This window comes from Gossypium hirsutum, chromosome D13, assembly GCF_007990345.1.
Source record: "Gossypium hirsutum isolate 1008001.06 chromosome D13, Gossypium_hirsutum_v2.1, whole genome shotgun sequence".
In the NCBI taxonomy this organism is placed as follows: Eukaryota; Viridiplantae; Streptophyta; class Magnoliopsida; order Malvales; family Malvaceae; genus Gossypium; species Gossypium hirsutum.
This window is the reverse complement of record NC_053449.1, coordinates 27,167,391-27,239,479: the sequence shown is the minus strand read 5'-3', so window position 1 is coordinate 27,239,479 and position 72,089 is coordinate 27,167,391. Positions and strand designations below refer to the sequence as shown.

Below are 72,089 nucleotides of genomic sequence, written 5' to 3'. Positions count from 1 at the left end.
TAGGGGTTTGTTGCACTCCATCGTTACTTATTAGGAACAAGGGTACAGTAATGCAACAATATCCCTTATTCCAAAAAATATATAATATATAAATACTTAGTATTGTACAATAAATATTGTATTGATAGATAGAAATTAGGGTTTGAAGCATGATGCTAGCATTGATAAAGTTGCAACCTTATTCATTCATGCTTATGTATTATTAATGCAATATTATATCATCTAAATGTGATTCATTCATTGGGAATTTAGAGGGTTCAAGTTGCTAGAATGATCATTTGCCTTAGTAAAATTTTTGTAGCCTTGCTAGTTTCTGTTTTATCTGAGGACAAGTAAAAACTCAAGTTTGGGGGTGTGATAGCACTAGAAAGAACATAGGTTTTACTCTTTAATTGTTTGTTAAATTGTTCCCATTTAGTTACCCTTAGCATATATTTCAGCATTTTTAGTTTAGTAAATTGCATTTTATAATCCAATGAATCCTAGCCTATTATCTCCTTAATTTTGCTATATTTTTGCATTAATGTCGTTGCATGAGTTAATTCCACATTGTGTCCAGAATTGTCGCTGCACCTGACAACTATCCGGATAAGAACTAAAACTGCGTGAGCTATCCAGTCTGGTATAACAAACCTGTACGTACAAGGATAGAATAATTTTGAGGAAAGCACACCTATACTGTTGGAGGAGGACATAAAAAGGTTGACGTGAGAAAAAAAAGGGCTGGAGCGCTTTTTCTTAACCATCATCTTCTTCATCCTACCTAAAAGTTTGTGGCTATGCAGCTTAAGCCTCTCATGGGTGATCCAACGTGAAAATTGATACAAATTAGCTTCTGAAGAGGAGACCTAAGTGCGAGAGAAGAGAGAAGAGAGAATAGAGAGATTAAGTTGAGTTTTCTACGGGTAGTATTCTCCACTCAATTCATTCTTATTTCTTTCTAAATGCTGGTGATTACTCTTTATTTTGTGCTTGGATGGAAGTACTCATGAATTCTTGGTTAAATTTTATCTTATTCAATCTTTCTTTTATTATTTAATCTTGGGGTTTGAATGTTTCTTAACACGGAAGTGTTATTGCAGTCACTGACACTGGAAAGTGCAGTGACAGTTCGAGCCAACAAGCATTACAACGGAAGTTGAGTGAGGATTAGAAAAATTTAGTCCACTTGTTCTTAATAGTGCCTTATTATCATCATCGAAAGGTGGGGTTAATGTGCATGTTTAAGTCTCAGATTAAATAGAGGAGTGACACTTGGTAAGATATACATTGAAATTTATTGCCACGACAATCACCTATCCTTTTATACCTTGTGAGCACTTAGTATTCTGCTGAAGATTCATGGTGGGGATCCCAGTTTATCATTATCATATTTTATTTTATTATTTTCAAGTTGTTTTTCTGACAACTCTCCTTACATTTTATCTCATTTTTGTCTAGTTATTGTATCGACATTAATAGAGAAAAGACAACCATCCCTATAAACTCGATATCCGACAGACTCACATTTGTCTACTATACTTACATCGACAGTGTACGCTTGCACATTATTGCTATGATGTTAAATAGCCGATCAATAGTTCACCTTTTCCAAAGAATACATTTCCCCTCTACCAAGTTGCTTAAATTTACATTTCGTAAATACTTACTTATATAGTCCCTGTGGGTACGATAACTCAACATACATGTCACTTTATTACTTGTTACGATTGTGTACACTTGCACATTTCCGTTGTTCCAAATTTTAGATTAATATGTTGTTTTAACTCTGTATTTTTAAGCATGCTTTAATGTTTCATGTATATTCACTGAGTTCTCAATGAACTCAATCATTCCTCTCTTATTTCACAGGTAAGTAGATAGCGGAAAGTAGTGGCGAGCTGATTTATCAAAGTGAGGCTAATCAAGATGGGTACCAATGAACCCTGGTAAAAGGCAATATGGTTATTTGCTTGGGATTAGTGATAATGTGTTCAATGAATTTGTTATTTTACTAGACTCAAATTTTCCTTAAGGTCATTTTATTTTTAGTATCGCGAACCATGGAGCCAAATTCTTGTTTGTGTTATCATGTTGAACTCCTTCGGCATGAATAAATATCTGAGTTTCATTCCTTTTGTGCCTGTCCTTTTATTTTCTTTAAATTTTGACTAAGTATTACGTAACCCCTTATGGAAACTAGACTTGTTGTGAGGTACCCCCTTTGCATGTGACCCATAGGTATTTGTGACCCCGATATTCTATGTGAAACCTTGAATGTATGACATTTCTTATTTCTAAGACCGTATTTCATGTGAACCATGTTGTTATGTGAACCAATTTTATTATGCGACACAAACTTGCCTCCACTAGGATGTTGATGACTAAAACTTGTCTCACTAACTACTACATTTACATTGTCAGCGACACAAAAACATGGGTAGAGTTCACCTAATAAGGTCCTCGCAACAACAAGGAACTAGCCAATCCGTGAAGTGGGGCTCCATAGTATTGGAGAAGTTCAATGAAGTACTTTGCCACGAAGCTACCAGCCTTATCATGTCTAAGTCTTGCGACTTAGGTGGTCTTCACCAGCGCAATCGCTCAAACAGTACTAGCTTACCAAAAAAGAGTGTGACAAACCCCAACCTTGCGGAGGAACACATATGTGTTTTAGAGCATGCCTAAAGACCAATCATTAGATGAGTGTAATAACATAATTATTTTACCTCGTTTATTAATATAAGGCATTACCATTATTATTTCAGTTTCTTTTCAGTGTATATAAGTAAATTGTTTTATAATAATGTCCTGACAATAATATGATTATTCTTAAAAGGTCCTTAGTCAAGTATTATTGTGGGCTTGGACAAAAATAATGCATTAAGACTAATGTGTAGTTTATTGTTGACAAAGTGTTGTCATTGACATAGGATGTCAAAATAATACATGAGTATATGTGTTAGAGAACAACATATTGGACTGACTCACTATGACTATGTTTCTTGGATTATTATCTAATAGCCACAACATTACTCATAGTGGTTACTATGTATACAATCCTAAGACTTGAGATCATCATTATCCTAACATCGTGAGTTGTATATTTTGATACAGTCAAACTTCCATCGTAATTGGTTATTCTATAAAGGCTAATGTTGGATATACCACAATCTATGTAGTGGGATATGGTTGATCAATATAAGATTTCTCCCTCTTACATAACGGGAGTAATATCTTAGGCCACTTGATTGAGTGAGACTAGAAATGCATAGCCATGCTCGAATAAGTTGATATGAGATATTATACTTATTTGTTCATCATAGTCTACTCAGGATCTCAAGAATAAGTTTATATGTAGTGTGTGCTCTATTAATTTTGGTGTAGGTTTCACACGGTCTAAGACAGGGGCCGAGACATGGTTGTGTGTCTCAAGTCAGTGAGTTGCACGGTCTATGACATGGGCCAGGACACGACCATGTGTACCTACTTCGAATGCTCACACAGTCTGAGTTGTGTCACATGGCCTAGCCATACGGCAGTGTGACCCTTGTTTTCCCAATTCTTTATGTTTTTCCTAAAATTTTCTGATTTATTCAAAATGATCCCCGATCATTTTTAAATTGTTTTAGGGCTCCAAAAGCTCAATTTAAGGCCCAAGTGTGTATGTTTGCTATAATTGGAATAAATTATTAGAAATTTATACTTAAGTTGAATTATTGTTTTGTTTTGTATAGTAATGCTTGTAACCCTAACCCGGTAAGGGAAACAGTTTAGGGTGTTACATAAAGTCCTAAAAAATATGATTATTCTTAAAATTTCCTTAGTTAAGTATTATTGTGGGCTTGGACAACAATAATGTATTGAGACTAATGTGTAGTTCATTGATGACAAAGAGTTGTCATTGACATAGGGATGTTAAAATTAATACATGAGTATGTGTTAGAGAACAACATATTGGACTGACCAACTATGAGTATTGATAACTCTTGAAGAGAATTATAATTCATACTTTTAGACTTAGTTAACTACTTGTACTTGAGTAAAATAAGTTTTATTATAGGTAATTGCATGATTATTTTTAGTTAATCGAGCATTGCATGTAAAGACTTAGGATACTGATTACTTTAGTGCATATGTACTGTTAATTGTTGGTGGAAAGGCTTTGTGGTGGTTCAATGATAAGTTTGAGGAAGATAGATAGCAAAGGATGGAGAATTTTCGAGGTATTATGAGAGATTGCCATGGAAATATTGAGAAAGAAAATGAAAAATACCCAGTCATCAATTAGAGCATTCAGAAGTTGGCCTCCCACATGCAGGTCTAATGGAAAATATCCACCTCAAAATTAGGGAAAAAGCAATCATTGGTTGATAGCTTTTACCCTAGAGAATGACCTAAGTATAAAAAAAAAGAGGAAGTAGGCCTGCCAAAAAAGAAAAGAGGGTTGAAGAGGTACGGTTGATTACAAAAAAAAATAGAACTTCGACGGAGGTCTCTTTGTGACAAGGAGAGTAATTTGAGCCACTAAGAGCTTGGGTGAAGACACACACCATACGCCAAGTTGGACGAATTGATATTCTGAACCCAAATTTCTTCCTTTGCAATTTTTTCTTAATCTACTAATTTAAATTGTTATTTTGGGATGTTGATAATATTAAAATACTTGAATTTGCACAGCCTAGTCATGAGCTAACTTAGCATAGTTGGGGATTACTTTTGATGATTTTTTAACTCTGATGAATGTTTATGGATGAATATGATTCAGTTTAGTACTTTACCAAATGTTTATTTCTATTTATATGCTTATTAGGGTATTAATAAATGCTTGCTAAGTCTGAAAGTAATTTAATATCGACAGAGTAAGGTTCCTTAGACCAAAATTGGGTAATATAAGAAAGTGTTGAGCGAAATTCTCGTGTAACCTCTAGATATAGAGATTTACCTTATACTATTTAGAGGATTGTGCTTCAGTCATGGTTGCTAATTCTTAGCCTATAGATGTATAGTGTCTTAGGAGTGAGCAGCTTCAGGTCTTACTTTGGACAGAGGTAGACCATGTTAGTACCTAATAGAGCAGTAGGTTACCATATCTTTGGCATGGCATTGTTCATAAGTTATAACTATTCCATTAGTAACCCCCGCCTTTACAATCAATAATCCAAACTTGCTAGATTTCTTAGTTCTTTTATTCAATTTGTTGCAATTGTAATCTATGATAGTACATTTTATTACTTTCAATTTTAGTGTGTTAATTGCATTGTTATTTCTCAAAATATCAATCAATTCATTTATCTTTTCGACTCAATTGTGATAATTTAGAAAAAGAATAATAGGTCAATCCTTGTGGGAACGATACTCACTCATCACTTTATTACTTGATTTGACATGTATACTTGCACAATTCGCACATCATATTCACAAACGACAAGTTTTTGGTGTCATTTTCGAGGATTGGCAATTGGCAACTTTAGTTTTTGTTATTGCAAATTTTATATTTTTAGTTGTTAGTTTGTTTATTTCGTGATCTCAATAGGTCTGTTACTAGTTGTATGATTCCTGTTGAAGAACTCTATCCTTTAGTGTCACACCCCACATTTTGATTATTTATGCAATAGTCAAACTATCATCTCCTATGTTTCAAATTAAATGCATAAAGATTGGACACAAGGGAATTAATGGCCTAGTGGTTTAGTGGTTACTTAGCTATCAGAGTGGTCCAAGGTTCAAGCCTCATTGTTCGCACTCTTACATTTATTTATTTTTTGGCAATTTTCCTCTTGTATAATATGTTTATTGTCCACCTTGTGCACCATAATAAAGATGATTTCTTTCCTTCATTTGATGGTCAAACGTACCATAGTTAGGGGTTACATGATCCCCTTTTTTCTCCATATCCCCCTCCCTTTCTAGAACCTCACCTCTTACCATTTAGCTTGATCCATTGAACCTGGCCATAGTTGACCAAGCTCCTCCCTTGCTTTTGTCGTCCATACTCCATTTCCCTCTCACTTTCTTCTATTTTTCATTTCTTTCTCACCATTTTTGAAGAATACCATCATCTTTCCTCCAAAACACTTTTACTTTTCCACCATGATTTGAACAACCCTCTACTGATCACCATCTCTTGTGGCTGCCACTCCTTCTCTTTTCTCATCTCCCTCCTCCCATTGCCGTCATGAGTGTCGCCTTGGTCGCCCGCTGTGTACCACTACAAGTCCACTTCCTCATCTTTTTCTTTTATTTTATTCTCTTACTTCATTCTTCTCCTCTCCTTAGCCAACCTCTTAACTCCACCACCGTTGGACCACCGTCGAACATAGCATCACCATCATTGGACTGTCGCCACCATCACCATCACTGCCGGAGATCAAAATATTTCTTTTCTTTTTCCTTTCCTCTCCTTGTGCTGATTCTCATTTTAAATTAATAAAACTTATTCTTTATCTCAATGATACTTTTTAGATTACTCTAATCTCCAAAATCACCCCTTCTTGATTTATTGTTCGATTTGAATTGATCAAGTGTAAGTATGGATCATTTTTAAGTCATGAAAATCCTTCTCCTAGTATTTTCTTGACATGGCCAAATGGTATAAAGCCATGAGTCATAGTGGTATTTTGTTAATATTAATTATTTATGTACTACAGTACTAATGCTACATCATATCGTTTCAAAGGACCAAACAATAATCATAGGGTAGACCTTTAATTTTGCAATGAAAATTCTTCTTTCAAAAGTCATAGATTGCGAAGGTAAGCAATGGGACTATTAGTGATAGATCTCTAAAGTGATTAAACATTTTCAAAGATCCATATTAAAATGTGTTGATTATATGATAGATTGTCTTGTGAGGTAGATCGAGTGAAACTGATTTTGAAGGGTTGAAGCAAATCGAATCTACAATCTAAGGTGTTGGATTGAAACTATTTGTTTGTGTGACATCAATATTTTATTGTCAACAAAATAATTATATTAAATTATGAATGCACTAAATATATATAAAGAAATGTCAAACTCATCGAGATGGATCTATGAAATACATGACAAATGATATGCTTATGATTGTGATTGGTTATATGTGTAGATCTCATGCTCATGATATGTGATGTATGGATCATGTGTTATATGTGATAAGTGATTATGAGAGCATGTTTACATGCATAAGTGTATAGAGTGATCTATATTTGTAATAAATGAAATTTCCATATCACATGCATGGGATGGGATTTTGTGAAAGGTGGAAGCATTGGTAGTAAATATGCAAATCATTGGTGGTTTTTCCACATCAGTGTTATTAGTGGAAGTTTATCTACAAATCAAGGTAGTTTATCTACAAATTAATGGTGGTATGTCCACAAACGTTGTTTGGATGGACGAGTTTTGGGGAACTCAATATTGGTGTGTAGCGGAGATGGGTAAGAAGTTTTATAAAATGTGCATCGATATGTTCATGCATAGTTAGTAGTGAATAAAATTGTGATTTAAAATACTCAAGTGATAACACATCTTTATTGACAGACATTCATAAAATTGAAAAATGAGTAATTGCAGAGTTAGGACTCAAGGGATGAGAGCTCGTGGTGAGCCGAGTCAAGGGACCCAAGTTGACTTGTCTGCATCTTAGGTGAGAACTCCTGAGCCAGCAACAGAGAATGTAGAATGTACACCCACTTTTGAGGGAAGTCACTAGGAGCCTACAAGCGAGGTCATATCACAGGCCATGTTAAAAGTGTTAGTGTAACACCCTAAATTTTGGGCCTACAAGAAATAGGTTTTGAATAAGGAAACAGTTAGAAAACTGCACATAAATATTTAGTTGTGCAAGGAAGTAACATAAATGAATGCTTGCTTCAGTGGTAAAGTGATTTAAGAGTGTCTGGAAGTGTCTGAGAAGTCAGGGGTTCAAGCCTTAGCTTATGCAAAATTTTTATGTTAAGTGAATAAAACCATTGGATCTAGATAGTAGGTTATTAAATTGTTGTGGTTAAAATATGATACAAAGGAGTTGTTGGTCTAGTGGTAAGCGGTGTGTTAGAGTGCTAGGGGTCTTGAGTTCGAATCTTTGTACGTGTAAGAGGTTTTTAAACCTAGAAGTGAATTTTTACCAACAAGTTCTATTTTCGAAAGATACTATGATGTGGCATGCCAGACTCGACCATAACATCTAGGTCGGGTTTGAAGTGTTACATTTAGTGGATCAGAGCCAAGTTTCAAAACTCGGTTGTGGAATGGGTTTTTAAACTTTAATTTCTAAAAGTGCTTTTAAATAATTTGAAATGTTCTGGAAAGATTTTTTTAATTGGGTGGCAAACTGAGTCTCCAACACCAAATCCGTAAGTTTTCTTTATACTGTAGACTTCTTGAACTGAAATACACTGAGAGACTACTATAGATAGTAGGACTGTACTGAAACTCATTAGTAGGAAGACTGTAGGAAACTGGAAACTAGAAACTGGAAACTGTAGGGAGACCTTGATTTGCAAAAACAAAACTCTGTTATGCGACATAAGACATCTATTAATGATTACTGGAATTACAAACTGATACATAAAACTTCTTAAATAGATAATACGTTATTTGATTTGAGCATAAGAGGTACACATGGACGAGGTATAAGAGGCCATGGTAGAGGCCGTAGAGGTGCTCAAGTTGGGTCTTCGTCGTTCGGCCATATACCTAATTTGGAACTAGAGTGCGTAGCGGAAGCATAGTGTGGACTCTGTGTTATTCGACTGATTTGATAATTGGAAAATTTGAGGATAGAATTTCTTTAAAAAGGGGTGAATTGTAGCACCCCAAATTTTGGGCCTAGAAGAAATAGGTTTTGAACAAGGGAACAGTTAGGAGACTGCACATAAATATTTAGTTGTGCAAGGAAGTGACATAAATGAATGCCTGCTTCAGTGGTTAAGTGATTCAGGAGTGTTTTGAAGTGTTTGAGAAGTCAGGGGTTCAAGCCTTTGCTTATGCAAAATTTTTATTTTAAGTGAATAAAATCCTTGGATCTAGATAGTAGGTTCTTAAATTATTGTGGTTAAAATATGATACATAGGAGTTGTTGGTCTAGTGGTAAGGGGCGTGTGGAGTGTACAGGGGGTTTAAAGTTCGAGTGGTGCCGCATCAAAAAGGGAGTATTTATTTTGCTACCTAATTCGTGTTTGTGGTAGAGTTGGATTGAAATACTACTAAATGGAGTTTGAACTGGTCATAGAGAGAATTGAGGAGGGATATTTGGAGAGATTTGAGGAGAGATATATATCATCTCATTTGTTCCTTATTTTCGATAGGAGATCGGTGAGGTTTTCAACATTTTCGTCGCTTTGTCCAACCTGCATTGCTTCCATTACTAACTGGTGGTGGTCGAGGTTGATTGGTACATTGCCTAGGAACCAAGGGTGCAATGATCATTGTTTTTTGGAATAAATCTACAAATCGTAACAGGTGTGTAAACACCTCACTGTAACTGTAGAACGACAAAAGACGAAAAGCCAGAAATACAGCGTTTGAGACCACACAAGCGTACGATCGCTCGTGTGGCAAGCCCAACCCACGAAACATGGGCGTTTGATTGTAGAGGCCTCCATGAGTAATTTCGTGGGCTTAGGCCGTAATGGGCCACGTTGGGCCAAAATGGGCCGTGTGGGCTCGATGGGCTTATGGGCCCTACATGGACAAAATCCACGATTTAAGGCAAATGCTGCACTGGGCTGTGTGGATTCCATAGCCGTGGCAAAATTTAGGCTGAGCGAGCCGCACAAGCGTGTGGGCCCACTTAGGTCTAGTAATGGGCCTTAGGCCCATTTACACTATTATGACCATTTAGGTTAGCTGAGTCACTCGAGGTGACTGCGGACCTTTCGAGAGGTCAATAAATGACTGAAATACCTCTATAGGGTAAAATAACCAAAATACCCTTATAGGATAAAATAACTGAAATACCTCCATAGGGTAAAATAACTAAAATACACCAATACGGTAAAATAATCGAAATACCCTCATAGGGTAAAATGACTGAAATACCCTCATAGGGTAAAATGACTATTATACCGCTAGGAGATGAAATGACTGTTATTGCCTTATGTTATGACTGATTTGCTCTATGATATGTATGATTGTGATTGAGCATGACATTTTGCATACACGTACGATATTATGTCACGACATATTGCATGGGGATGGGTTGTTATATTTGGAGGAAGTGTACCGTACTGATACGGTTGCACGGGTCACCCAAGATGACTATGGACCTACTGATGGCTATATGTCATTTATTTTACTAGCAGCTTTGCTATGATTTTGGTGTGTTGGCTAGGTGCGTCGATTTTATCCCCACATGGTGTGTTGGTGGTACGGAGTGGTGTGTTGGCTAGATTGGGATGGGTTGCAGTATTGCACTGTACCGATACTGTATTGGGCTAAGGCTCACATTGTTATTGTATTGGGATAAGGCCCACATTGTTATTGTATTGGGATAAGGCCCACATTGTTACTGTATTGGGCTAAGGCCCACACTGTACTGTTATTTGCATAGGGCTCAGGCCCAGACTTTCACTGCTTGTTGTATACTGATTGAATGATAGGGGATTACACACTGAGTTTTTGTAAACTCACCCTTTCCTTTTAACTGTACAGGTAATCCTTAGCTATAGGCGATTTGGTGCTGCGAGGGACTCGGGGTTGGCCACATAACTGCAGCTGTTCTACACTTGCTTTTAGTTAAATTTAAAGTTTGTGTTGGGTTTTGTTTTTGTAATAAGTTCATTGATGATTGTTTAAATTTTTAATTGGGCTTTTACTTACTTATTTTAAACTACTAGTGTAGGAGAAGACGAATTTTCAAAATAATTATTGTTTTTCAAAGACATACAATTTAATCATCAGAGTTTTCAAAAGCTTTCGTGATTTTAGATCAACCTATAATAACAATGGTAGTTAATAAGGAAAATGTTTTGACTTGATGGTTTGTTAAATAACAATAAAGACATTTTTAAACTTAGGAACGAATTCAATGTGACACTCCAGATTCAACCATAAATCCTAGGCCGGGTTTGGGGTGTTATAGTTAGAGCGAGTGGTAATTGCCCAATCTAGAGTTAATGGTCGCGGCACTATAGTTGAGAGACTCCATTCGAGTAACGCTGAATTGTTTCGAGATATTGTTGGGATGACTCCCACTGTAGCTGAATATTGGCTGGAGGCTACAAAAAGGATTTTAGACGATATGGAGTGTGCCCTTGAACAGAAGCTCAAAGGGACTGTATCATTGCTACTTGATGAGGCCTATCATTGATGGTAAGCCATTGTGAAAGGTTCCCAAGCTAAACAATTAGTATGAGATTATTTTCTAGATGCTTTCAAGAAGAAATATGTGAGCACAAGGTACGTTGAGGCCAAAAGACTGGAGTTCATTAAGCTAAGGCAAGGAGACATGTCAATGGTTGAATATGAGGTTAAGTTCCTGAGGCTTGGTTGATATGCTCTGAGTATGGTAGCTAAGGAACAAGATAAATGTGCTTGACTTGAGTTTGGGCTAAGCTCAGAGCTGATGATGTAGGTAGCTCTGTTACAAGAGAGGGTTTTCGAAGTTTTTGTAGAGAAAACCAAAATCTATAAGGAAGCATGAGAGGAAGGAGAAGGCGAGAGTCCCTGCGAAAAGAGAATCAGACCTAATGTTCAGGCTTCAAGCCTAGTTAAGCAGGCTAAATATGATCGACCTTGTCAGAATGTTGCTACAGTAGGAGAATTTAGAACTATGCCACTTGTGAAAAGAGGCATTCTGGGACTATTGGATGAGTTTAGAAGCATGCTTAAAGTATGGGTTGCTGGACCATAAGATTCGACACTGTCCACAGCTTAATGATCAGATGCAAGCACTTGGGTAGAATCGAGCCCCAAACCAGAGAGCTAGACAGTAGCCTTATAGAGATCAAGGTCAAGATCGAGGTGGTAATGTCAGTTAGAGGCAATGAGTGTCGAGTTAAGGTGCTAATTGGGCAGCTGAAAGATAGCCAGCGCTTGTGTATGTGACTAGACGTAGAGAGGACTGAGATGCTGCTAATACGATAGCAGGTACTTTTACAATTAATGTTATTTCTTATTCTACACTAATTGACATTTGATCTACCCACTCTTATGTGTGTAGTAAAATGGCTAATAAACTAGGTATTCGGGTAAAGGAAATCGTAAGTGATGTAACGATCCTTAGTCCCTTAGGACAATTAGCGCATGTGAACAAAAATTATAAGAGGTGTTCATTGCAAGTCCAATACGAGTTTTTTCTTGTTGATATAATAGAGTTGCATTTTGGAGAATTTAACCTTATTTTAGGCATGAACTAGTTGAGTGAGCATTGAGTTAGCCTTGATTGCGATATGAAGCAGGTCACCGTAAGGGCTCCGGAGGGAAGTGAAATAATCATGATTGGGGAGCATCAAGATTTCTTATCAAATGTGATATATGCTTTGGTAATGGATAATTTTATTCGTAAAGGGTGTGAGGTGTATTTAGCATACATCTTAGATACGAAGATGGATAGTACAGTGTTGGAGAATATTCGCGTGGTAAAGGAATTTCTCGACGTCTTTCTAGAAGAGTTATCAGGTTTAATTCAAGAGCGTGAGGTTAAATTTGGTATTGAGTTGCTACAAGGGACAGCACCGATGTCCATTGCGCCTTATCGCATGGCACCGAAAGATCTTAAAGAGCTCAAAATGCAGTTGCAAAAGTTGTGAGATAGTGGCTTTATAAGGCTGAGTGTACCGCCATGGGGAGCTCTAGTGTTGTTCGTAAAGAATAAGGATGGGTCGATAAGGCTTTATATCAATTATCGTCAGTTGGACAACTTGACAATAAAGAATAAGTACCTATTACCGAGGATAGACAACCTTTTGATCAATTTAGGTGTGTCATTATTTTCTCTAAGATTAATCTAAGGTGAGTTTATTGTCAATTTCAAGTAAAAGAGGTGGATGTTACGAAAATGGCCTTCAAAACTTACAAATGCTCCAGTCGCTTTCATAGACCTCATGAATAGAGTCTTCCAACCTTATCTAGATAAGTTTGTGCTAGTCTTCATCAATGACATTCTTATCTACTCCAAGTCTTAGTTGGAGCATGAGGAGCACCTAAGCTTAGTCCTTCAAACCTTGCGTGAGAAAAAGTTGTAACCAAAATTCAACAAGTGTGAGTTTTGGCTATGAGAAGTGATGTTGCTGGGTTATGTGGTATCAGATGAGGGTATCCAAGTTGATCCCAAGAAGATTGAGGCTATTCTGAACTGGAATGAGCCTAAAAATGTTAGTAAGATTCAAAGTTTTCTCGGACTTGTTGGGTATTATTAGAGATTTGTTAAGAGATTTTCCTTGATTGTACACTAATTTCAAGTTGTTGAGAAAAGAGTGTGCCATTTAAATAGATTGAGGTGTAGCAGGCTAGTTTCAAAAAGCTTAAGGTAGTGTTGACTCAAGCTCCTATATTGATCCAACCAGAATGAAGTAAGGATTATGTGGTTTATAGCGACGCTTCTCATATGGGTCTTGGTTACGTATTGATGCAAGATAGGAAAGTAGTGGCTTACACTTTGAGACAACTTAAATCGCATAAGTGCAACTATCCTACACATGACCTTGAATTAACAGCAGTGGTCTTCGCTATTAAGATTTGGCGACACTATCTCTATAGAGAGAAGTGTATCATCTATACAGATCATAAGAGTCTTAAGTACCTCCTTACCCAGAAGGAGTTGAACTTTAGATAGAGGAGTTGAGGCAATCCATTCTAAGGGAAGTGCATAGTAGTCCTTATGCTATGCACCCCAGAGGGAGCAAGATGTATCAAGATCTTTATGATCAATATTTGTGGCCGATATTGAAGCGTGATGTAACTGACTTTGTTGCAAGTTGCTTGACATGCCAACAAGTCAGGGCTGAGCACCAATTTCCTTCTGGTTTGTTCCAACCCATCTAGATTCCTCTATAAAAATGGGAGCGCATCACCATGGATTTTTTGAGTGGTTTGCCTTTGACTCCCTCGAAGAAAGACTCCGTTTGGGTGATTCCTGATCGGTTGACAAAATCCGCCCATTTTCTGCTAGTGCGTACCGATTATTCGTTACAGAAGTTGGCAAGATTGTATATCTCTGAAATTGTGAGACTTCATAGGGTGTTGGTTTCAATCATTTCTAATTTAGATCCTAGGTTTACGTTTGGATTTTGGAAGAAGCTACATGAAGCTCTTGGTACAAGGTTAAATTTCAGCACCACTTTTGTAACAACCCATTTTTAGTGAAATCAAAATAGTAGTTTTGGGACCACAAATTTGAAGTCAAAAAATTTATTTTATGATTATTTTATTGCCTATAGTATGATAGTAATACCGTATAAAAATTTTGTTAAGAAATTTTACCGTTTACATGCTCAATTTGATAAAAAGGACTAAATCGTGTAAAGTGCAAAAGTTGAGTTCTAATAGCTAAAGGCATTAAATAGCTACAGAACCTTAAAGTGGAATTCCTTGTATGGTAATTAGACCATAAATAATGATACTGGATGTACATGGCTTGGCAATTGTGTAATTAGTGATGTTTTTAAAGGTTATTTAAGTAAATTATAAAATAGTGATAAAAACAAATGAAACAAAACAAGCTTTCATCTTTTACATTTTCATTAAACCAAATTTAAAAGAGAAAGAAGCCATTATTGAATAGCTAGGTTCGGCCAACCCTAAATTATCATTATGTTAGTGATTTTTGTCTCGTTTTTAATGATTTTTATGTTTTCAAGATCCTTATAGCTTAATCTAGCTAGCCCAGGGACTAATTTGTGAAACTGTTAAACTGTTAGGATTTTTTCGTTGATGAATATACATGAGTTTTGATGTTTGATGATAGAAAATGGATGGTTGTTTTTAGATAAAAAACTTTTGTTAAGAGATTTTTGATGAAATTGTCAAATAGAGTTTAAATTGAAAAATAAAAATTTTTACATGGTGAAATTGTAAAATAAATGAAATATAGGGCTTGTTAGGGACTTAATTGATATTCTGGCATAGTGGGTTGTGGTCGAATTTCTCAAATTTCCATTTTTATGAGCTAGGGACTAAATTGTATAGAATTAAAAATATAAGGGAAAATGGTAATTTTGCCAAAAGATGTGATTTTAGGCTAAATTGAGTTAAATTTATTTGTATAGATCAAGCCAGACATCGTACGATTTTAGACCGAGACAAAGAGAGTCTCGGATTAATCACCTCTGTATCTATATATACTCGCCGAGGTAAGTTCATGTGATTAAATTGTGTTTATATGTTTTATATTGAATTAGTTATGAATTGTTAATTGTTATAAATATACATGGTTGCATATCCAACGAAGTTCGACAAATACTGATCCCCGTATGAACTTTAGAAATTCGTAGGATACAAATGGCATGTAATTAGGGTATACATGATTTGGTACTGGTCCTGAACGTCCTACCGATGGCTAAGGTTCTGCATGTGTTGCAGACACTCCATAGCTCATGTGAGCAGCATCGCATAGCTACGTTCCAACCCACAGCTCGTGTGAGCATACTGATTTATAGCTCATGAGAGCATACCGATCTAAAGCTCAAGTGAGCATACAGATTCACAGCTCGTATGAGCATACATGTACATGAATTGACATATTACAGTTATATGAGCTAGCACACTATGTGTGAGCTATCCCGAGTATCTAACGGTATTCTAAACATTTCAACGGGCAATATTATAATATGAAATGGTAAGAGTTTGATACGGGCTATTACAGGAACACATGATTTTACATGAAAAATGTGGTTACATGTATATGGAACTTGATCAATGGTTATGTTCATCTATGTTTATTGGCTTATATATGTAAATACATGACTGACATGGTTGGTGTATATGTGCTTAGGCATTTGGCCAAATTGTTTTGGGATATGCTTGTTTACTTACCTATTATATGATTAAATGGTAAGTTATATTCTATGTTATACAAACTTACTAAGCTTCAATGCTTACTTTGTGTTATTTTCTATAGTTTATAGTGAATCAGAAGCTCGTTCAGATTGGAAGCTTGTTGAAGCTATATCACACTATCCATCGGCTTTTTTGGTACATTCGGTTGTTAAATTTTGGTTATAATGGCATGTATAGGTATTTTGGCTAATGTGGTCACGTGTTTTGGTTGTGGTTTTGGCCATTTAGCTTGGCTTGTGATTTGGCATTTTTTGGGTGAAATGGTATAGTTTTGGTATGCAAATATTAGCCTTAATATGGTTGATGATTTGGTTAATGTGTTTGAATGATGAAAATTGAAATGATAGTTGAATGTGCATATTATATATATCGTATAACTTGTTGTGAATTGGTGCTTTGCTATGGAAGACATATATGTATATTGAGGCTAAGAATTGAGTGGAATATTTGGTACCATTTGGTATGTTTTGGTAAGGTAACTATATAGCATGTATTGATGCAAATTGCTTATAAGTTAGTTGAGCATTTTCGTCAAATGGAGTACATAATTACACATATTTACATGTTGTCATTTGAGGTGCCTAAGGGCATATTGGTTGTATGATGTTGTACCATATGTATATGACTTGCTTATGCTTGATTTGGATGCCTTGATATGGCTTGTAAGTATGTGCAATGTTGAGTATAGGTACATGCCAAATTGGGTGAGAAAAATGGCTTGTAAAATGGCCTATTTTCGTCCACACATCCAAGTGACACGGCCATGTGTCCCCTGTAGCTTTATAAGGGTTGCAAGTCAGGCTATTACATGGCCTAGCACACAACCTGGCACACAGGCGTGTGACCAAGTTAGTGAGTTACACCAGCACGGACACAGGCTGGGACATGGCCGCGTGTCCCTACTTTGAATGCCCACATAGCCTGAGACACGGGCGTGTCTAGTGGCCGTGTGAGTCACACAACAGTGTGACCCCTGCAGTGCTGTAAATTTTCACTATTTTCTAAAAAATTCTTTGGTTTTCTAATTTAGTCCCAGCTTGTTTCTAGTGCATAGCTAGGGCTTCGAGGCTCATATAAGGAACAATATGTATGATTTGACTTGGTTTTATTGTGCTCATTGATATAATATTAAATGTTTGAAATTTCTGTCCACTTGAATTGTAAACTCTTATAATACTCTGTAATCCTGTTCTGACGACGGATAGGGGTGTTACAGCTTTCCATCCGTAGTCTGATGGGCAGTCTAAGAGAGTTATCCATATTCTCAAGGATATGCTGAGAGGTCGTGTTATTGATTTTTGAGGCAGCTGGGAGGAAAATTTTCCGGTTGCAAAATTTACTTATGGTAATAGCTTACAATCGAGCATCCAAATGGCTCATTATGAAGCTTTTTATTGACACAAGTGTAGAACACCTCTGTGTTGGACCGAGTTAGGGGAGAAGCAAGTGTTGGGATTGGATTTAGTTCAAGAGACTGAGAATACTGTATAGATTATTGAGGGTCATTTGAAAGCATCATTAGACCGGCAGAAATCATATTTTGACTTGAAAAGGAAGGATATCTGTAACAGCCCGTTTTTTAATGGTGTCGAAAATAGTGGTTTTAAGACCACAAATCTGACAAGTTTGTAAATATTATTATTTAATATTTATGAGTAAAATATGGTATTAAAAAGGCTTTTAATTTGGTAATTTAGGTTATATAAATGATTTATTAAGTTTAAGTGGTAAGGCCCTAAAGTCAAGAAGTTTTAGAAAATGAGGTATCGAGACCTCGTTTCTATAAACAAAGCCTTAAATATTTTTATAAATATTTACAGAGTGTTATTAAGGTTGTATTAAATTTTTGTTAAGAAATTTTAATGTTTCGATAGTTAATTAATAAAAAATGACTAATTTGTAAATGATGTAAAATTTTATCACTATTTGATTTGAGTGATTAAATGGCTCATTGAATAAAGGAAAAGGGACTTAAATGAAAATTAAACCATTTAAGGATTTAGTGGACGATTTTGGGAAACTAAAAGCATGGAATTTGGATAATATTTAAATGGACAAAATGGTAATTTTGTAATTAAATTAAAATAAATAAAACAAAGTTTGTATCATCTTTTCTAATTCATTTCTTTCACCGAATTGGGGAGAAGAAAGCCATTTTTAAAGGCTTTGAAGCTTTGTCCAAACTTCATTGTGTGCATGTAAGTCCGTTTTAACCCCGTTTCTAATAAATTTTTATGTTTTCAAATCGTTGCAATTAGGTCCAGCTAGTCTGTACCCTTAATTTTGAAACTGTTAAAGATATTGAATGTTTTCATTGGTGAATCTATGTGATTTTAGATATTAAATGGTGAATTTGAGGTATTAGTTATTATTTATAAGTACTTTGTTCAGTAATTTTGATGAATTTACCGATTAGGGACTAAATTGTTAAAGTAGTAAAAATGCAGGGATTTTTTATGAAATTATAACAAATGTGGGCTGTATTGGATGCCATCAATATTCAGTTGGCATGGTTTTGCATTAAAAATAGTTAATTTGCATGTTTTAGGCTCAAGGACTCTATTGATTAAAAGTAAAATTATAGGAGTAATTTTGTAAAAATGTCAAAAATGACTAAATTGCATAAAATGGAGTGATTTCACTGTATAAATTAATAAATTGAATGAAATTAATAATTTAGATCAAGATCAAGTGGAAAATCAAGGAGAATAAAAAATTACCAAAAAGCCCCTATACTTTGACATTTCTGCATTTTAGCCAGGTAAGTTCGTATGAACTTTAATCACTTAAGTGTTTTTTAAATTGATTGTTAATGTGTTGTTCTAATGTAAATGATTCAATATATATATATGTTATTATGCAATTTATCATGTCATGAAACGATGGAAATCCAATGACGTAGAGCGATTATCGAGCCCCATTTGAACCTTAGGAATTCGTAGGATACAAATGACATGTCATTAGAATTTCTATGTTTTTGGGTGCTGGTCTTGAATGTCCTATTGATGGCCGAGATTCGGCATGTGTTCTATATACTCCACAGCTCTTGTGAGTAGCATTGTGTAGCTTAATTTTGACCCACAGCCCTTGTGAGCAAGCCCGTTTCTCAGCTCGTGTGAGTAATAATGTAAAGGAAAGGAAATGATACAGCTATATGTTATTACACTTAGTGTGAGCTATCCCGCGTATCCAATTATATTCTAAATGGTTCAACGGGAACGAAAAAGGAAAGGAAAGGAAAGGTCTGTGTTCAATATAATCCAAGACATGTATTTATGAAGTACATTGAAATGGTAAGACACATGAAAAGCATGTTACGCTATGATGGATGATAAATCCAATTGAATCATGTGTAAGTATAATGGTTATCCATGTTAAATTCATATGAATTATGTTTAAATGAACTAACATGTGTTGTTGATGTGCTTAGGCTTGTGTCAAGCTTGTGGTTATGATTGATGTTTATGCTTATGACTGTATTATGTATATGGAACGAGTAAGAAAAGGGAATGAAACAGTAAGTTCATAATTTGGATGCATTATGATGTTAGAAAAGGTTTGACGTGATAAATGATGTACTTATATGTGAGAAGTCTATTTATGCTATGAGAGAATTTACCTATAACATGGATAGATACACTAATTTGTGAAATGATAATGTTGCTTAGGCTTATGCTACACATTCGGAATGGAAGGAAAAGTAAATAAATAGAATGATTCATGATCATATGAAAAGGTTGATGATTATGTATTGCGACTTATAAATCCCAATATGTTATATATGAAAAGTATATGTGATGTTGATGAGTATATTCAAATGTGAGTTGAATGGTGTTCAATAGGATTATACCAGGTTTAAAGTATTGGTGTTAATCTATGTATTATAGTATTGAAGTGAAAAGTTATGTTTTACGTTCTACGAGCTTACTAATCATTCATTACTTACGTAGTTCTCTTTTTTTTACTTTACATATTATCGAGACCTATCACACTATCCAAAGATTAAATTGGTAAATTTTGATGTTTTGATCAAAGTTATAATGGCATGTATAGGTGGACTTGTGGTTTATAATACTTGATGAATTTGACATGTATATGTCATTTTGGTTGATGTAACCTTGGTACTTTTAATGCCTTATTGATGTGTGTTATTTTGACAATGTCTTAATGCATGTTTGAATGGCCAAAATAGCAGGTAATGAATTGACCTCAACATGATCAAGTTATAGTATGATTTGGAAAGGTTTTGAATAGATGTGCATGATTGAATATGATTTATATATATGTTGGTTGTTGGAACCATTTGGTAATGGCTAGGTTGGTGTCATTTAGATGACTTTGATGCATGTGAGAAGTGGTCCAAATGGTAAGGTTATTTTGATTTGGCATGATTCTAATATAGTATGCTTAAATGTGCATATTTTTAGGTATGTTTGGTATGACCATATTTGGTATGTTTATATGAGACTAAGTGGAGTTATGCTTTGAGGTAGATATGAACTATTTGTAATGCTATAAATGTGGTCAATTTATAATGAGTTTTGTAATGGAAAATGAAATAAGTGTTGATGAATGAAATGTGTTAAGTACATGTATATGTTTACATAAATTGTATGTTTGCATTTGAGGTGCCTATATGGCATATTGGTTGAAAGGAATTTGATATTCGATTTACCCTTATTATGCATGTTTCTGGTAAGTTTTAATGCTTCATTATATATGCAAATGGCTTATAGGTGTGTGCTTGAATTGGGTGAAAGAAATGGCTTCAATTTGGCCTATTTCTTGTCCACACGACCTTAGACACGGGCGTGTGTCTCAGCCATGTGTCCCTTGTAGGTTTTAAAGATTGCATTTCGAGTGTTACACGGCCTAGCACACGGGTGTGATGCTTGGCCATGTGACCCAAGTTAGAGATTTACACGGGCACGAACATTGGCTGGGACACGACTGTGTGTCCCTACTTCGAATGCCTACACGGCCTGAGACACGGGCGTGTGTCTCAGTCGTGTGAGCCACACGGCTGTGTCACCCCTGCAGTATGAAATTTTCTTTTTCCTTAATGTTTCAAATGTTTCCAATTTAGTCCCAAATTGTTTCTAAAGTGTTTCTAAGGCCTCGAGGGCTCGAAATAGGGACGATATGCATGTGATTCAATGAATTATGCTATGATTTATAAAATGATTGTAATGTAAATGTTTTAAGTTATGCTTTTATGGTAATGCTCTGTAACAATATTTCGACGAAGGATACGGGTTAAGGGTGTTACAATATCAAGTTTTCTTAAATATTTTTCCTTGGAAGAAAGTGTTGAGATTTGGTCGCAAGGGAAAACTGAGTTCGAGGTTCATTAGACCCCATTGTATAATTAAGAGATTGGGACCATTAGCATATCAACTAGAGTTACCTCCAGAGTTAGATCGTATTCGTGACATCTTTTATGTGTCCATGCTGAAGCAATACTGATCTAATCGTTCTCTTATAGTTCTAGTTGAAGAGATTGAGGTTTGACCAGACTTGACATTTGAAGAGGAACCAATATAGATCCTAGATAGAAAGGTCAAAGTTTTGCGAAGGAAGCAGATTCCGCTCGTAAAAGTTTTGTGAAGGAATCATGGTTGCAGTGAGGCCACTTGGGAGCCTAAAGATGTGATGCGATAGTAATATCCTCACATTTTCCTACCAAGTAATTTCAAGGACAAAATTTTCTTTTAAGGAGGGTAAAGTTGTCACATCCCACTTTTTTATTATTTATGCAATAGTGAAACTGTCAGCTCATATGTTTTAAATTAAATGCACAAGATTGGACACAAGGGAATTAATGGCCTAGTGGTTTAGTGGTTACTTAGCTATCATAGTGGTCCAAGGTTCGAGCCTCATTGTTCACACTCTTATATTTATTTTATTTTTTTAACAATTTTTCCCCTTGTTTAATGTGCTTGCCGTCCACCTTGTGCACCACAATGAGGAGGATTTGTTTCCTCCATTCGCTGGTCAAACTTACCACTTTTCTCCATGTCCCCCTCCCTTGCCATAACCTCACCTCTTGCCATGTAGCTTGATAAATTAAACCTGGCCATAGTTTACCAAGCTCCTCCCTTGCTTTTGTTGTCCATACCACCTCTCCCTCTCACTTTCTTCCATTTTTCATTTCTTTCTCACCATTTTTCTATCCATTTTTTCAAACAACCACCACGTTTCCTCTAAAACACTTTCTTTTTCCACCATGAATCGAACAACCCTCTATTGATCACCACCGCTCGTGGCCACCGCTCCTCTTCTTTTCTCATCTCCCTTCTCCCATCGTCGCCATGGTAGCCACTGTGCAGTACTGCGATTCCACTTCCTCCTCTATTTTTCTTCTATTTTCTTCTCTTACATATTTCTTCTCCTTTCCTTAGTCGAACCTCCAAACTCCACCACCGTTGGACCACCGTTGAACCACTGTCAAACATAGCATCACCATCATTGGACTACCGTCGAGCCGCTACTATCGCCGCCAGTGATCAAAATCTTTCTCTTCGTTTTCTTTTCCTCTCCTTGTGTCGATTCTCATTTTGAATTAATCAAACTTATTATTTTATCTGAATGATTCTTTCTAAATTACTCGATTCTCCAAAATCACCCCTTCTCAATTCATCCTTTGATTTGAATTGATCAAGAGTAAGTATAGATCATTTTTAAGTCATTAAAATCCTTCTCCTAGTATTTTCTTCACATGATCTAATGGTATAGTGCCATGAGTCATAGTGGTATTTTGTTAATATTAATTATTTATGTACGATAATACTAATGGTACATCATATTGTTTTGAAGGACCAAACAATAATCGTAAGGGAGACCCCTAACTTCGCAACGGAAATTCTCCTTTCAAAAGTCTTAGATCGCGATGGTAAGCAATGAGACAATTAGTGATAGACCTCTGAAGTGATGAAACGTTTCCAAAGATCCATACTAATATGTGTTAATTATGTGATAGATCGTATTGCGAGGTAGATCGAGTGAAACCGATTAATAAGGGTTGAAGTAAATCAAATCTACAATCTAAGGTATGGGATCGATACTATTTGTTTGTGTGCTATTTGTTTGTGCGACAACAATATTTTATTGTCAACAAAATAATTATATTAAATTATGAATACACTAAATATTTATAAAGAGACGTAAAACTCATCGAGATGAATACCAAGTAAGTGTTCTAACCAAGTGGATCTATGAAATACATGACAAATGATATGCTTATGATTGTGATTGTGCTATATGTGTAGCTCTCATGCTCATGATATGTGATGTATGACTTATGTGTTATTTTCGCGTGTGAATTGATATGTGATTTGTGCAAGTATACACGTCGAGTCAAGTAATAAAGTGTTGATTGAGTATCGTTCCCATAACAATCAGATTGAAGCACAAAAGTGGTCAAGTTATTATAATAAAATGCAATTAATGTTATGGTAAAAACAATGATAAGTATGCAGTGGCAATTAATAGAATAGTGATGTATGCAATATTTGGAATTAATGAATACTTGAAAATTCTATGGTAAAACGAGAGTAGAAATGTAATGGCCATTATGAGAATTACTACGGGAATATTATGTCAATGAACAAATAAATAACTAACAATGGGATGGCAAAGATACTATGACAAAGAATAAAGATAGAGTGATATTGATTCAGAAGGTTAGGATTACCCAGAATTGACCTTTACTATCAATAATGCATTGGCTAAATCGTATCTACTTTACTGCATAGAAGAGTTTTAAAATGGCCTGCCTCTCGCGAGAGCAAAACCTCAAGTTACCTTACTCCTATCTATACGATTTTTAAATATCTTGCATGGGTCCCTTCTGTATGATTGTGACTCTATGTCTAAAGTCAACTACAAGTATTCGGCTAGGCTCAATTTTAGGTAAAAATGGTTAATTTGCATGTTTTGGGCTTAGGGACTAAATTGAATAAAAGTAAAACTTTACGGGTAATTTTTTAAAAATGTTAAAAATGAACAAATTGCATAAAATACATTGTTTTAATGCCTAAATTAATAAATTGAATGAAATTATTAATTTATATCAAGACACGACCGTGTGTCCCCTATAGCTTTCAAAGGGTTGCAAGTCAAGCTGTTACACGGCCGTGTGACCCCTGCAGTTTGTAAATTTTCATCTTTTTCTGAAAAATGCTATATGTTTCTGACTTAGTCCCGACTTGTTTCTAATGTGTTTTTAGAGCCTCGAGGGCTCGTGTAAGGTAAATTACGTATCTTATTGATTGGTTTTGCTGTTATTGATTATATGAATTAAATGTTTTAAAATTTTTGATAGTTTTGAAACATAAACTCCGGTAATGCTCCGTAACCCTATTCCAATGAGAAATACAGGTTAGGGATGTTACAACCAATATGCCCTTAGGCACCTTAAATGACAACATGTAAATATTTATAATGATGTACTCTATTTGACCAAAATCTCAACTAACTTATAAGCACATTTGCATCAATACATGCCATTTACTTACCTTACCAAAACATGCCAATTGGTACCAAATATACCACTCAATTACTAGCCTCAATATACATATATGTTTTCCATAACATAGTAGCAATTCACAATAAGTTACAAGACTTACACAATATGCATATTCAAACAATAATTTTATCTTCTATAATTCAAGCATATCAATCCAAACATCAACCATTAGAAAGCTAATATTTACATGCCATATACTAAACTCATACCATCATCAAGGTGCCAAAACACAAGCCAATCAAATGGTCATTTAACAACCAAAATACATGGCCATATTAGCCAAAATACCTATACATGCCATTATAACCAAAATTTAACAATTGAATGTACCAAAAGAGCCAATGGATAGTGTGATATAGCTCCAACAAGCTTCCAACCTGAACGAGATTCTGATTCACTATAAAACACGGAAAATAAAATAGAGTAATCATTTAAGCTTAGTAAGTTCATAAAACATAGAATTTAACTTACCATTAGTCATATAATAGGTAAGTAAACAAGCATATCCCAATATAATTTGGCCAAATGCCTAAGCACATATACAACAAACATGTTAACCATGTAATTACATATATATAAGCCAATAATCATAGATGAACATAAACATTGATCAAGTTCCATATACATGTATCATCCAATTCAATTTTTCCATATACCATGTAACAACATTTTCATGTAATTCATATGTGTCCCTGTAATAGTCTGTATTGAACTCTTACCAATTTGTATCAGAATATTGCCCGTTGAACCATTTAGAATACCACTGGATACCCGGGATAGCTCACACAGAGTGTGCTAGCTCATATAACTGTAATCCGTCAATTCATTTACATGTATGCTCACACGAGCTGTTAATCGGTATACTTTCTTGAGCTATAGATCGATATGCTTTCATGAGCTATAAATTGGTATGCTCATACGAGCTGTGGGTGGAAATGTAGCTACACGATACTGCTCAAACGAGTTGTGGAGTATCCGCAACACAGGCAAGACCTCAGCCATCGGTAGGACGTTCAAGAACACTACCAAAATCATGTAATCCTACTGACATGTCATTTGTATCCTACAGATTCCTAAGGTCCAAACGGGACTTGGTATTTGTCAAACTTTGTTGGATATGCAACCATGTATATTTCTAAAAATTCAATAAAAACATATAAACACAATTTAATCACAGGAACTTACCTCGACGAGTATACGTAGATACTGAGGCGATTAATTTGAGATTTTCTCTTTGCCCCGATCTAAAGCCGTACGAGGTCTTTCTTGATCTATACAGATAAATTTAACTCAATTTAATATATAATTCATTCAATTTAGCCCAAAAACATATTTTGGCAAAATTACCATTTTGCCCTTATACTTTTAATTCATTTTCAATTTAGTCCCTAGCTCATAAAAATGGAAACTCATGAAATTCCACCACAACCCACTATAATTGAATATCAATTAGGTCCCTAGCAAGCCTTATATTTCATTTATTTCACAAGTTAACCATGTAAATTTTCTATTTTTCAATTGAATCCCTAATTGATAATTTCAACAGATATCACTTAATAAAAGTTGTTTATATAACAACAACCATTCATTTTCGATTGAAAGAAATGTTAAAGATGACAACCTAATTGTTGTTTTATTTTATTTTATCATTTAATTACTTAATTAACCTTTAAAAACCTCACAAATTACACAATTTCCAAGCCGTACTCATCCACTAACAACTTTAATGGTCTGATTATCTTATAAGGACTTCCATTTTAAAGTTCTATAGCTATTTACTTCTTTTAGCTATTAGAATTCAACATTTTCACTTTACGCGATTTAGTCCTTTTTCTCAAATTGAGCATGTAAACGATAAAATTTCTTAATGAAATTTTTATATGGTACTACTATCATATTATAGGCAATAAAATAATCATAAAATAAATTTTTAACTTTGGATTTGTGGTCCCAAAACCACTGTTCCAATTTCACTAAAAACCGGCTGTTACACCTTTAAATGCCAATGAGGACATCACACCAACTAAGGGAGTAATGTCCAGGGCTATATTTTCCAAAATCTAAGGAGTGGAAACATCAAAACAACCTCAGCACGGTAAGGCACCCACCTCCTCTGCCGAGCACTTTCCCACAGTAGAAGCCTCACCATCTTAGAGCTCATTTGATAAACAAATGTTGCAATCATTAGAGCAACTATTGCAAAGAATGTTCCTGTTTGAGATTCAGCAATTTCAACTTGCTAAAGAGATGACAAAGGCCCAAGAACAGCAGGCATGCTACTAGTCCTATGTGAGGGATAGAGATATGGCTCTAAAACGATCCTTATAGAAGAACTTCATGAAGCCTATACCTGACTTCCCTAATTTCCCCAAAACTTTGCTACCATTTTCCAAGGCTAAGGAGGAACCAGTTGAAATCCACTCTGACAAGGCTGAATTTGCAAACATGAAAGCTACTCTGAACATAGTAAAAGTAGTTCAGGAGGAGCCTGACAAAACAAAATCTATAAATATTGAGAGTGATGAATTGAGAAAAATGAACCCACACCTGCTACTAAAGCCACCTAGAAGGGCAAAGAAACTATTCCACCCACACCACCTGAAGCCATGACTACCAAAGACCATGAAATTATCGCATCATTAGTGATATCACTAAGTCTGATAAAGAAGAGAATGATGTGTCGCTCCATTCAATGAAAAGGAAGTTGCATTATAAGTACAGTGCAGACAAATCCACCCGCAGACAATGAAGAAACAATCACCAACATCCAAGTCAGGGGAGTTCTCTTCCCCTTATATATCCATGCATTCATATTTTTTTACTAAGACATTTTCTTTATATATATATTCATGTATTCATGTTCAATAGATGTTCATGTATTTAATAAGCATGCTCATTTCAGTATAGGCATTCTAGTATAGCGAAATTTGTTTTGCCACGTAACTGCCAAGAACTAGTTAGAGTATGATAAGTACAATTTTTACTTGTGATCTTTGATGATAAGATTAATTCTTTAGTAAACCTAGAACATGTGACAGTGGATTAGGTGAATTTGGTTTAGGTTAGGTTGCTTGAGAATCGAATACTAAAAATGAAAAATATCCTAACCTCAATTACAATTGGACTATAGTGAGTTTCTTTTAATGAATTTAGAGATTCTTGAAGCTAAACTAAGTAAAACTGCCAAAGAATTACTTAAATAATTACTAGTACACACTCTAATGCTTAGAATTGCCAAATAGGTCAGCAACACTTTGTTTGCTCCATCATGTTATTGGCTAAGAAAGTAGCTTAAAGCAAGAATGTGTAATAAAGAAAAACGACAATTAAGGGCATTCACTGTAGTAACAGGCTAAGTAGCTAAAGAGGTAGTTGTTTGCTCCATCCATCTTCTAAGTTATAATCCTTAACTTTATGAGTGAATTCCATTCAGATCGGGACATGATTTAGTACCCGGTAATTCAGTGTATGCTCTATTGTGATTGTCGAGTCAATGAATTGTGTAACGAGTTGTGCCCCTATTGCTACTTTAAAAAAATTAAGTTTAGATAAAATATGAGCTAAAAAATTTTGGAGATACTAGCTATAGCCAAAATGCACAGATGAACACCTAGGAATTTTGTTTTTTGGGTCAGATTCTCTACACTACCTTTGCTAGGAAAACCTTTGAAACTTGAACAATTTTTTAGGCATAGAAGATTGATGAGAACTAATGTATAAATTATTCTTTGAATGGATTGACAGTAAAAGGTGGTTATGTGCAATGGCAATTTTTGCATTCATACATGTTTGCTTGAAGGCAAGCAACGATTCAAGTTTGCGGGTGTGATAACTCTTGAAAAGAGTTATAATTCACACTTTTAGACTTAGTTAAATGCTTGTACTTAAGTAAAATTAGTTTCATTTTAGGTAATTGCATGATTATTTTTAGTTAATCGAGCATTGCAGGTAAAGACTTGGGATGGTGATTACTTTAGTGCATCTATACTTTTAATTGTTGGTGGGAAGGCTTTGTGCTGGTTGAATGATAAGTTTAAGGAAGAAAGATAGAAAAGGATGGAGATTTGTCGAAGCATTATGAGAGATTGTCTTGGCAATGCTGAGGAAGAAAACTACAAATACTCAGTCATCAATTAGAGCATTTAATAGTTGGCCCTCCCCCACAAGCTTGTGTAATGGAAAATATCCACCTTAAAATTAGGGAAAAGTAATTATTGGCTGACAGATTTTACCCAAGAGGAGGACCCAAGTATAAAAGAAAAGAGGAAGGAGGTCTGCCAAAAAAAACAGGGCTAAAGAGGTACGGTTATTGCAAAAAAAAAAGAAAAAGAGCTTTGACAGAGGTTTCTTTGTGACAAGGAGGGTAATTTGAGCTATTGGGAGTTTCGGTGAAGACGCGCACTAGACGCCAAGTCGGGGGAATTCATGTTCTGAACCCAAATTTCTTCCTCTACAATTTGTTCTAAATCTACTTATTTAAATTGTTATTTTGGGATGTTGATGATATTAAAATACTTGAATTTGCATAGCCCAGTCACGAGCTAACTTAGCACAGCTGAGGATTACGTTTGATGATGTTTTAACTCTGATGAATGTTTATTGATGAATATGATTCAATTTACTACTTTATCGATTGTTTATTTCTATTTACATGCTTATTAGGGTATTCATAAATGTTTGATAAGTCTGAAAGTAACTTAACATCGACAAAGTTAGGTTACTTAGACCAAAATTGGGTGATATAAGATAGCATTGAGAAAAATACTCATGTGAACTCTAGATATAGAGATTTACCTTATACGATTTAGAGGATTGTGCTTCACTCATGGTTGCTAATTCTTAGCTTATAGATGTAATGTGTATTAGGAGAAACCAGCTTTAGGTCTTACTTTCGACAGAGGTAGACCATGTTAGTACCAAATCGAGCAGTAGGTTACCATATCTTTATCATCGCATTGCTCCTGGGTTATAACTAATTCATTAGTAATCCCCGTCTTTACAATTAATATTCCAAACTTGCTAGAATCCTTAGTGCTTTTACCCGATTTGTTGAAATTGCAATCTATGATAGTACATTTTATTACATTCAATTTTAGTGTGTTAATTGCATTGTTATTTCTCAAAATATCATTCGATTCATTTATATTTTCTACTCAATTGTGATAATTTAGACAAAGAATACTAATCCAATCCTCGTGGGAGCGATACTCACCCATCACCTTATTACTTGATTCGACATGTATACTTTCACAATTCACACATCATATTCACACGCGACAAATATGTTTCTTGGATTATTATGTAATAGTCACAATATTACTCATTGTGGTAACTATGTATATGATCCTTAGACTTGAGATCATCATTGTCCCAACATCATGAGTCGTATATTTTGATACATTCAAATGTCATCGTAATAGTTTGTACTATAAATATTGATGTTAGATATACCACAATCCATGTAGTGGGATATGGTTGATCAAGAAAAGATTTACCCCTCCTACATAATGGGAGGAATATCTTATGCTTCTTGATGGAGTGAAACTAGAAATGCATGGCCATGCTCAAATAAGTTGATATGAGATATTACACTTATTTGGTTATTGTAGTCTACTCAGAAAACCAAGAAATATGATATTGGACTATACAAGTGTGACTATTCCATGACTTGTGTCCAATCTAGATATTAAGGATAAACGGATAAAATACATGAAAAGATTACCACATAAAGGTTTTGTCGAATCATGGCTTCTTGTAACTTGGTTAGCAATAATGCATTGCTAGATGTCACCCATTTCTTATAATGTTAGAAACGTTCTAGAATTACTACCAACATTACAATAGCCTACATGGTCACACCTTATAGTTGAAGCGAACAAAATCCAAATACATTTGGTATTGTATTTAGCTGTCACATGAATTAAATTAATTGTTGTATTAATTTAATTGATAGTTAAATATTAAACACATTATATGTACAAACTTGTTGTACGCAAATAGAGAATATAGATAAAATTAATATAGAAATTTGATTCATACAAAATATTAATTATATTTATTTTATCAAAATTATTAATACAAACAGTTATAATAATTTTGGTCAAAATATAAAAGGACATGGAAAGTGACATTCTTTTGGAAAGAATATAATCTTTCTCCTGACTTTCCATTTTTTTCTCTAATAATAAGAGAATACTCTCATTTTTATTTTCTAAGATATTATGAAAGAAAATAAAAAGGAAATGAATCCCTTAGCATGTTAGGGTTACCAAAAAAATAAAAATAAAAAAAGTCTAGCAACTGTTCTTGAAAATTCTCTGAAAAGGTCAAAAGAATTTTGTTGTTCATTCTTTAACTAGGTAGATTACGTAGAGCTCGAGACATTATTGCTGTAGCTTGGAATTGACATCTTCGAAAGGGATCCTATCAACAAAGTCATTCATCTTTTATTAGTTGAGAATGTTATATTCTTTTACCCTTGTTTCAATTCGATTCATTCCTCCTACATAGGTCCTTGGTTGATGATCATCAGAATAACTTTTCTATTGTGCTACGAGGTGTACCAACGATCCAACAATATGGTCTTCACATGACATGGCCATGGACTTCCATATCAGAATCCGTGTTTACTATCCCGATGGACTTAAAGACACAAGCAGACTCAACATGCAGACTTATGCAACTCATGCAACTTATGCACAGACTCCTCATGCAATGATTTACTCATGCAGAGGCTCCATCGTGCTTTCAGGCATGTTTATGCATGTAAATAGTTACTTATAGTAGACAGAAACATACTTTCAGGTGCATTCTTTATGCTTACACTTTCTTTAGTGGAACATAAATATATCATGAAGCTCACGCCTTCTTTATACATTCATCGTGCACACATTTCTTTTTTTTAACAGAGGCACATAACATTACACAAGCATCACATGCAAGTTCATGAAGCATTCATCTTCACAGAATCGACATATTACATTTGCATGCCTTTCTTTCTCGTTTCATAAGTTAGTCATTAACACAGAGAGATCAACATATAAATATACAAACATACATGTATACACAAAGAAATTAGTTAGGCATTCGCGAGGTACTCACAGGACCTTCATGATATCCTCACGTAATCCTCACCTTTTATAGCTTCAAACATCATATATGGGTTTCCATCGAGTAGATCAATAACCCCTAAATGTTAAACCACAGAAAACTCGCTAAGATCTTTCCATCTAGCTCTTTTTTTTTCCAACTTTCAACACCAGAACTGTATAACAAAGCTTTACCATTTTCATTACTAACTAAACAAATATGCTCTCATGGTCGTAAGGCTTTGAAACTTACCTTAACAGGGGCATCTCAAAGCTTACCCTCTCATTCCAAGCTCATCCTAAATGATGAGAGGTTTTTCCCCTCAGCTTACCTTTATATAGATAGAGAATACTTTATGGGGAAGGAAGGGAACAGTGCCCAGCACTCACCCAATTCTTAGATATTTTTCTTTGTCCCATTAGATGGGTGACACGTGTATTAATCCATGTGATCACCAGTCAAATGCACAATAGTTGTAAAGATAGGTATACGAAAACATATATGAGACTCACCCTTGGGTCTCAACTCGTCCCTTATCCTTAGTCATTTCATTAGATCGTATCTAAAGTCATAGCAATTCACACTTTGGCACATCATACCTTTAGGAAAGGTCAATGTATTACTATTCGACTATCAATTACATGCCCACATACACAACAGGAGCTTTAATGAGGCAGACAACGCTTTATTTACTTATAAACTTTAAACCTCCCCAAACGTCAGGCATTACTTTACCCTGATTTTGCCTAACCCTCTAACCTTTTTCTTAGCTCAAAGGAGTTTTCTTATCTTTCTTCAACCCTGATTTACGTTAGAGAGAGAATGTATCTTTCTTGTCTTAGAGAGAGAACGTATCTTTTTCTTAGGTCATCATTTCTAAATGCCCTCATTATTGACATAAACTTCTCAACAAAAGATTTATTTCTTCATTACCTGTAACAGATTTCACCCATCCCATTCACAACAAACAAAGGTTTTTAGGGTGAATTACTCCTCACCAGACATAACTCTTAATCTTTATATGCTACTATAGTGTCCGCCAACATTTAGGCATCACAACCGTACTCAAAATGGTATTTATCTTTATACTAGCTTAAACACCATTTACGTCTTACTCATCTTATCTGACCTATTCTCAAAATAGTATCCAAATACTAAGATTCGTCGGGTGGGATGTTACACCAAGCTAGCATAAGGAAAGGTGTATAAATGTCTGTAAGTGTACCGCATGTGAAATGTAGTTAAAAATATCAATATTTGACATTGAACTATACTTATTTGCAAATGTACTGAGATATGGATAATATCCGCCTATGCACTAAACACAATCATAAATGTAGTAGCTTGTGTGTAACAACCCGTTTTTCAGTGGTGTCAAAAACAGTGGTTTTGGGGCCACCAAATGGTATTTAGACCATTCAAGGAGTTAGTGGACCATTATGAGCATGAGATTGGTGTTTTACTTAATTATAAATCAAGGTTAAAATGGTAATTTGATAATTAACTTAAAATAAAATAAAACCAAAATGTTTTATCATCATCTTAATGTCTTCTTCACCGATTTGGAATGGAGAAAAACTCCATGGAAGACCTTGAAGCTTCGGTTTACCTTGTGATGATGCATGGAATTCAGTTTTAGCCCTTTTTTCAATAATTTTTATGTTTTTGAGATTGTAGCAACTAGGTCCAACTAGCTCGTACATTTGATTTTGAAACTATTAAAGATTGTGAATGTTGCCATTGATGAATCTAGTGAATTTTTATGTTAAATGATGAATTTGAAATATTAGTTGATATTTAAAAGTATTTTGTTAAGTTATTTTTGATTAATTTTTCGATTAGGGACTAAATTGTTAAATTAATAAAAGTACAAGGTTTAAATGTGAAATTGTTACATAAATGAGTTATTTTGGATACCATGAACATTCGACTCAACTCAATTTTAGGTAAAAATGGTTAATTTCCATGTTTTAGGCTTAGGGGCTTAATAGAATAAAATTAAAAACTTTTGGGGTAATTTCGTAAAAATGACTCATGAAATTATTAATGTAGAACAAGATCTGGTGGAAAATCGAGAAAAATAAAATTACTAAAATGACCTTATACTTTAACATTTCTGCAAAATAGCCAAGTAAGTTTGTATGAACTGGATTCTTTATAATGTTGATTAATTGAATGCTAGTATGTGACTCTATTGTGATTAAATCAATATATATATGTTATTATATAATTTATCGAGTAAAGAAACGATGAAAATTCAACGACGTACGACAACTACCGAGCCCCATTTGAACTTTAGGAATTTATAGGATACAAATGATATGTCATTAGGGCTACAGTGTTTTGGGTCTTGGTCCTAAACATCCTATCGGTGGCTGAGTTTCGACATTAGTTGTGGATACTCGAAAGCTTGTGTGAGCAGCACCGTGTAGCTATGTTCCAACCAATAGCTTGTGTGAGTAGACCCAGGTTACTATGTTTCGGGTGTTGGTCTTGAATTTCTTACCGATGGCTGAGGTCCGGCATCAGTTGCGGATACTCGACAGGTTGTGCGAGTAGCATCGTGTATCTTACATTCAGACTGACAGCTTGTATGAGGAGGCCAATTTAATAGCTCATGTGAGCTATGACTATTTGTTTAGCACACTTTGTGTGAGCTTTCCCACGTATCCGGTATTATTCTAAGTGGTTCAATAGGCATACAAAGGGAAGGAAGGGTAAGTGTTCCGATTGGCAATGTCATAAATGTATGGAAAGGTATGTGTTGCTGATGATTAAAGTGTGTATAGCCATATTCATGAAAATTATGAATGCTTATATGTTATATTCAAGAAAGTTATTTTATCATGTGGTAATTTATGCTAAATTATGTGTTATTTAACTAGCTTGTAAATATGGTTAATGTTATATTTATGTCTTATGTGTTGTGTAAATGAAATGGTAAGTGTTCAATATGAATTAAGGTAGGTATGCATGAAACTCATTGAAATGGTGATATATGAAAAACATGATATGTTATGAGATGGATGATAAATCCAATTGAATTATGCTTAAGTATAATGGTTATCCATGTTAAATTCATATGAATCATGTTTAAATGAACTAACATATGTTGTTGATGTGCTTAGGCTTTGTAATGCGTAGGTTTATGCATGTACACAGTCGTTATCATGTAATAAGAAAGTATCGAGTTATCGTCTCCACAGGGATTGTATTTGTGCTAAGTCACTTAATTTGTAAAATTATATTAACAATTCGGTAAATAAAAACACAATATAGTTGAGAAGTGGTGATTAAAATATATTAAACTAAATGCAATGGTCCCTAATGCAAATTATCCTAAGTATGCAAACTATATGAATGAAATAGATTTTAGTCAAATTAAACACAATTTGCAACAATTATAACATAAATAAACTAGGATAATTACTTTAATCAAACTCAATTTATTATCAACATGCTTAATAACATTGGAAAAACATTCCATGGCAACTCGATCTTTAATTAGTTTTGAAACCACATTAGGTCCTTTCAGAATCCTTTACTTAGTAAATACGCATTTTACTGATCCTTATTTACTATGGGTTTCTTAGCATTCATGTGAGGTAACAGGGACGTGTCAGGTTTGAAACAATTTAATCACACAAATTTAAAAACTATGCAGGTAACAGAGCTTGGTTAGAGTTGTTATGCAACCTCCAATTTAATCGGGTCAGGATCTAAAATTGAGCATGCACATTTCAATTATGTGTCCATTAGCCGTCGTCTGGTCAGGCTCACTCATCTAATTCAAGTGCATTTCAATCACGTATGAACGAAATACAGACTTGATTTTAATTGAAAACATGATTAATTGAGGCACAAACATTATAATCATGAATCAAATAAATAATAGTTAATCAAAGAAATTATCCTAGCTTAAATAAAATTAAGCTAACATTTTTGTAAACAAGAACAAAGAACACATAGCAAACATGTTTATATTAAATTAAAGAAAAGGCAGATTAAACCCAATTCAGAGTGGCTGTCACCCAAGACTCTGACTGACGAGGCTCTTCCGTTCCTTTGCTTTGCTCCTTTACTGATGGCTCTCCAAGGTGGCCGACCAAGGGTTCTTTAAGAGGCTTAATTGCTAAAATCTATATGAAGAGATGATGCTAAGCGTGGGAATGGAAAGGCTAAGAGGCTTTGGAGAAAAGAGAGAATGATGCTTGAGGGATGATGAATGAAGGAATGAGAGGGTCTTATTTATAGGTGAGGAGAGGGGGATAGCTTGCTAAAAATAGGAGTTTTCATCTTTTGAAGCATCTTCCATGGGTGGCCGGCCATAAATTGAGCAAGTTGAGCTGATTTTTCCTTGATTTTTGGTAAATTTGATTCCACAACAACTCAGTACTGAGACTCGGTCAAGTGCAAATCTTCAGGTAAATCTCTAATTTCTTCAACTCTTCAAGGACCTTGGGCAATTAAACCAAAGAATAGTTTATGGACAGCCATGTGCAGTCCAATTTTGAGGTGACTTGGTCTCCAATTTGGACGGTTTTGTAATCTAACAAAGTTATCAGACTTGTCCAGAATAAATCAACAAGTTAGAGGACCAAAGAATAAAATTTATCCAATTTAATTAATTAAAAACCCAAATTATTAATGAAATATTTTAAAATGGATTATTAAATGTAATTTTATATTTTATTATTTAATTTAATCAAGCATGGCCCACTTTATGTATTAAAAAATATAATATATTCAAATTAATATAAAATAAGCCATTTATTGCATGAAAACTATATAATAAAGCATAAAATCACATTTTAATAATTTTTATGTCCTAATTTCATATTTTCACATATTTCATTAATTTATTAAACAATTACTTAGTTTTAACAACGGATTTAAGTAAAAAGGTGATAAATTACATCAGAAAAATCCTATATATTTTTCCGTTTACACACCCCCGAACTTAAATCATTCTCGTCCCGAGTAATGTTTATGCACAAAAAAAGGTCTTGCTAAGGCAAAATTGCTAATTGTGTAAGCAGCATCAATCTTTGTCCCATAATCATGCATTTATGATCTTCTTTATTATCAAGTAGTTCATATGCAAACATTCCTTAAGATTATACTAAGCTTCAAAATATGCCAACATGAATCATAGTTTGCATGTATGTCACAGCCATAGATAACATTCTTCATTCAACATAATATCCTATCAATTACGTAAACAATCACAAGGCTTATTTATGATATTTATATGTTGAACTTAGGACTTCCTCTCCACTAATGTAGGTGACATAATCATCAAACCAATACGTCTTTTATAGGGTTGTAATGGGGTTAGTTAAAGGTAGGGATTTTAGGAGATGAGACATTTCAGTTTTAAAAATCTTAACCTTTAACTTTGTCTTGGTTTTCTCGTAATACAACCTATTTCTTTAAGTGAACCTTTGGAACACCCCAAAACTTATTTTGAATCAAGCTCATACATTTTTCGTTCTTGGAGACTGAGCAAAATTTTCTTCGTTTTTTTAAGCATGAGCACATACATCTTTAGGAAAATTTTCTCAAATGTTGATTCCCAAGAAAAATTTAGTTAAGATAGGTCCACAAAATTAGGATAATTTTAAAAAGATGGTAACTGGCTTATAATGTAGGTTCATTGCAAAAACAGGATTTTAAGCTCAAAATTACAGTTTCAAGGTCTAATATCATAGGGTTGGCTTGAAAAGGCTCAAACGGTCCAAAGAAATAGTGCCTGTATCATTTTAGATTTTTATGTCCCCTAGGATTTCGCCTCAAGAAAGTTACTAAGTCAATTCTAAAGAATAAACCTTCATGCATGTCTAATCTCAAAAGAAACTAAGTTTTCATGGCAAAAATTACTAAGGCTAGGATCATACAAGCATTCCATTCTTCATGATAACATACTTTCACTTAGATAAAATCATCATTCATACTTGCATACAAACTATCTCAGTAACAAAAAAATATCTCTAAACATTCATTTATTAAAACATACTTATGAAAGAAATAATTGAAGCATACTTGAAAAAAAAATTATAAGTTTGAGCAATTTATTTGCCTTACGCTCCTTTAAAAAGAAGCAATGTCCTCATTGCAAGAACAAAGTAATGAATGAAAACTGAACACCAGGTAGGGTTGTAAAAAAAGAGAGGTGAGTCATTAAGACTGCTTAAATACCAAGTATTCCCTAATAACCCAATCCTAGACATGTTTATTCCCATTACCACATCACTTAGTCTTTCTAAAGAAGTGTTAAGTTTGTTCATGCTTGCTATGTTTTATTCTGCAGAAATTAAATCCTAATAATGAAAAATAAATTCCTAAAGACATAAAAATAATTAAATAAATAATAGGACAAGAATCCCCTTTTACTTTTCTGACTTATTCCCCTTGTCTTCTTTAGCTCTATCTCCGCTTGCATCGTCAGTATCTTCCGTCCCTGTCAAAAAGATAGCATCTGGGAACTCATGAACAAAAGTATCAGAGATATCCTGAAAAGTATTTCGAATTGAGTCATCTCTAATTTTTGCATATTTCCAATAAGTTTGTTATTGATTGTGCATGAACTTGCACATATCCATCAAAATTGACAACTCCGATTTCCTTGAAGTACTTGCAGAAGTCGGTATGGGAGTTGTATATTTAGGTTCAACACTTAGCTTGACTGGTTATTCTTCTGGCTCAACCCTTGGTTCAGGAATGTTCAGTTCCTTATCAGATTCTTCCTCTTCAGTGTCTGTGACTAAATTAGCTTCAGTTTCAGTTCCATCTGTTGACTCCTCTGTATCCAGCTCAGTTGGCTCTTCTTGCTCGTCTTGATTCAGTTCATGCACCTTTTCTATTAATCTTTCAATATCATAATTTGTAATGCATCCTTGAACATAACGCCCCTTCAGATTTTCTTGTGTTTTAACACGAGCCTTTAAGCAAAGTGAAGTGATTAATTATGGGAAATAAGCACTTCTTGCCTTCTTTTTAGCACAATTGTGAATCTCCTTGAGGATAATTTTCCTAACATTAATGGACTTTTCTGTCAAAATTGCATATAACAAAAGCTTCCATTCCATCGAGTTGGTGGAACTATGTGAGATAGGCATAAAACTGTAGCGAACGAAATAAAACTATACCTTTGCTACTGGTTTTAAGTATTCTCTTTGACAAGAATGACTCTCATACTTTCTTATAATCCATTGGAATCCCAGATTTTTCACAACATCAAGCACTTGTTGAAGAAAATCCCAATTAATATTGTTCATCATAAGGTAGTACTCATCTTCTTCAACATTAGGTAAATTAAATAAATCATTGATGGACATAGAAGTAAGAGGTACCTTTTTCTTTCGAATGATGACTTCAATAGCATCTTGTATAGTCAAACTAGCATAGAATTCTTGAACTAGTTCATCATTGGAAAGTGAACGAGCATCATAAAATCGTTCCCACTTGAGAGCATTCATTTTCTTTCTAATCGGTATAGGGAAAACCATCAAGTCATTACTCTTCAAGTCAAAACCTTTTTCTGGCATCATAGGTTGATGCTTGAAGATTGAATCAAATCTCTCTTTCACTTCTTCATCGATCAAAATCGAGTTTTCAAGAGTAGTCTTTGAAGATCTAGTTCTTTTGCGAGCCATGGTATCTTTTCTCGAAAATTTGGCAAAGTTTTTGCACAAAAGAGAAAATAGAAATCGTCAAAGTGGGTAGAACTTGCTACGAAAAAAAATCTTGCGATAGCAAGGATGGTGCGGTGGCGATGACAATGTGCAAAGCAATAGTGGTGCTTCCACAATCTCTTTGCGACGGTAATAGGGAATTTTGGCAAAAAGGGAAGAGAACTAGGGTTTTTTTCGAGATTTGAGGTTGACGGCACAAAAGGGAGATTTAAGAATTTTTAAGGTGTAAGTAAATTACTTTGAGGGATATGAAAATTAGTAGAATGGAGAGGGGTTTGTATAGGGAAAATTTATGGCAGCATGTAGAAAAAATTTAGCTACATTAGGGTTACTTGGGCGGCAGCAATGGGTGTGACGGCAATGCATGGATTTTTCCCTCCTTTTTGTTGTCTTGGGCCTCAAACTCAGACTGTATCTTACTAAAAAAAACTTATTAGTACTTGGGCCAAATTTGACCCCCTTTATTAACATAAAAATATAAAATTTAAATAGAACAAATGAAATTTAAAAATTTTAAGTCTTAATTAAAAAATTTCTTCTTAACAAATTACATTAAATTAATTCCCAGGAGAGTTTGGAAGGGTCACAGCGGTCTCGCGTAAGTTCTAATCTCCTTAGATAGAATTAATTAAATATAATAAGTTAAGAAAATAAGTTCTAATTATTTATTTATTTACAAAATGAGTTCATGAAAAATTAAGGGTCTGCTAATTTGAGCGAGGATTCAATTCGCTCAACTTCACCATCCCAGTAGTGTTTGAGACGTTGACCATTAACTTTAAATGTACCTCCATAATTGTTGTATAATTCAATAGCTCCATAAGGATAAACTCGGTAGATGGTATAAAGTCCTTTCCATCGGGATTTAAGCTTCCTAGGAAATAACTTCAACCTTGAATTAAACAACAAAACCTTCTGACCTTCTTTAAACTCGCGAGGTTGTATATGACTATCATGCCATCTCTTTGATCTTTCTTTACACATTTTGGCATTCTCATAGGAAAACAACCTCAGCTCTTCCAACTCATCAAGTTGTAACATCATTCTCTCACCGACTTACTTAAGATCAAAGTTCAACTGCTTCAAAGCCTAGTGAGCTTTATTCTCCAACTCTAATGGCAAATGACATGCCTTTCCAAAGACTAACGGATAAGGAGTCATCCCTAACGGAGTCTTAAATGCTATTCGATAGGCCCATAATGCATCATCGAGCCTTCGAGACCAATCTTTTCTGCTAGGGCGTACTACCTTCTCAAGGATATATTTGTAACACCCCTTACCCGTATTCGACGCCGGAATAGGGTACGAGGCATTACTAGAACACATACATTTGCATACGTATTAAACCGAGTTACAAAATTTCACTCAAATTAAGGTTTTCCAATTATTAACATGCTTTTATAAATCTTTACATTATAACTTCAAAATATTATAATTATAACAAATAAGGCCTACGAGACCTGATACTTACTCATGTAATTCAATGCTTCATTTTTATTTCATTCAATTCACAATTTCTCATGTTCACAATTCAAATCAATTTCTCAATCCAATATACATTTCAGTACTACCATAATTCTTTTAATTCAAAACATATCACTAGAAACTTCCATTTAATTCACGTACAATTCAATATCATTAAGTTTAATACTAATACGTATTCAAGCATTTTTCAATGGCATATCTCCAAATCACCATCAATTTCTAAAATTAAAGCATGGGTTTGATAGAACACGAAGCAACGATCACAAAAACGTAAAAATTTTTAAAACCAAATAAAAACGAACCTTGAATCAAGCTCCCTAATGGCCGAAACCTAAATCGGATGTTTCTCCCTTTTCTTTTCTCAATTTTGGCTTGAGGAAGATGAAAACTAACCAATTTTTATGTCTTTAATTAAAGTATATTATATAATATATATTTATTTACCTATTTAACCTTATTTACATAATTTATAATATAAAATCATTAATGTTAATTTAGTCCATAACCATCCACTATCTATATAGTGGGTTAATTACACTTTTAAGCCTCCTAAATAAAAAAACATCAACAAATAGATGCTTTTAAATTAAATCCTTAAGTTTTCATTTTACGCGATTAAGCCCTTTTTATCAAATTGAGCACTCAAACGATCAAATTTTCATACGAAATTTTCACACACTGAAATTCACATACTGCAAATACTAAAAATAATTTTAAAATATTTTTTAACTCAGATTTATGGTCCTAAAACCACTTTGTCTGATTCGGGTCAAAATCGAGCTGTTACATAATTTCTTGGGAAATTATTTTAAAATCAATTCCCAGGAATAATTGGAGTGGTCATAAGTGGTCCCGCTTAAGTTCCAATCTCCTAGACAGAATTTATTTAAACATACTAATCCCGAAAATATACCCTAAATCATTTATTCAAACAGAAGAACAAGAAAAATTAAATATTTGATAAAATGAATGAGATTTGATTTCGTTCAATTTTATCTCCCCAGTAATGTTTCAAGCGTTGAGCATTAACTTGAAAATTACCTCCCTTACCTTGAAGTTCAACAACTCCACATGGATAGACTCGATGAATCATAAATGGACCAGACCAACATGATTTTAACTTACCTGGAAAGAACCTTAATCTGGAATTAAATAACAAGACTTACTGACCTGTTTCAAATTCTCGAACTTTAATGTGCTTGTCATGCCATTTCTTGAGTCTCTCCATAATTAATTTGGCATTCTCATATGTAGACATTCAGAATTCTTCTAACTCATTAAGTTTAAGCATTTGTTTCTCTTTTGCACTTTTAAGATCCAAGTTGAGTTGTTGGAGAGCCCAGTAAGCTTTGTGTTCTAACTCCAAGGGTAGATGGCAGGCTTTCCCAAAGACTAGCCTATAGGGTGACACCCCTAATGGTGTCTTGTATGCTGTCTTGTAAGCCCATAAAGCATCATCCAATCTTTTGAACTAATCTCGTCGATTCGGGCAAACTACCTTTTCAAGTATGCCTTTGATCTCCTTGTTTGCCAGTTCAGCTTGCCCATTCGTCTGCGGATGGTAAGCAGTACGTGTACCTTCGAAGTGTCCCCCACTCGGAGCTGAGTGACAATGGTATAAAATCTTATGTACTTCATCTTCTACCAGGCACCTCTTGATCATTTGACCTGGACACTTTTTAAACAAATATAGTTCTTCCTAGAAATAGTACTTCACATCGTGAAGGAACTTTTTCTTTTGACGATACGTCTTATCAATCTGCATCAAACCACAAGCTAAAAATTTAGAAATATCAGCAAACCAAGGGGTATTATGGACATGATTTACCTTCAGTATGTGTTCATCTGGAAACATCTCTCGAATTGGTATAAGAGGAGAGTTCCCTTCTTGCGGCTTCAATCTGGACAAGTGGTGTGCTACTTGGTTTTCCAATCCCTTTCAATCTTGAATTTCTAGATCGAACTCTTGAAGTAGAAGTACCTATAGGATCAGTCTCAGCTTAGCGTCTATCTTGCCAAGTAAATACTTAATTACCGAGTGGTCCGTATAAACAATCACTTTGGTACCTAAAAGATAAGATCGAAACTTGTCAAAAGCAAACACAATAGCAAGTAACTCTTTTTCTATTACCGTGTAATTCACTTGAGCTCCTGTTAGAGTCTGACTCACATAGTAGACGGGATGAAAACCTTTATTCCTTCGTTGACCCATGACAGCTCTGATCGCAAAATCACTTACGTCACACATCAATTCAAACGGAAAATCCCACTCTGGTGTGACTATTATGGGTGCCGAGACTAACCGACTCTTCAAATTGTTGAAAGATCTTAAGAACTCCTCATCAAATTTAAACTTCGTGTCCTTCTCCAATAATTTGTATAAGGGTTTAGCAACTTTGGAGAAGTCCTTGATGAATCTTCGATAGAAACCGGCATGGCCCAAAAAGCTCCTAACACCCTTTATAGATATCAGAGGTGGGAGTTTCTCAATAAAATCTACCTTTGCTTTATCTTCCTCGATTCCATGTCCTGCTATCTGATGCCCTAGTACAATACCTTCTCGTACCATGAAATGACACTTTTCCCAGTTAAGTACAAGGTTTGTTTCTTCGCATCGCCTTAGTACCTTGGCTGGATTGGCTAGGCAATCATCATGTGTATCTTCGAATACTGAAAAATCATCCATAAAAACTTCCAAATATTTTTCAACCGTGTTAGTAAAAATAGACATCATATATCTTTGAAATGTAGCAGGTGCATTACATAGTATACGCCTAAATGCAAATGTACCATACGGCTAGGTGAAAGTTGTCTTGTGCTGATCTTCCGGTGCTACTGTAATCTGATTATGCCCCAAGTATCCATCGAGAAAATAGTAATAGTCTTGCCCTACGAGTCTATCCAGTATCTGGTCCAAAACCGGTAAAAGAAAGTGATCTTTCCTAGTTGCCTTGTTCAGCTTCCGATAATCGATGCAAATTCTCCATCCCGTAACCGTTCTAGTCGGTATCAACTCATTATTCTCATTTTCAATGACCGTGATACCTCCTTTCTTTGGCACGCACTGGACCAGACTTACCCATGAACTATCTGAGATGGGGTAAATTATACCTGCATCTAACCACTTGATGATTTATTTCTTGACTATGTCCTTCATGATGGGGTTCAGTCTTTGTTGTCCATCAATCATCCCTTTTTCACCATCTTCTAAGATAATCTTGTGCATGCATACAGATGGACTAATTCCGCAAATATCAGCTATGATCCAACTGATATCCTTCTTGAATTTTTTCAACACCAGGATGAGTTTCTCTTCTTACTTAGTAGTTAATTCTGCTGAAACAATCACAGGCAGAGTAGAAGAGTTACCTAAATAAACATATTTCAAATGTGAGGGAAGTACCTTCAGTTCTAATTTAGGTGGCTCCTTGATTAACGCTTTTGGTTGGGCATAATCCCTTTTCTCTAACTCCAAAGATTTAAAGCGGGATTACAGAATAAATCCCCTTTGATTAGCTTCTAACAAAGCTAAGTATTCATCCTCCTCTTTCTCATTTGGAGGATCTGATGTCAAAATTTGTTCCAATGGGTCCTCAACATAATTGAGTTCCTTCTCCACAATTAAATCCTCTAAATTGAACACTACAGAACAATCATCAATTGTGTCCGAAAATCGCATGGACTTAAAAACATTAAATGTTACCTGATTATGCTGAACACGCACAATAAGCTCGCCCTTCTGCACATCAATAAGGGTCCTTCCGGTTGCTAAGAATGGTCTTCCTAGGATGATTGACACCTCTTTTTCTACTTCAAATTCTAGAATCACAAAGTCAGCAGGAAAGATAAATTTGTCTAGATGTACCAATACATCCTCTATTTTTCCTTCTAGATGTGTTAAGGATCGATATGCTAATTGAAGTGTAACCGTAGTAGGTCTAACTTCACCTATCCCCAACTTCGTAAATATTGACATGGACATCAAGTTGATACTCGCACCCAAGTCACATAGTGCCTTACCACAAATATGTTGCTCTAATATTGCAAGGTATGGTAAAACATCCAGGATCCTTCAATTTTGGGGGTAGTTTGTCTTGAAGATATGCACTGCATTCCTTTGTTAGGGCTACCATCTCAAATTCTCCAAGCCTTAATTTTTTAGACAAGATATCCTTCATAAATTTGACGTAGTTCAGCATTTGTTCAAGTGCTTCAACCAACAGGATGTTGATATGAAGTTCCTTGAGTACGTCTAGGAATTTCTTGAATTGAATTTCTTGCTTATGCTTCTGAAGTCTTTGAGGGTAGGGTGGTGGAGGTTTCTTTACTGGAACTGGTTGATTTGTTTTCTGTGGCAATTCTGTATCAAACAAAGTTATTAGTTTATCAGAATTAGCTGGTCTAGAAGTTACCTTGTCGGATTTTACAGATTTAATTTTTGGTGAAACTGGAATTTCAACACTCAATTGAACTTCCTCTGAATCTTGAGCGTCAGCTGGCTCATTTTCAAATTCGATGGAATTGGGCTCTAAAGTCTTTTCACTCCTCAATGTTAAAAATTTACAATGCTCCTTCCTTGGATTCCTTGGATTTTCTGTATCACTAGGTAAAGCACCTTGTGGTCAGTTTCTGAGTTCAGTTGCAAGCTGGCCCACTTGATTCTCCAAATTCCTTAGAGAGGCATCATTTTTCGTCATGTATGCCTTCAATAGATTCTATAGGTTATTGGATGGTTCAACTTGGGTTGGTTTCTGAGCTTGTTGGGAAAAACTAGGCAGCTGGGTCGATCTAGGTTGGACATAATTGTTACTGGTTCCTGCTCCTTGGTTACCTCAGGAAAAATTCAGGTGGTTTCACCATAATGGGTTATATAAATTTGATTGTAGCCCTTGTCTTCCATGATTTTGGTTCTGGTTACTCATGTAATAGACAGATTCTGGGTTCGATGGACATTCTTTGAACAAATGTCCTTCCCCACAATAAACACAGGCTACATTTTCAAATTGATTCAGTGGCTGTGCTGTAAAACTATTACACCCATTAGTCGTAAGATTTTTTAACATTGAGGATATTGATGATACTTGAGATGCGAGTGAAGTAAGAGCATCTACTTCATGTATTCTAATGACTCGTCTTCCTAACGCTGCTCGATTGGTTCGCCATTGATAATTGTTGCTAACAATCCTCTCACTGATTTCATAAGCCTCATTATAAGACTTAGAAAGGAGAGCACCATTAGCAGAAGTGTCCACTACCATTCTCGTGTGAGCATTGAGACCATTATAAAATGTCTCAAGTTGTATGCAATGTGGAATTCCGTGATGAGGGCACTTCCGTAATAATTCTTTGTACCTTTCCCATGCCTCATACAATGACTCATCATCCATTTGTTGGAAAGCAGTGATCTCATTCCTTAACTTAGCATTCTTGCTAGACGGGAAAACTTTATAAGGAATTTTTCTGCTAACTCTTGCCATGTTGAAATTGTGTTTGGTGGTAATGAGTTCAACCAAGCTCGAGCTCTGTCCATTAGTGAATATGGGAATAGCTTTAATCATAATGCATCTTCGGGTACTCCGGCTAACTTGAAAGAATCGCTCACCTCCATAAACAGTCTTAAGTGTAGGTGGGGATCTTCGGTAGGCATTCCACTAAATTGGCCCACTGTTTGAAGCATTTGGAACATGACTGGCTTTAACTCAAACTGTTGTGCCTCAATTTTGGGTCTCCTAATACCCGGATTAAGATCATGAAATACTAGCACGGAATACTGTTTCAAAGGTCTATCCCTATCATCAGCAATAAGGATAGGATTTTGAGCAAGGTTTGCTCCGTTTCCTTGATTTAAATTTTCGAAGTTCCTCTCTTTAGTCCTTCTCTGAATTGCTTGTCTTCTTCGCTGTCAAAAAGTTCGTTCAATCTCTGGGTCTACATAGAGTAAATCGATGATTCAGTCAATACTCATAAGCACCTAAAATAATCACAGAAAAATTAACTAAGTTAAAATTTGAACAGAAAAATAAACCAAAATGCAAAACTAACAACTTCACAAATAATGACTTTTTAAAAACACAGTCCCTAGCAACAGTGCCAAAAACATGGAACGGCGAAAATGTAAAACTGTACAAAATCGCAACTAGTAATAAAGTGACAAGTAAATGTCGAGTTATTGTACCCACAGGGACTGTGAAAAGGATTATTTATGAATGCTATTTAAAACACTTTGGTGAAGAAAAATATTTTGTTTGGAGAGGGTGATTAAAAACTAAGATTTTAAACTAAGTGAACTAAATAAATAAATCTCAAATGCACGATTTCAAAATACGATTTTAATCAAGATGACATAATTGTGTTAGATTAATTAAATTTCTTAACTTAGAATTATTAAACTCATGTTTATATTGGTACGAATAAGTTCACAACAACTCGATAATTTACTAACTTATGAACATACTCACCTACCAAATCCATTTATCTCTTGACTATATCCCTATGTCCATTCAACCGATTAAACAAATCTTAATAGGCAAATATGTTATTGCACATACATACTTATTAAATCGAAATAATCTCGATTTAATAAGCACATAAAAGACTATGTGAGGTAACAAAGTATCCTTACCTTGAAAAAGTTTAATCACAATAATCTTACAAGTTATGCAAGGCAAATCTATCGTTAGATACCGTTGCTAATCTAACCCTTAGCTACCTTAGATGATTGAATGTGCACTGATTAAGTATTGTGTCCATTAATTACAATTTCAGTCCATTTAAATAATTAATTCATTAGTTACCTAACAATTGCAATGCAAGAATAACTTAGTCCTGATTTTACTTAATTAAGCATCTTACTGAGGCCTATAACAATATAACACAATTTTAATAAATTTAACAAACAAAATGCAATCAACCTAACATGAATTAAATTCAAGCTAAATTGATTAAATTAACCATTCCAACAACATAAATATTCATAGATATGTTCAGCATAACAGCAACAAAAATTACAAAGATAAGGAACAAGAATCAAATCTGGTGTTTTTCCGTGGCTTGACTAGTTGCTCCGTTCTTCCTTCTCTGTTGTCCTCGTCGACCAAGGCTACTATGAACACTTAATTTCTGCTCCAAATAGTTGATGAATGCCCTTTTCCCAAGAGGAGAAATCGACAAGAGAGCAAGGGAATTTTGGAATGGAAAAGAAGAGAGAAAGTGGAGAGAATAGAGGAAAGATGTGAATGCTTGAGGTGTATTTTAAAATGACCAACCTAAGGGGGTTTTTATAGCTGAGGAAGGCTGCTAAAAATAGCTAAAATTATCGGCCAAAGAGCCCTCCCTTGGCCGGCCACACATGTGGCAAGGTTGATAGTTTCAACTTTGCTAATTTAGGCTTAGGGCAAATCTATAAAGCCACCAATTGTGGACGGGTTTGAATGCAACTTGAACAAGTCTTTAAGGGCCTCTTTGCAAGCTTAAATAATCAACTAATAAGATGATCTGGATCAGCTCTTGGGATGTTTTTTGAGCTTTCCATTTCTTAGTCGATTCGATTCACTCGGTTTAGTTCAACTGGACCGCTTTTTCATAATTAATTAATAATAATTTATTAACCCAAATTAAATTGAATATAAATTAAAATTAATTATATTATGAATTAATAAATATAATTTTGGACCGTCTTAGGCTGAAATTTAGTTTACCTCGATACTTTAAATTGCTTCTCGGTTTTATGCTTCTAATAGTATCTGCCGAGCCATTTTTCGCCCTTTGTGCAAATCTGTCGAAAATAACCAAAATTCATCAAAATTAATTATAAAATTAACTAAAATTCAACATGTTCATATTTTAAGTGCACTTTAATTATTTTGTAAAAATTAATTATTTTTTTGAGAAGAATTTTAACGAAACTGTATGATTTTAAGTTAAAAAGGGTATGTAAAAATGTGTAAATTTCCGTGTTTCCAATGATATAGCTATTTATTTTGGCTTGTTTTTATGGAATTTTCTTATGAATGAGGTGTTATTAAGTTGACATGTGTATATTTGGGCCTTGTAATGGTTATTATGTTGATATATATGTGACCTTATGAGGTTGATTTTATAGTTCTTATGATGCTTAGGTGATGGAAGTTGAACATGGTCATTTTGGTATGAAAATTGTAGTTGGAATATATGGTTTATGATACTAATCTTAATTGGTATATTTGGTACTTTTTGGTATGAATTTGATAGGTAAACAAAATGGTATGTTTTGGCAATAACTTAGCTAAAGGTTAGTTGAACATTTGGATAAAATTGTGCATGTAATTGTACATGTTTAATTGTTGTGATTGAGGTGCCTTTTAGGCATATTGGTTGTATGTTTATATACTTTAATTGAGTAGCTTGATGATGCATGTTATTAGTGCAATTTGAAGGCTTGTTTATATGTGGAAATTTAGTTGTAGGTATGTGCTTAAATGGGTGAGAAAAATGGCTTGGAAATTACTTATTTTTTGCCCACACGAGCAAAGACACAGGTGTGTGTATCAGCCGTGTGTGAAACACGGCCAGGCAACACGGTCGTGTGTCCCTTGTAACTTTCAAAGGGTTGCAAGCCAGGCTATTACACGGCCTGGCACACAAGTGTGTGGCTTGGCTGTGTGACCCAAGTTAGAGAGTTACACGAGCTGGGATACGACAGTGTGTACCTACTTCGATTGCCCACACGGCCTGAGACACGGGCGTGTGTCTTAGCCGTGTAAGACATACGACCGTATGACCACTACAATTTGAAAATTTTCATCTTTTCCCTGAAATTCTATATGTTTCTAATTTACTCTTGGTTTGTTTCTAATGAGTTTTTAAGGCCTCGAGGGCTCGTATAAGGGACAATATGTATGTTATTGATGGAATTTTCTATGATTGATGTTGTGAAGTAAATGATTTATATTTTTTATAGTTTTGAAAAGTAAAATCTGGTAATGCTTCGCAACCCTATTCCTGTGACAGATACAGGTTAGGGTTGTTACATTGTGAATTGTATTAGATGCGATTAGTATCTTCCATGGAGCTATACTTAGTTGCGACGTGCATCTACAAGTGAACGGTACTTGGTTTTGACTTGTATCTGTATACGAGTTGTTTATTCCTCCTAAGGATGGATATTCATTTTAATATCCTTCGGTGTGCTATATGCGCGGACTTGGATTGAGAAATTGTGTTACACATAGGTCTATATGGTTTATTTTAATCTCGTACGCCTGAGATGTCTTAAAATTATTATGATTTCTAGAAACCTTGATTCAAAGATTATTGTTTATTCTTGGAACTCACTGAGTTCTTTTTGAACTTGCCTAGTTTCATTTATCCCATTTTATGGTATTTTAAGGCTTTGCGGATTCTTTGAAGGGACTCAACCAGATAGCAGACTCATTTGTGAGTCATCTTTTGTTTATTTTGTAACATAAGTATATGGGGGTGGCTTATGTTCCCTGCCTCTTTTGTTTCAATCTTGTAAATAGTAAATTTGGTTTGTACCAACATACAATACTTTTTATATGCTGAAAGTTAGTGACACTTCACCAAATATTCAACTTTTATATTATGTATGATTTAGCGCACTCTTATTATTCTTTTGGTATGTGCCAATAAACCATAATCCGCGAAACGACTTTTAAAACTAGTTTGCTATGATATATTGAAAGGCTTAATCAGCGAAACATATTTGTTTTTTATATATTGCATGATGATCTCAGTCTATTTGGTAACACCACCTTTAGTCGGTCGACCTGTCGGATTGGGGGTGTTACATTTGTGCTTAAAGTTTTCATATTTTTCTTGTACACACTTGTGAGGTTTCATTGTTGTTTATTTAACTCAAGTGTTTTATTGTTTCATTAGTGATAAATTGGCAAACAATCCAATCTTGTAAGGATTAATTCTTAGCTTGCTTATTTGTATCACTCTTTGAGATGGTTTTATCTTAAGGTTTGGGTAGAAACCTTAAGGGAGTTACAAGGTTAAACTTTGTCATCAAAGGTTAGTCAAATTAGTGAATTTGGAAAAATCCTTAGTAGAGGAAAGCTAAGATAGTGGAGTAGGCAATTGGGGCAAAACCACTCTAAATCATTATGTTCATTTGTTATATTTTTCTTTGAAACTTCCATAACTTTTTAAAAGCCAATTCATCCCCTTCTTGGCTATTTCAGATTGATTAATCGAGCTAACAAGGTACGTGAATATGAAAATGTGAAAATAAAAAGATCTCGATAAGTTATATGTTAGTATAAGAAAATATGGAATTGTGGTAATAAAAGTTGTCGACAATGGTTTTGCAAGCAATATATTGTTGGAATAATGAAAGAAAATGAGGATTTTGAATAAATTTGTTGAGAAATATAAACATGGGATAGATTGACCAAAATAAAAAGACACAATTCACCTAGTATTAAAATCAGGAAGTTTTTAGACCAGCAATCCAAACATCTAAAGGTATAAAGCTAGTGAAGTACAAATGAGTGATTTTGCAAAAACGAAATAAGAAATATGAAGTTTTTCACTAAGTCTTAGCATTGATTAGGAAATATATTCTTTTGTGGTGATCCAATAACCTTTATATGTTTTATTAGTTTGGCAGTTCATGGAAGATTTGACATCGACTAATCATTGTTGTTATAGACTTTTATATGAATCACTATACAGTGGAAGTTTATATTAAAATCCTTGAAGAATTTAGAATGCTAAAAGCATACAAAAAATCTTTAGAGATTGTTCAGTACAATAGTGTGAGTATATATATATGAATTAATTTGAATATATGTATTATTATAGAATGATCGTAATTAAAGTTTATTATGATTATTGTTGAAACTTCTGAAGTGATCAAAATATATTTCCCCAAAAATTCTTTCTCACTCATGACTTTCAGAATAATGATAATATAAACGTTTATCAGATATGTTCAAGTGATCATTTAAAAATCTAGTATTGAAGATTGAATACGTAGAATATTAAATATTATGTAATGTTGTTATGAGAGAAAAAATACGTATTTACCGATGAACATTGAAAGAGAATGTTATGAATATTTTATTATTAAATAGATGTTTAACAAAACCAAGATAAGTTTTATATGTATTAAAACTATTTATTAAAAGTAAAATTTTATATCATATATATTTTTTATATCTATAAATATAAACATTCAAAAAACATTATAAATATCCTATTGATAAATATAATGAATTCTTTTTTGCTCTTCTATTTTTTTTCCTTTACCCTCTTTATTATTTATTTCATAACGTAATTATCTTTTTATAAAAATTATTAAAGTAATTTATTATATTGGATTACAATGCCAGTGATAATATACATACGAACATAAACACAAATAAAAAGAGAAGTGTTGTTTGATTGGCAATGGGCATATAATAAAGTGATCTCTCGCTCGAAATTCTTTGCTATAAAAACACTAAAAACATGGGACTCTTGAGAATTGACGCAACGTCGTCTCCTTTGAACATGGTCCCCAGATCCCTATTTAACTTTCAATTGTTAAAGCTAGCAAAACATGCACTCATAGCTTAGATTGTCGTTAAACGTGTAAATAAGCGACCCAATTACAAAAGAAACAAAGAGGGCGGTGCCACGTTTATGCAACGTGCCATCAACTCATGCAACCCCCTTGTCCATATATTGCTCTCACAATGCCACATACCGTCACGTTTCCCAACTACTGTACCAATTCACACGGCGCCGTTTCATGTCTTTGGGTTATTCAAATGATGATAATCTAGATTCAAAACTCAAAAATCTAGTTTAAAAATTTTCTATTGAGTACTCGAGAAAGTATTAAGCTTCTTCTGAATCCTTTGCCTTTTCTCTATTTCAGTTGCTCTCTGATCTCTGCCCTTTAGGTATGCCTCAAAGAACTCTTTGTTTTCTTTCTCCAATTCATCCCAAACTGCAACCAAAATCATACACATCATACTCTAAAACTGAAAATTCTTAAAAGACCCTCAACCTTTTATATATAAAGAAAAAGATCACTCAGCTGAACCTGTTGAAGTAATGACTGGTTTAATGTTTGCGTGCTTAGACAAAGCTTCCATGCACTCTTCTTTGCTCATGTTGAATATCAAACACTCTTCTATAAGATGCTGCACCTGCATATACATATAACTTATAAACCTATATATTTAAATATATAGATGATAATGACTATTTACTACCAACAACGATAACTCAAAGGGAAAGTATACTACAACATAGAAATCTAGAAGATTTACTGTTACTTACCAAGTTGATACATGAAGCAGAAGAGTCGCCCATTAATCAGACAAATTACTATAAGTTCTAAATAAATCTCTTATTCTACTGCCTAGACTTGTAGATAAAGCTCGAAGAGTTGGAAATATATAGAGAAACAGAGATGGAGAAGAAACTAGCAGAAAGAAATAAAGGTGAAAAGGCAGCAGATAGAAAATGAAGCAAAGAAATAAAAAAAAAAAGTAGCTAGTAAGAGAGCTACCAAACAAGGAAGAATCAGCTTGAGAATAGAGATCAAAGAGAGGGCCAAAATTGTTCAACTTATAAAAGCATGTGGGTGAACATTGGATATTATAATTAAATAATACTAAAAATGTTAATTGTATCATAGATCCTTCAATTGTTGTTCAGATTTTAAAATTTCTTTTCAAACATTTGAAAATTTTTAATTAGGTCATCAAAGTATCAGTCTTCGAGTCAGCTGGCCTGTATGGAGTAATTAAAAAAATAGTGTCATTAAAACTTAACATATGTTAAATTTAAGTTGTTTATTCAATAGTTACATATTTTTAAAATTAAATTTTTGTGTTCTAAAATATTTTTGACAGCTAGAATGACATACAGTTTAATTCAAACGTTTCGAAATTTGAGGACATGTATAAAATCAAAGCCATAGGTTAAGGACATCTAAAGAAATTAACTCATAAAGCTATGGGAAATATGTTGATATTATTTCTCATGTATTACTATTATCCATATTATATTTAAGTTTCTAATTGAATATAAAAATATTTTTATTTTTATATAAAATTCTATAAAATTAATAAAGACCATAAATATTTGAACTTTTTCATAAGATTATTTTTTCAGGAGCTTTTAATATATTTATTGTATTAATTTTTTCACTTGACTCTGGTATTTATAATATTTATTTTATATTATATGCTCATATCTTATCTAAAATTATATATTACATAAAGAAATGTGAATGAAGTCTTTTTTATTTTTATGGAAAAACGTGAAAGAAGTCATAGGTTGTAGGTGGGGTCTAAAGCGCACGTGGTACGATGTCTGTGATTGGTGGAGAGGAGATTAGAGGAGATTCTATAGCAGTCACCGTTCGTATCATACGTGGCCATTACGCTACCCTCCACGTGACATGTGGGACCCGCTCATGCTGGGGACTAAGAAAACATGGGTGCACGCTCGTTCCACACTCTGGTCTGGACCTGGGAGGGTCCCACACTGAGATCGAAACGACCCCTGAAGCTGCCGTTTTACTCCCACATGTCTTAATCAATGTTGTGATTGAATTGAAAATGGACGGTTCAATCGGTGATAATATCGAAAATAAAACAAACGGCTATGAACAATAAAAATTTAAAAAATAAAATATAATAATCCACTATTCAACTTGTTATGAAATGTTATAAATTATTATTTGTTTTATAATTTTTATAATTTATAGTTGAATTGATAATCAATAGAGTTGTAATAGTCTATTTTTCAGTGGTGCTAGAAATAATAGTTCTGAGACCATAAATTTGATGAGTGAGTTTGTAAATTAATAATTACGAGTCAAAAATATTATTTTAATAATTTTTTATAATGATAATTTATGTTATTTGAACGAATAATTAAGTTCAAGTGGTAAATTCTTAAAGTCAAGTAGTTTTAGAAAAAGAGGTATCGGGACCTCATTTCCAGAAACCGAGCCTGTAAATATTTTATTAAATATTTATGGAGTGATATTAAGGTTATATTAAAATTTGATTAATAAATTTTAATGTTTAGATAATTAATTAATTAAAAAAGACTAAGTCGTAAAAACTGCAAAAGTTGATTTTTATTAGTTAAGTGGGTTAAAAGATTTTTGAAATGTAAGTTAAGGAACCTAGATGGTATATATACCATGCATATAGGTATGGACAATGTTGTGTTAGTTGTTAGTTGATGGACTATGGGTAAAATGGTAATTAAATAAATTAAACTAAAACAAAATTAAACAAAATGAAGTTGTCATCTTCCAAAGGCATTACCACCGAATTTGGAAAGAAAAAAATCACCATTTTTGTGAGTTGGACATTTGGCCAAGCTTAGTATGATGCATGGCATGTGATTTTGATACCGTTTTTAATTACTTTTATGTTTTTGAGCTCGTAATAGCTTAATCTAGCTAGTTCGGGGGGTCAAATTGTAGAACTGTTAAATGTTATAAATTGTGTCATGGATGAATTTGATATGTTTTTGAAGTTTTATGGTAGATTGTTAAGTTTGGTGGTTAAATAGACATATTTTGTTAAATATTTTTTTGATGAATTTAAGGTTTAGGGACTTATGAAAATGGTAAAATTCAAAGAAAATATTGTAAATTGTTGATAAATTTGGGTTGTTATAAGATTAGATAAAAATCGGCTAGTATGATTTATGGTTAAAAAATGGTGAAATTACAAGTTTCGAGTTTAGGGACTAAATTGCATAAAAGGTAAACTTTGAGCCCAATTTCGTAAATTTTCATTATTAAGGGTTATAAGCTAAATTGGTTATTTTAAATGTTGGAAAGGGATTAATTGAATACAAATATTTATCTACATCAAGAAACGACTCAAACAGACACTAATCGCAGGAAAACCAAAATAGTGGATTAGTTGTTGGATTACGTTAAGGCATCATTTTGGTACAACTAAGTTTATATAGAGTTAAATTATTTTTATATGATGTTTTAAATGTTCATATTGTAACACCCCTTACTCGAGACCGTTGTCGGAGTCGAGCTCGAGGCATTACTTTACTTAACTTATTAGTTCGGGGCATAAAAATTTGCTTTTAAAATTTATCTCACTATTTATGATAAAGCTATCCACTCGCGTAGTAGTCACTAAATCATTTATAACTCGAGCTACGAAACTAAAAATTTAAATTTTTAAATTTTCCCTGAAACTAGACTCATATATCTTCTTACCATAAATTTTTCAGAATTTTTGGTTCAACCAACTGGTACAGTTTATTAGTTAAAGTCTCCCCTGTTTCACCACTCGACTGTCCTGACCTCTTGTCACTAAAAATAAGTCTTCTCGTTGTAGGATTTTCATATCGTGTTCTCACTTGTTTCTACAGAAAATAGACTCAATAAGGAATCTATACATATAAATTAAAACTCATAAATATTGTTTTAAAGCATCTAGTGATTTTCTAAACTCAAAACAGGGGACTCCAAAAACAGTTCTGATCTTGTCTCACAAAAATTCACATATCTCAAAATATAAAATTCCTTTTGCTAAACCGTTATTTTTCCATGAAAATAGACTCAACAATATTTCATTCTATATATCATACACCCATAATTCATTTTATACTATCCTAAGGGATTTTTCAAAATCACGTCACTGCTGCTGTTTGAAATCTATTTCTTTGCAATTTATTACTCTTTCATGATTTCTATGCATAATTTATCACATAGACATGTATAACAACAAACACCTTTATACTTAGCCATTTTGACAACCATTCATCATTAGATATTTACACATGCCATATTTCAAACATAGTTCATCATAAAATACCGAGTCGTTATGGTTGATAGTGTGGCCGTGTGTCCTAAATTCAAATCTCCACACGGTTTGGGGTATGACACACGGCTTGGTCATACGGCCGTGTGACCCCTGTTTTCAAAATTTTTAACGTAATCAAAATTTGATCATTGATTTAGCTTTTAAATATTTTTGATCATATCGAATTGGTCAAATGCAGATTTGAAAAGTCACCAATTACTACTATAATTGTTTGTACTTATAAATTTGTAGTATGCTTAGATAATCACTATGATTAGTAGGTCTCGTTGAATTAATGTAATTGGGTAGTTCCCAAATGCAATTTCCAATTCTTATAGAAAAGGTGAGAATTGAAGTAATTATATAGGTAATAATAATTATACTCAAATTTAGTTATCCTGTGACTTTACAAACATGCTCATATTGTTGGGATCTAGTGTTCTTAGTGTAGTTATGTAACATCCTGAAATAGGGCCTAAACGGAATAGTGGTTGTGAAACCATAAATCCGAGATAGAAAATTTTATTATGATTAATTTTTATGATTTACCGATTGATTGGATGCATGTGTTAGAATACCGATAAGAAATTTCAGCGATTGCATGTCTGAATTGCATATTAGGGTTTAATTGCAAAAGTGGGTAAATATGAGTTTTAGATGATAAAGGATTTAATTGAAGTGCATAATTGAAGTACAGGTCCTTAAATGGTAATTAGACCATTAGATTTTCATGGACAAAAATGGGCATGCATAGATAAAAATAACTAAAGTTTTAATGAAGGGCATTTTAGTCATTTGGTAATAAAAAGAATTAAAAGGGAAAAAGATGGTAAAATGTGCTCATCTTCTCCATAATGGCCGAAACTTCAAGGGCTCCATGCTAGGATTTCTTTACTTTCTCAAGCTCATAGAAAGTACATCCAAGCCCCGTTTTTAATGTTTTTTTTTACGTTTTTGGAGTCCTCGTAGCTCGGTTTAGCTTATTCTACCGTTAATTCATGTTAGGGCTCATATTTGGAAAAATACCCATAGGTGAAATGTGTTTATTTTGATATTTTATGGTAGAAAATGAAGCTTGAAATTATGCTAAACAACTTTTGCTAGGCGATTTTAAGTGAAAACGAGTAAAACGATATAATCGGTAAAAATACATAATGTTCATAAGTAAATTTTAGAGTAGGAATTTGATGTTGCCATAGAAGGGAAAGATGTTCAGCATGTCATAAGACATAATAATAATGGATGAAGTTTAATTTCCGAGCTTTGGGGCAAAAGTATAAATATGCAAAAGTTTAGGGGCAAAATCATAAATTTTCTAAAGTTCGAGTTAAGGACTGTTTTGATGAATGTGAGTATTAAATAAGCTAAATTTTCTATTATAGATCAAGAGGAACAAAATCCAGAGTTAGATCGGGGAAAGAAAAAGGTTGAAGACTAAGTTGTTAGAATTGATCATATTTTGTACCGATGTAAGTTTACGGTAAATAAATGCAATATTTCAATAATTATTATTAATGTTGTTATTTTCCAGAAATTATGTACTTATTTTATGAAATTATTTAATGTTGACTCAAGTATGAGATGATAGAGAATCTATGTTAAAAAGTCCCATTGAAACATTGAGAATGTATCGGATACAAATGTCATGACATTAAAGGGATGAGACCCCATGTAAGACCATGTCTGGGACATGGCATTGGCATTATTGAGGTTATGAGAGGTCCCTTGGAAGACCATATTTGGGATATGGCATTAACAATACAGGAAATATCCCATGTAAGACCATGTTTGGGACATGGCTTTGGCATGTTATTATCAGACAGAAGACCCGAGTATCCTTAGCATTCCAAGTGGTTCAACGGGCTAGTAAATAGACTATGTTATATGAAAGTTTAGGTAAAAGCATAATAAATAGATTTAGGTGAGTTATAAGGGTTAAGAATATTTCAGTTATCAGTTGAGAAAGAAATTTTAACAAGGGAAGAGTAAGTTATAATCATGAGTTATTTAAGTAAGTAAGTAAGTAAACAAGTAAGAGAGTAAGTAAAGAAGAAAGTAAAGATCATGATACTTGATGATAATTTATGAGTATAATTATTTATGATAAATGTTGTTATTTATTTGCTTGTAAACTTACTAAGCTTTACACTTACTCCCTTTATTTTCCTTTTTTTATATAGCATCGCCAAGCTAATTCGGGGATCGTAAAGACGTCGGAGATCGTTTCAAACTATCATCAGGCCATCTCGGTATTTTGTGATTCGAAACGTTTTAAGTTATGGCATGTATAGGGACTTAGTCATTTTGTGTGTGTGTCCTTACGATATGGCTAATGAATAGCATGGAAGTACTCGACAATGATTAGATATTGAAATGGCTATTTAAGAACATGTTTTGGTGTTATGTATGTGTAAATGATAGTTAATACAAAGAAATTATAAAAGAGTAAAAAATTGCAATGGAATAGTATTTGGACAACAGCATTGCTGTGATTTTGAAAAATCACCAAGGATAGTAGAAATGAAATTAAAAAGTGAATGAGATATAGAATTAAATCTTGTCAAGTCTATTTTCACATGAAAGAAACGATGTAGGCAAAGGAATTATATATTATGAGATATTTGAATTTTAGTGAGACAGGGTCAGAATGATTTTTGAAGTCCCCTGTTCTGATTTTAGAAAATCATAAAAAATTGTATAGAAAGAATTATGAGTCATAATTTATATGTCTAGATTCTTTGATGAGTCTATTTTCAATAGAAACAAACGAGAACATTATCAAAATTCTGTACAATGAGATAATTAATTTTTAGTGAATAGAGGTTAGAATCTTTAGACGGTGTAATAAGGGAGAATTTAACGAATAAACTGTACTATTTGGCTAAACCAAAAATTCTGGAAATTTTATGATAAAAGATATATGAGTCTAGTATCAGAGAAAATTTACGAATCTAAATTTTGAGTTTCATAACTCGAGTTATAATTAAATTGGTGACTATTACGCAAGTGGACAGTTTTATTGTGAATAGTGAAATAAATTATTTTGATTAGTTTAAGTATTCGGAAAATTTTTAATGTTTCCGGTTTGAACCCGAACTGTGTCCGTTGCATGATTTAGGGTCTCGAGAGTCCTTTTTGGGGACATATTGATTGAACGTGAGTGAATTAATTTTTTCAAATCATTATAGTCCTGTAACATACCAACCTTCCTCCGCAAAGCCTTCCTCAAATCATTAAATTCTCGTAACATACCAACCTTCCTCCGTAAAGTCATTTTAAATAAATTTTGTTTCTCGTACATACCAACCTTTCTCCGCAAAGCCATGATTTTTTTTATATTTCAACACTAGTTAAAACAAACATAAACACAGTAGTTTATTTAATTCAAAACCAGCATTTAGAGGTCCTTAAATTGACGGTAATAACACATCAAACACAAGAAATTAATGGAATTTTTGGGCTTTATACAAGCTACTACTCTGTAATTTTGTCCTATTTTAACCCACGTTAAAATTGTCACACTAGAAAATGTTAAAGCTTAATTTTTAATAGTGGAATTGGGTATTAAGTTGAAAAGCTTTCTATTTGGGCAGGCTCTAGTGTAAATAAGATAAACTGGCGGACTGGTTAATAAAATATTAGATTTTAACCTTTAGTTTTGTAACAATCCGTTTTTAGTGAAATTGAAACAGTGGTTTCGGGGCCACAAATCTGATGTGAAAATATTTATTTTGTTATTATTTTAATGTCTACGGAATACTAGTACGGTCGTATAAAAATTTTGTTAAGAAATTTTATCATTTCATGCTTAATTTTGTAAATAGGACTAATTCATAAAAGATGCAAAATTAGAGTTCTAGTAGCTAAAGGTATTAAATGGCTATAGAACTAAAATGTAAGAGTCCTTATGTGGTAATTAAAATGTATTAAATGTAAGAGTCCTTATTTGGTAATTAGAATTCTAGTAGCTGAAGATATTAAATGGCTATAAAACTAAAATGTAAGAGTCCTTATGTGGTAATTAAACCATTTTGATTGTGAATTGACATTTATGGGCATGAATTCAGTGATTTTAAAGATTAATAATAAAAGTTAAATGTGTAATTTAGTAAATAATGTTAATTAAACTAAAGAAAAGACAAAAGTATCAATTTTATGTTTATCTTCCACCGAAATAAGCTAGGTAAACACCATTTTGATGCTTTAAAGTTTCTGCTAGCTTGGTCATGCATGTGTTCATTTTTAGGTTAGTTTTTAATGATTTTTATGTTTTTGGGATCGTTGTAGCTTAATCTAGCTAGCTTAGGGACTAATTTGTAAAATTGTTAAAAGGTTAGAGTTTTTCCATGAATGTATTCATGTGTTTTTTGAAGTTTGATGGAAGAAAATGAATCCTTGTTGATAAATAAACAACTTTTGTAAAGTGATTTTTGTTGAAACTGTCAATTAGGAATTTATTTGTAAAATGTGTAAAATACAAGGTGAAATTGTGAAATAATGAATTGTATGAGTTGCTATGAGTGTGTATTAAATTCGTCTAGTTATGTATGTGGACAAAATTACATGAATTTCAATTTATGGGCTTAAGGACTAAATTGAAAATGAATTAAAATAATAGGGGCAAAAGCATAATTTTGAAAAGTATGATTTTTGGACTGAATTGAATAGAATGAATATTGAATGGATTGAATTTGATTATTTAGATCAAGTTAATCCTCGTACGAACTTAGATTGTGGGAAAGATAAAGTGTCAGACTAGTCGCTCCTATTTCATTGGTTTTGTGATCGAGGTAAGCTCATAAGTATAAATAACGTTTTAATATATTTAATTTAAATGATATTATGTTAATTTTCATATTATGTTTCGACGGAAAATCCAATGATGTTAGACGACTATCAAGCCCTGTTTGAACTTTAGGAATGAAATAAATGACATTTCATTAGGGTTGCCATGTTTCGAGTACTAGTCTTGAACATCCTACCAATGGCTGAGTTTCGACATTTGTTGTGGATACTCATCAGCTTGTGTGAGCGACATTGTGACAGCCCAAAATTGACCCAAGTCGGGAAGTGGTTTCGGGACCACAAAACCGAGTCATAAAAATAATTAATTGCTATATTCTATGCTTATTATGTGTGTGCATGAGTATGTGGAAGTTTCATTCTCTAATTTTTCCAATTGCATGAGAAATTATTAAATAGGGATCGATATGAGACATGGTGAAATATGATAGGCTAATTTAAAATGGTCTATTAGTGCATGTACCAAAAAGGGTGGTTTTGCATGTCAATTTACCCAAAAGATGAAGAGTGGCCGGCCAAGGGGTGATGGTGCTCCACTTATTCTAATTTAATATGTTTTGTTTAGTTAACAAATGGCTTAAAATAATTATAATAAAATTGAATAAAAGAGAAAAAGGGGAGAGGAGTGTTCATCTTCTTCTCCATCTTGCCAAAACCGAAACAAAAAGGAAAGAAATAGGGAAGTTTTCATTAAGGCAATTCGGCAACCCTTTTTCTAGCTGGAGGTAAGTTTTGAAATGTTGGTTTTAACTTCCTTTGTATGTTGAGCTAATTGTTGAAATGCATTTCGGCAATGTCATGAAAAATCAAACTTTTATGGTGGTTTGGGCATTAAGCCGTATATCAAGAGGTTAGGAGTAGAGGTTGTTTCATGTTGTATTGAATAAGTAGAGATTATTATGAGGTTGAAATTTGTGGAATTTTAGTTAAGTAATGCTTGGTACATTCGGCCATATGGGTTAATGGAATGTTTATTTTATTTGTTAATTTCTTTTATGAGAAATGGGTAATTGTTAAAGCCGAATGAGTTATGGAAGTTTTTATAAATGTATGAAGTTCAAGGTGCAAAATTTTAGTCTTGATGTTATGGATAATTCGGTTGAGATATGGGGAGAGGGAGTTGTCATTTAGGTTAAGATCAAAGGGATGAGCAATAGGCATTAAAAGGTGAAATGTGTGAAACTTAAAGTGTAAAAACCTATATGTAATTACATAGGAAATGTTAAAAAAAAAACTAACATGGTATATTCGGCCATGTAGAGTACATCCTAGAGATATTATAATTAATTCCCTACAATCGACTAAATGGGTGATTAGTAAGGGTGATTGCCGAATATACTAACATACATATGCATGTGTAATTGGATTGTAAATATTTAGCAAGGCGGTTAAACTAGTTGATTTATTGATTAAGCTCAAGGAGTTAAAGGAGGAGAATCAAGCAAAGGCAAAGAAAAGATCATCGAGTAGCCGAGTTGGAACCGTCTTACCCAACACAAAGTAAGTCATTAAGCATATAGTTTGTATTAATTTAAATGGTCATAACGTCTATGTAATGATGCTGAATGGAATGATAAATATATATATACATGTATGCATGTGGTGATGAAAGTGTTGAATGAAAAGAAAAGAGGTGAGATGTATTGAGTCGTTGATCTCGGCACTAAGTGTGCGGGTATAAACATTTATGATCATGACATTGGCACTAAGTGTGCGGGTTTAAATTGTATAGCACTAAGTGTGCAAGTTTGATTATGTAGCACTAAGTGTGCGAGTTTGATTATATAGACTAAGTGTGCGAGTTTGATTATATAGCACTAAGTGTGCGAGTTTGATTATATAGCACTAAGTGTGCAAGTTTGATTATGTAGCACTAACTGTGCGAGTTTGATTATATAGCACTAAGTGTGCGAGTTGATTATATAGCACTGAGTGTGCGGACTTAATATATACTTTTGAATCGCTATGGACACTAAGTGTGCGACATTATTAAGTTGATCACGGACAGCGGATCGGGTAAGTACCTTGAGTTCATGGCTAATAGGCGCTATGTTTATATTTGGAGTTGAGCTTGGTAAGTTTGAACCTATGTGACAATTATAATTGAAGTCACGTACATAAGATTTATCGTGGAATAGGTGACAGGTCGTTTAGTTGTATGATTGTAACGAAAATACAATGATGTATTAAAATGCCTCAAATATCCTATTGATTAGTATATGGAATGTGAATGCATGACTTGGTATGAGATTGAACCGATAGGTCTAAGGAACTATGGTATGGTTCAGTATGGATGGAGTAACTAGCCTCGTTCCATTTTGTTTGCTCTTGTGATAATGTTATTAATGGATGGTAGTGCATTGCTTATGACTTACTGAGTTATATACTCACTCGGTGTTTCCTTGTCACCTATTTTAGGTTTCTTGGACTCGTCTCTTTTTGCGTGATCGGGCCGTCATCGAAGTCATCACACCGGCTAGCAACTTTTGGTATCTTCTTTTTAGTCGGTCTAGGAGAACATTTCGGCATTTATAGGCTAATATGTTTTGTTGAAATTTGGTATGTAAACTTTTAGCCATGCGAAAATGGCATAAATGTTCGGTTGGATTTGGTTCTATAATGTTAGGTCGTAAGTCTTGGAAATTCGATTTTTATGCCATATGTCATGGTTGATTATTTTTGGTGTCAAAATTCATGATATGGCAATAGTGTTGTAGGGAGATGTTTGACAATGATTAGCCCTTGGCATGGCTAGTCATGATCATGATTTGTGATATGTATGATGAATTACTAGTTAGATCAAGGAGAAATCACGAAATAGGCATAGTTGCTTTAGTAACAGATGCTGGCAGCAGCGGTGACGTGAGATTGAAAAATCACTAAAAATAGTAGGAGTGGAATTAATTAATGAATAAATTATGTAATCGAAGCTCGATGAGTCTATTTTCATATAGAAGAAACGAAACGACCATATGAGCTGTATGTTAGGAGATAATTAAATTCTTGTGAAACAGGGCCAGAGCGATTTCTGGATTCCCTGTTCCGACTTTGGAAATTCATTATAAATTAACCAGAGATAATTAGAAGTCATGCCATATGTGCATAGATTCCCCTTCGAGTCTAGTTTCTATAGAAACAAACGACATCAGTAATGAAGCCCTGTACAGGGAGATATCCAAGTCGTAATGCGCAAAGGTCAGTGTAGTCGATCCCTGTAACATGGGAGAATTTGACTAATAAACTGTACTAATTGGCCCAACAAAAAATTCTAGAAAAAATATGTAGATGGGCATATGAGTCTAGTTTCAGGGAAAATTTACGGAACTAAATTTTGAGTTTCATAACTCAAGATATGATTTTTAAAGCGACTAGTACGCAGATTGGCAGCTTGTCTGGGAATTTTTTTTTAAGTGGTTTGAAGTCTGTTAGCACCTCGTGTTCGACTCCAGCGACGGCCTCGGGTTCGGGTGTTACATTTGATTGGTATCAGAGCCAGGTTTAGTCGGTTCTAGGACTACCATAGCACGTATGAGTCTAGCTATACATGCCTTAATGTTAATGTTTAAATGTGTGATGACTTCTGACGGTTAAAATTTTTGTTTGATTAGTAAATGGATCCCGGTGTAGAGAGAACCTTGGCGGATCACGTTGAAAGTGTAGCGGCTGCTCCTGCACAAAGGACGCCGCCTGTTGAACCTCAGTCATCTGCGAATAATCAAGGTGAGGGGGCTAAACAAGCCTTCTTTACCATGATGAATAAGTGGGTCGCGCAATATGCCCGAACTAATCCGGCTGTCCAACAATTCCCGAATTTGAATAATCCACCCCAAGAGCCCGTAATGCCATCAGTTACTGATCCTGTGAGGCTGAGTAAGCCACCTGTAGACTTGATTAGGAAGCGCGGGGCCGAGGAGTTCAGGGCCATAGTTACTGATGATGCTGAAAGGGCCGAGTTCTGGCTTGATAACACCATTCGGGTGTTTGATGAACTGTCATGCACGCCCGATGAATGTCTAAAGTGTGCTATATCCTTGTTGCGGGACTCAGCCTACTATTGGTGGAGGACCCTGATTTCCATAGTCCCAAACGAACGAGTAACTTGGGACTTCTTTCAAACAGAATTTCGAAAGAAATATATTAGTCAACGGTTCATTGATCAAAAGCGTAAGGAATTCTTGGAACTCAAGCAAGGCCGTATGACAGTATCTGAATACGAACATGAATTCGTAAGACTCAGTAGGTATGCCCGGGAGTGTGTAGCTGATGAGGTTGCTATGTGCAAAAGATTCGAAGAAGAATTGAATGAAGATTTAAAGCTACTAGTGGGTATTTGGAGATAAAAGAATTCGTAGCAGTAGTCGAACGAGCCTGCAAGGCGAAGAACTTGGAAAGGAGAAGAAGAAGGCTGAATTTGAAGCTAGAGACTATCGTAAAAGATCGACGGGTAAAGCTCCGTTCTCAGCTGTAAAGAAGTTCAGGAGGACACTAATAAGTCGAGGACGACTGCGGGAATTTCCATCAGAGCACGACCATCGACGGACTCCCGAGCTACTTCGGTAGCTAGTGTGGGCAATAATCGTCAATAGAAACCTGAATGTCCCCAATGCGGAAGACGACACCTAGGTGAATGTTGGGGTAAGTCTACTAACAGGGCCTATTACGGATGCGGTTCGAAGGACCACTTCATTAGAGATTGCACGGAGCTTGATGAGAAGAATAAGATTCAAAGTGCAAGACCTAGTGGAGTGACAACTAGAGGTAGACCACCGAGAATTTTAGGAGGTAGGGGTGGTAGTCAGAGAGGGGCCTCTGATACGGCTGTTCGAGCCGAGAACCGTACTCCTGCTAGAGCATATGCCATTCGCGCACGAGAGGAGGCATCCTCCCCTGACGTCATCACTGGTACCTTCACTCTCTTTGATACTAATGTGATTGCATTGATTGACCCTGGCTCTACTCATTCATATGTATGTGAAACCTTAGCATCCAGTAAGACTCTACCTGTTGAGTCTACTGAGTTCGTAATTCGAGTGTCAAACCCTTTGGGTCAATACGTACTTGTTGATAAAGTGTGTAAGAGATGCCTCTAATAATCCGAGAATCCTGTTTTCCAGCCGATTTGATGCTTTTGCCGTTTGACGAATTTGATGTTATTCTTGGTATGGATTGGTTGACAGTACATGATGCAGTGGTGAACTGCAAAAGAAAAACCATCGATTTGTGGTGCACAAATAACGAGATAATCCGAGTTGAGTCTACGGACTTAAGGGGGTTGCCAGCTGTAATATCAGCAATGTTGGCCCAGAAATATGTAAGAAAAGGGTGCGAAGCATACCTTGCGTATGTACTTGATGACAAAGAATTAGAAAAGAAACCCGAATCTGTACCGGTGGTTTGTGAATACCCGGATGTTTTTCCTGAAGAATTACCGGGTTTACCACCTGTTCGGGAGGTAGAGTTTGGTATTGAGCTTGTACCTGGAACTACGCCAATTTCGATAGCTCCGTATCGTATGGCACCAACCGAGTTAAAGGAATTGAAAGCTCAATTGCAAGAGTTGACGGATAGAGGTTTCGCTCGACCAAGTTTCTCACCTTGGGGTGCACCAGTATTGTTCGTGAAAAAGAAGGACGGAACCATGAGGTTGTGCATTGACTATCGTCAACTGAATAAAGTGACGATAAAGAATAAATATCCATTACCGCGTATTGATGATTTGTTTGATCAACTAAAGGGAGCCTCAGTGTTTTCAAAGATAGATTTGAGATCGGGTTATTATCAGTTGCGGATTCGAGATTCGGACGTACCCAAAACTGCTTTCAGAACTAGGTACGGTCACTACGAGTTCTTAGTGATGCCGTTCGGGCTCATTAATGCCCCTGCGGTATTTATGGATTTGATGAATCGGATCTTCAGACAGTATTTGGACCGGTTCGTAGTTGTGTTCATTGATGACATCTTAGTCTATTCAGGAGATGAGACCGAACATGCTGAGCACCTGAGATTAGTGTTGCAAATTTTGCGGGATAAGAAGTTATATGCTAAGTTCAGTAAGTGTGAGTTCTAGTTAGGAGAGGTTAGCTTCTTGGGTCATGTGGTATCCGCATCGGGTATTCGAGTTGACCCGAGCAAAATTTCAGCCATACTTAACTGGAAGCCTCCAAGAAATATTACCGAAGTTCGGAGCTTCCTGGGGCTCGCCGGTTATTACCGACGATTTGTAAAAGGTTTCTCGATGATAGCTGCACCGTTGACGAAACTACTCCAAAAAGATGTTGAGTTTGAGTGGACAGAGAACTGTCAGAAGAGTTTCGATCGACTAAAGACCTGTTTAACCGAAGCTCCAGTGCTAGTACAACCGGAGTCCGGCAAAGAGTTTGTCATTTATAGTGATGCATCCTTACTTGGGCTAGGTTGTGTGTTGATGCAAGAAGGTCGAGTTGTGGCTTACGCGTCGAGACAATTAAAGCCGCATGAAAGAAACTATCCGACCCATGATCTTGAATTGGCGGCCATAGTGTTCGCCCTGAAAATATGGCGGCATTACTTGTTTGGGGAAAAGTGCCATGTATTTTCGGATCACAAAAGTCTCAAATATTTGATGACTCAAAGAGACTTAAATCTGCGACAAAGACGTTGGCTTGAGTTGTTGAAAGATTATGAGCTTGTCATTGATTACCACCCGGGAAAGGCTAATGTGGTTGCGGACGCCTTAAGCCGGAAATCACTGTTTGCTTTACGAGCGATGAATGTGCACTTGTCTGTTCTACCCGACAATGTGTTAGTAGCTGAATTAAAGGCCAAACCATTATTGATTCGTCAAATTCGTGAAGCTCAGAAAGTCGACGATGAATTGGTTGCAAAATGGGCTGAATGTATTCCGAATATGGAATCCGAATTTCAAATTGATGATGACGATTGTTTGAGGTTCGGAAGTCGGTTGTGTGTTCCAAGAAATTCAGAACTCATTTCGATGATTCTGAACGAAGGCCATTGTAGCCGAATGTCAATTCACCCGGGGAGTACGAAAATGTACAACGATTTGAAACGTCGGTTTTGGTGGCATGGTATGAAACGAGACATCTCTGACTTTGTTTCGAGATGTTCAATATGTCAACAAGTGAAAGCGAAACATCAAGTGCCTTCAGGATTACTTCAGCCGATCATGATACCCGAGTGGAAATGGGATCGAGTCACAATGGACTTTGTGTCCGGACTGCCATTGTCAGCAAGTAAGAAGGATGCGATTTGGGTTGTTGTTGATAGACTGACTAAGTCGGCTCACTTTATCCCCGTGCGTACGGATTTTTCATTGGATAAACTAGCCGAATTGTATGTTTCTCAGATTGTGAGATTCACGGGGTGCCTATTTCTATCGTGTCGGATAGAGATGCGAGATTCACCTCGCGATTTTGGAAGAAATTGCAAGAAGCTTTGGGTACCAAGCTGCATTTTAGCACCGCTTTTCATCCACAAACCGATGGTCAATCCGAGCGGATAATTCAGATACTTGAGGATATGTTGAGATGTTGCATCCTCGAGTTTAGTGGTTCATGGGAACGGTATTTACCTTTGATTGAATTCGCTTACAACAATAGTTTTCAATCAAGTATTAAGATGGCACCTTACGAGGCTTTATACGGTCGTAAATGCCGTACACCATTGTTTTGGACCGAGCTCGGTGAAAGTAAAATTTTCGGAGTTGATTTGATTAAAGATGCCGAACAGAAAGTAAAGGTAATCCGTAAAAGTCTGAAAGCAGCCACAGATCGTCAGAAATCGTATGCGGATTTGAAACGAAAAGACATTGAATATCAGGTGGGAGATAAAGTGTTTCTTAAAGTTTCGCCTTGGAAAAAGGTACTCAGATTTGGCCGTAAGGGCAAGTTGAGTCCGAGATTCATTGGGCCGTACGAAATCTCCGAACGAGTTGGTCCAGTTGCGTATCGATTGATTTTGCCCCTGAACTTGAAAAGATCCACGACGTCTTTCATGTTTCGATGCTTCGACGCTATAGATCTGATCCATCGCACATAATTAGCCCATCAGAGGTTGAAATTCAAGCCGATATGAGTTATGAAGAAGAACCGATGCGTATCCTAGCTCGTGAAGTGAAGAAGTTGTGAAACAAAAGGGTTCCGCTAGTAAAGGTGTTATGGCTCAAACACGGGATCGAGGAAGCTACTTGGGAAACCGAGAGCTCGATGAAAGAACGATACCCAAACTTATTTACCGGTAAGATTTTCGGGGACGAAAATTTCTTAAGTGGGGGAGAGTTGTGACAGCCCAAAATTGACCCTAGTCGGGAAGTGGTTTCGGGACCACAAAACCGAGTCATAAAAATAATTAATTGCTATATTCTATGCTTATTATGTGTGTGCATGAGTATGTGGAAGTTTCATTCTCTAATTTTGCCAATTGCATGAGAAATTATTAAATAGGGATCGATATGAGACATGGTGAAATATGATAGGCTAATTTAAAATGGTCTATTAGTGCATGTACCAAAAAGGGTGGTTTTGCATGTCAATTTACCCAAAAGATGAAGAGTGGCCGGCCAAGGGGTGATGGTGCTCCACTTATTCTAATTTAATATGTTTTGTTTAGTTAACAAATGGCTTAAAATAATTATAATAAAATTGAATAAAAGAGAAAAAGGGGAGAGGAGTGTTCATCTTCTTCTCCATCTTGCCAAAATCGAAACAAAAAGGAAAGAAATAGGGAAGTTTTCATTAAGGCAATTCGGCAACCCTTTTTCTAGCTGGAGGTAAGTTTTGAAATGTTGGTTTTAACTTCCTTTGTATGTTGAGCTAATTGTTGAAATGCATTTCGGCAATGTCATGAAAAATCAAACTTTTATGGTGGTTTGGGCATTAAGCCGTATATCAAGAGGTTAGGAGTAGAGGTTGTTTCATGTTGTATTGAATAAGTAGAGATTATTATGAGGTTGAAATTTGTGGAATTTTAGTTAAGTAATGCTTGGTACATTCGGCCATATGGGTTAATGGAATGTTTATTTTATTTGTTAATTTCTTTTATGAGAAATGGGTAATTGTTAAAGCCGAATGAGTTATGGAAGTTTTTATAAATGTATGAAGTTCAAGGTGCAAAATTTTAGTCTTGATGTTATGGATAATTCGGTTGAGATATGGGGAGAGGGAGTTGTCATTTAGGTTAAGATCAAAGGGATGAGCAATAGGCATTAAAAGGTGAAATGTGTGAAACTTAAAGTGTAAAAACCTATATGTAATTACATAGGAAATGTTAAAAAAAAAACTAACATGGTATATTCGGCCATGTAGAGTACATCCTAGAGATATTATAATTAATTCCCTACAATCGACTAAATGGGTGATTAGTAAGGGTGATTGCCGAATATACTAACATACATATGCATGTGTAATTGGATTGTAAATATTTAGCAAGGCGGTTAAACTAGTTGATTTATTGATTAAGCTCAAGGAGTTAAAGGAGGAGAATCAAGCAAAGGCAAAGAAAAGATCATCGAGTAGCCGAGTTGGAACCGTCTTACCCAACACAAAGTAAGTCATTAAGCATATAGTTTGTATTAATTTAAATGGTCATAACGTCTATGTAATGATGCTGAATGGAATGATAAATATATATATACATGTATGCATGTGGTGATGAAAGTGTTGAATGAAAAGAAAAGAGGTGAGATGTATTGAGTCGTTGATCTCGGCACTAAGTGTGCGGGTATAAACATTTATGATCATGAGATTGGCACTAAGTGTGCGGGTTTAAATTGTATAGCACTAAGTGTGCAAGTTTGATTATGTAGCACTAAGTGTGCGAGTTTGATTATATAGCACTAAGTGTGCGAGTTTGATTATATAGCACTAAGTGTGCGAGTTTGATTATATAGCACTAAGTGTGCAAGTTTGATTATGTAGCACTAAGTGTGCGAGTTTGATTATATAGCACTAAGTGTGCGAGTTGATTATATAGCACTGAGTGTGTGGACTTAATATATACTTTTGAATCGCTATGGACACTAAGTGTACGACATTATTAAGTTGATCACGGACAGCGGATCGGGTAAGTACCTTGAGTTCGTGGCTAATAGGCGCTATGTTTATATTTGGAGTTGAGCTTGGTAAGTTTGAACCTATGTGACAATTATAATTGAAGTCACGTACATAAGATTTATCGTGGAATAGGTGAAAGGTCGTTTAGTTGTATGATTGTAACGAAAATACAATGATGTATGAAAATGCCTCAAATATCCTATTGATTAGTATATGGAATGTGAATGCATGACTTGGTATGAGATTGAACCGATAGGTCTAAGGAACTATGGTATGGTTCAGTATGGATGGAGTAACTAGCCTCGTTCCATTTTGTTTCCTCTTGTGATAATGTTATTAATGGATGGTAGTGCATTACTTATGACTTACTGAGTTATATACTCACTCGGTGTTTCCTTGTCACCTATTTTAGGTTTCTTGGACTCGTCTCTTTTTGCGTGATCGGGCCGTCATCGAAGTCATCACACCGGCTAGCAACTTTTGGTATCTTCTTTTTAGTCGGTCTAGGAGAACATTTCGGCATGTATAGGCTAATATTTTTTGTTGAAATTTGGTATGTAAACTTTTAGCCATGCGAAAATGGCATAAATGTTCGGTTGGATTTGGTTCTATAATGTTAGGTCGTAAGTCTTGGAAATTCGATTTTTATGCCATATGTCATGGTTGATTATTTTTGGTGTCAAAA

At 34.7% G+C, this 72,089-nt stretch overlaps 1 protein-coding gene and 1 non-coding gene across 2 annotated transcripts; one reads left to right on the top strand and one right to left on the bottom strand.

Annotated features, from left to right (window-relative positions):
* The first annotated feature begins 46,068 nt into the window (after positions 1 to 46,068).
* LOC121225845 (small nucleolar RNA R71) lies at positions 46,069 to 46,175 on the top strand. The gene has a single exon (XR_005923749.1). It is a non-coding gene; the product is annotated as a small nucleolar RNA R71 (small nucleolar RNA).
* Positions 46,176 to 52,161: 5,986 nt separating this feature from the next.
* LOC107918929 (uncharacterized) lies at positions 52,162 to 53,324 on the bottom strand. The gene is made up of 3 exons (XM_016848491.2): positions 53,032 to 53,324; positions 52,793 to 52,898; positions 52,162 to 52,696 (listed from the first exon to the last, which is right to left on the bottom strand). Exons 1-3 carry the CDS (start codon positions 53,062 to 53,064, stop codon positions 52,563 to 52,565), a joined length of 273 nt encoding a protein of 90 aa, XP_016703980.1. The 5' UTR covers positions 53,065 to 53,324; the 3' UTR covers positions 52,162 to 52,562.
* Between the last annotated feature and the right edge of the window lie 18,765 nt (positions 53,325 to 72,089).

Coding starts and splice junctions, on each gene's coding strand:
- LOC107918929 (XM_016848491.2), bottom strand. CDS start 53,064: ATGGGCGACTCTTCTGCTTCATGTATCAACTTG. Junction 52,899..53,031: donor CTGCTTCATGTATCAACTTG/GTAAGTAACAGT, acceptor ATGTATATGCAG/GTGCAGCATCTTATAGAAGA. Junction 52,697..52,792: donor ACCAGTCATTACTTCAACAG/GTTCAGCTGAGT, acceptor TTTTGGTTGCAG/TTTGGGATGAATTGGAGAAA.